Source organism: Arvicola amphibius, chromosome 11 (assembly GCF_903992535.2).
Source record: "Arvicola amphibius chromosome 11, mArvAmp1.2, whole genome shotgun sequence".
NCBI lineage: Eukaryota > Metazoa > Chordata > Mammalia > Rodentia > Cricetidae > Arvicola > Arvicola amphibius.
The window spans coordinates 57,011,699-57,081,544 of NC_052057.2; the positions used below are offsets into that span (position 1 = coordinate 57,011,699).

The following is a 69,846-nucleotide window of genomic DNA, read 5'->3' on the forward strand; positions in this document are numbered from 1 at the left end:
ATTATGGTTTTATTTTATTTTTTATGGTTTTAATTTTTGGAGGTTGTGTGTGTGTGTGTGTGGGGGTTCCCTTCTTTAGGATTTCCTGGTGTAAGATTATCTACTGCCCATGCTTTAATGGATTATGGCTAACTTTCTTGGGTTGGATTTTCTGTCTAGTGCTTTCTGTGGGCCTTGGTTTGTGACAAGTTATTATTTTGTTTAAATCTGGCTTTTCATGGAATATCTTGTTTTCTCCTTCAATGGTGATTGAACGTTTTGGAGGGTATAGTATTCTTGGTTGGCATCCATGGTCTTTTAGTGTCTGCCTAATATCGGCTTAGAACCTTCTAGCTTTCAGAGTCTTCATTGAGAAATTGGGTATTTTTCTAATAAGTATGCCTTTATATGTTACTTGGCCTTTTTCCTTTGCAGCATTTAGTATTCTTTTTTATTTTGTGTTTTATATTTTGTGTTGTATATTTTGTGTTTTGATTACTATGAGGTGTGGGAACATTTTTGGTACAGTCTATTTGGTGTTCTGTAAGCTTCTTATATATTTGTAGGTAATTCATTCTTTATGTGGGAGAGTTCTATTCTGTGACTTTTTTGAATACATTTTCTGTGCCTTTGAGCTAGTATTCATCTCCTTTTTCTGTCCCTATTATTCTTAGGTTTGGTGTTTTCATTGTCCATCCTCTTGGTTATGCCCTCATCTGTAGTTCCTGTTTGTTTACATAGATTTTCAACTTTTAGGATTCCCTCAGTTTTTGTTTTCTTTATTGCCTCTATTTCAATTTTGAAGTCTTAAACTAATTTCTTCCCCTGTCTGATTGTTTTTTTCTTTGCTTTCTTTGAGGAATTTATAAATTTATTCTAATTTCTTATTTGTTGTTTTCCTCAGTTTTTTAAAAGAATTTTTCACTTCTCCTATAAAGATCTCTATCATCTTCATAAAATTGTTTTTTTCTACTTCTTATGAGTTGGGATGTTTAAGTTTTTCTGTTTTAGGACTACTGGGTTCTGGTGCTGTCATACTGCTCTTTAGGTTGTTGAATATAGTCTTGCATTGGTGTCTACCCATCTCTTCCTTCAACTGATGCAGGCAATGTCTTTTCCTCTTGTCCCAGTCATTTCATTCCTTGTCTGTGCCTTAGGGATTCTGTCTTGGACTGATTGGTATAGTCACTGCCTATGTTTCAGGTATCCTCTTTTGGTCTGCTTTGTGCAAATGCTGTCTGTGCTCTGGGAGCCACTGAGGTTTCAGTGGATGGGTGTGTTTGAGAGCTGAGTGGGACTTGAAATTACAGGGTCAAGTGGATGTGTTCTGGAGCAACCTGCCTTCAGGAGAATCTACTTTTAAATGAGCATTATTCTCAAATATTTTACATTGGCATGGCTATTTGTATATAAATATTTACTATATCTATCTATCTATCTATCTAGTTACAAATTTATAGTTAAGGTTATTTTTGTTATACTATATATGTATATGTTTATAGTATTGTTTAATGTATTGTACTTACATAGTTTATTTTACAAGATTATATGAAGTTTCACTCTTTCAAACCTTCTTAGGATATTAAGTAGTACAAGTTGGTAATTAGTCATCTATAATAATCAAACTTATAGTCATGTTAAATATGTTTTTATGGTAAAGCAGATATATATTTTAAATAGAGAGTCAGGAAATGCTTCAATGACATACAGACTATGATATTTAAGGAGTTTAATAATATGAAACTTTTTATGACAATGAGACATGTCTGCTCCTGGCAGTAGGAATTTACTTCAGAGAAGTTGGTGAACTTCACAAAGTTTCCATTCAGTGTTTGCTTTTTTGTGGCAAAAGTTAACCATTGTGTAATAAACTGTCCTTGCTTGACTGCTGACACTATGCTAGCCATTTTAAACAAATGGTACCCCAAAGAAAGCTACTGCTAAACTTTGCAAAGATAAGGCAAGTTGGCACTTCAAAATTTTCCTGCATCACAGAAAAATCTGTCAAAGATTCTAGGCCTGTAGTTTCTACATTTTTGGGAGTTGTTTACTTTGAACTTCTTACCTTTTTAAATAATATTTTATATTGGGTCTTTGATGGAGATTGAAGACTAGATGGTTAAATTTTTAGTTTTCCTTGTTATGAAATTCAGAAAAAAACTTACATAAGAGATTTAAATTTAATAAAGTCTAGAGACATAAAAGCTTAAATCCTTTATCTAAAAATATTTTGAGATTTAAAAAGATAGTTTTAAGATGGCAATATAAGTTATAATAGAAAATGGTATACATATATAACTTTAGATTCATAAAGATAAGACAGATACTAGAGTGTTTTCCCCAAATATGCCAAATACAAATGGGCTGGACATTGTGAATGCAATTCTTACTTGATAATTCTTCCTATTGTATATAGTTCATTTGTTAAAGTTATTACCTTTCCTTTCTATCTAGACAATAACTAGTGAAGTTTTTATTGTAACTCTGCTAGAGTTAAAAACCTTTCATTTTAATTTATACAAAATGGAGAAATGTTGACAAGTAATCTTTTTGAACACTCTGAAACTATGCCACACTTATTGGTTTAATAAAAATCTGGAAAGGAAATACCAAAGCAAAATTTCTGAGAGAAAGCAGAGAGGATGCTGAGAAGAAGGATAAACATTAGGAGATACAAGCCAAGCAGGATCTAAACTATCGGGATGAGATAATAGAGCCATTAGACTGAGTAAATTAAGAGAAATATGTTTACTTGATATGAAAACTAGTTAGAAACAAGTTTAAGCTTTTGACTGAGCTTCTATAGGTAATAATAAGTCTCCATGTGATTATTGGGGAGCTGCCAGTCTGAATGAAAAATGCCTGATAACACAGGTCAATAGGTTCAAAAAGGAAAAAGGAATTTGTACTTGAGAACAGATAAGAGCCAAACTATTTCCAATAGAGGTTAATATTATTTAATCTATAATATTAACAGCTAATGGAATGATCATAATAAATATAAAAGGAACCCTCAGTCTAAAATCTTTCAATAATTATTTTAGCATCATAGGTAAATTCTGTTAGCTGATTTAAACATCAATGTAATGTTAGTTATAAAAAATAACTCCACATACTGTATAAGTAAAAAATTTTGCCTTATGTTTCCTATAACATTGACATGGAAACTCACAGGACCTAAAAATTGAACAGTATGTGTATAGGTAATATTAATTTATTATATTAAACCATGTGTGTGATTTTGATTCAAACTTCCTTTATTAAGATAATGTTATACAATATCTTTTCAGCTGAATGACCATTTTGTCATAACTCCAGTTATTCCTGATTAAAATAATCACAGTTTGGCTCTAAAATACTAACATCTTCATCAAAAGCAGAGTTAGACAGAGACAGTAATTGGACCCTCACCTGAGTATCAACTTACTCTTTTGACTTACATGCAATCTGGTCACAATTGCATAAGACCTCAATTTTTTCTGGAGAAACTAGGGTATACAGCCTAGAAAATCTGGAATAGAGGTAGTGTACCTGTGCAGTCATGGGAAAGCTGTTATGCATGCCAGGTAAAGGCATCAAAGGAGATACATTTTGTTTAAAGCCCCCTTACAACAAATGGTATATTTACTTGTTAATGTCTCATGGTAGTGGCATGATTTTGGTTCAGATACCTGGTCCACAGGTACTAAACTTTGTCAATTGTTTGCTTACAGTTATTTACAAATTTAACTCCTGTTCAATACCCCCACCATTCTGGTTCTCATTTATTATTATTTTTTCTCATTCAAGTTCAGTGAGGTCTCTAAAGTACTTGCTGAGATTTCACCTCTCTCCCTCAGGATAAATGAGTCAGTAAAATGTAAAATATATTAATTTAAGGTTATATTTCTAGTAAAAGAGTTAAATTATTTTAGATAGGATACATTATAGAAATAATGATGGGGACAAAAACTAAAACCTTAAAGTCAAGTCCCAGAAGGTATAAATATGTTGTAATTATTTCTCAAAGATGAGAGGTACATAATATGGGTTATGCATCTATTCATGCTAACAAACCTTTGACTAAAAGATGTATGCCTATTCACACCATTGCTAACTTTGTTAAGCTGTAGCTACATGAAGAATCTAAGTCACAATGGAAACTATAAAAAAATTAATTGAACATACTTTCCCTACAAAACTAATTTTATTTTTCTCCTCTTTAATTACATTTTTTGTACTAACAGAAACTGTTATACTGATTTAGATTATGTAAGAATACATTATAAAAATAATCAAGAAAGTTTCTTCAGCTTTTCTTTCAGTTTTTCTTCAGTTTCTCCATGCACCAGGTTTATGGTTTAAAGTTTACTCTGCTACTAAAAAAGCTTTCCTTCAAGAGTTATAGTTTTAAGGTTCACAATCTTAATGTAGATAAATAACATTATTTTACAAAATAAAAGTCTTTGTTTATATATATATATATATATTTTGGTTTTTCAAGACAGGGTTTCTCTGTGTATCTTTGGTATTTGTCCTGGAACTACCTCTTGTAGAACAGGCTGATTTCAAACTCATAGAGATCCACCTGCCTCTCCCTCCCAAGTGCTGGGATTAAAGGCATGTGCCAACATTACCCAGAAAGAGTTAATGAATCACTTCAAAATGCTGTCTTAATTAGGATTCTCTGACTTTAAAAAATTATTTACACATGACATGTCTTAACTGTGGCTCTAGGAAAAAGCCATCAAATCCTAGAATATTGCACTAGTTAATTATTTGCAAATCCATGTTAAACTCAGAAATAAAAATATTGTGTAAAGATGAAGCTGCTCATTTTGAGAATGCCCTATTTGAGAGAGCTCTGAAAGAGTTGGGGGAGCAACTTCAGTGTGATTTAATGTCAGTTGCTCAGGATTTTAAAAACCAAAAAAGACAAAAGCATGCAACTTTTAAGGGCAATAGGATTCTTCCGTGGATACATGTTCTTATTTAGTTCTGTGATAGGGGCAGGGATTTTTGTTGCTCCTAAAGGGGTGTTAAAATTCTCCTCATTGAACATCCCTGTTTATCTGAGCATTTGGGCAGTTTGTGCCCTATTGAGCATGATGTGTGCTCTCTGTCTTGCAGAGCTTGGGACAACCTTCCCTGTGAGCTCAGCACCTTATTATTTCCTGAAAAAATCTCTTGGATCTTCTGTTGCTTTCTGTAGTCTTTGGATTAAACTTTTTGGTTATTCCCTAGGACTGGGTGCTCAAAGCTTACTGATAGCCAGTTATCTATTACAACCTTTCTATGTTGGCTGCCCAGCCCCAGAACTAGCAAAGAAATGTCTGGCTTTGGCTATTTTGTGGTCAATTGGAATTCTCAATACTCGAGGGCTGACTAATGTGTTTTGGTTTAATAGCATCAGCAGTTTGTTGAAGATGGGTGTTCTTTGTCTCATTATTCTAACTGGGATTGTGCTGTTAGTGACTGGGAACAGAGAGAATGTATCCAAGTTTGAGAATGCTTTGGATGCTGAACTTCCTGTTGCCTCACAGATTGTAGAAGCCATTCTTCAAGCATTTTATGCATACATGGGATCATCACTCCTGGTCACCATAGCAGGTAACTCCATTTATTAAAAACTTACAGCAAAATAAATAAAGTCATCAAGAATTTTTATTGAAAAAGAAATGTTATTGTTTAGTGCTTGTAATATAATTTTCACATATTCTCCAATTAATGGTCTCTATAAAATTTGTTCAAACAGCATATGCAAATTTTACTTTGTGTTATGTTTCTTATATAATTCCTTGTGTTTCTTTTTAAAACTTTAACAAAAACCAAGATTATCTGTCCCTTCATATTTTATTCCTCAATAGACTCAGTATTTTGAGGCATTTTCTGTTAAGTAATAACTATATAATACATATTTTCAATGAAAATATATCACATATTTGAGATTTTTTGGAATATTCCACAATTTCTGCCCAAATCCTTTCACCTATTCAGATGTACAGAGAATCAGCCATTCGATTTGAGTTCTCTTCATTATCCATAATCTTGTACATAAAAATACCACCTTTTTTCTTATATCTTCAATAATAGCAAATTTATTAAAATTCCTTTGCTAATTCATCCTGCATTGTTTTTCTTACAGTTCATTCCATGTACTATCAGCGTTCTGTGCAGTGACTTTTCTGATGCACTTCCTTTTCATGAACTTTAAAGTCTTTCTGAAATTTTCCACATGAAAGACAAACAGTATTAGATCCTTCTCTATGTACAATTTTGTTACTTTGTAGTCACATTGAATAATTTGATATTTGAAAGAATTTTGGAATAGAGGTGTAGGAAACTCCCTTTAAACAAAAGTTTAGATAGAAATAATTTACTTTATTTCATTCACATTGCAAAAGTATAAAATATAAAATGTTAAGGAAGAATATCGAATCTCTCTAAGACTTACAAATATCTTTTCAAAAATTATTGAATAAGAAACATTTATTTTGCTGAAGTAGTTGTAACACCTCTGTAGGTTTTATGCATGAAATAATTGCAAAATTTTCCCGAAACCTAGAATTTTGTTTTCTTGAAATACTATAGTTTCTGAATACTAAACATCTCCACAAATTAAAGGCTTCTATCACTCATATATATTATCAAACTATTTTATTGTATTTCTTAATAAGTGTTGATCCTACAAGTTAATGAGTTTCACTGTAATTTTATTCATTCATATGTCACACATTTATCCTGTCTACTCACCTTCCACTCTCTTTTACCTGCTCCACTCTTCCATCCTTACAAATTTCCAGTCTTCCATATCTGTTCTATTTTCAGTCTTTCTGTCTCTATCTGTTTCACTGTCTCTGTCTCTGTCTTTCTTTCTTTCTGTCTGTCTGTCTGTCTGTCTGTCTGTCTGTCTGTTTGTCTGTCTCTCCTCTCTCTCTCTCTCTCTCTCTCTCTCTCTCTCTCTCTCTCTCTCTCTGTGTGTGTGTGTGTGTGTATGTATGTATGTATGTGGTAGATACCACAGCTGCTTTCATATGTTGAGAACTGGAAATTCTGTAATAGATACCTAGTCAAGTCCTTTTTTTTCTCATTTTTTTAATTAAAAATTTCCATCTCCCCCCCTCCTCCTCCCCCTTCCCTCCCCTCCCTTCCACCCATACCCCCACTCCGCCCCTCTCCAAGCCAAAGAGCCATCAGGGTTCCCTTCACTATGTTAAGTCCAAGGTCCTCCCAGCTCCCCCTAAGTCCAGGAAGGTGAGCAACCAAACTGACCATTTTTGTATGCCATGTTTATTTCCTTATGACATACATTCAAAAATATGGTGTGATATGATATGACAGTCATATTTTCAATATTTTGGTGAACTTTCTCTCAGCCCTCTGTAGTAGGTGGTTGCTTGTTTATTCCCAGATGCTCAGCCCCAAAATAATCACACAGAATCTATATTTATTAAATCACTGCTTGGCCTATTGGCTCTTACTTCTTACTGGCTAGCTCTTACATCTTAATTTAAACCATTTTTTAAAATCTGTGCATTGTCATGTGGCTGTTGCTTACTGGCAAGGTTCTGTCTTGTCTGTCCCTGGTGGAAGCTACATGGCATCTCCCTGACTTTGCCTTCTTTCTCTAAGAATTCAGTTTAGTTTTCCTCACCTAGCTCTGTTCTGCCCTGCTATAGCCTCAAAGCAGTTTCTTTATTCATTACGCAATAAAATCAACACATATACAGAAGGACTTCCTACATTATCACCCCTTTTCTGTCTAAATAAAAAGGAGGGATTTAACTTTAATATAATAAAATTAAATATAACAAGACAGATATCAAGCAATAATTACAGTTACAATATTTGTGTCTACTCTAACATTTATCATAACTAAAGAAACTACAACTATTTATTCTTCAACTTCATCAAAGACTCCAGAATTATATAATATTACCTAAGTAAACAGAAATTGCATTGTAAGTAACTTCCAAAACTCTAGAATTGTCAGAGCCATCTCACTGCCTGGACAGTCACCCAAAGCTCTTCTGTATCATAGGAGCATCCATATTCAGTCTACAGGCCAATATTATCCAGCAGACTTTTCCATGAGGGAGGAAATTTCAGACAGTTCCACTTTTATTGGCAGTTTTTCAGTCACTTTCTTCTGTGTCCTGCAGATTGTATGGCATATTCTTTTATGAAACAGGAAACCCAAAGGACTGTCTCACCTTTAGGCAAGTTCACCAGTCATTTCTCTGGGGGTCAAGTATGTCCAGTTTACACTGCATATCATTAAGCAGTACAGTCAAGACCAGTTATTTTCCCAAATGGATAACAAACTCCATAAGGAGCCTCTTCAATGCCCATCTTCTGCTTCAAGTTATTGGTACTTCCAGAAGCAGATGTGTCTCATTGTCATGTAAAGTCTAAGTTCTTAAAACATTTTAAATTCTGTAGTATTTAAAATGTTTGAAGAATAACTATCTGAAATATATCTGTACATCTAGAAAATCTAACATGACAAGCTTGACTTTTATAAATGATTATCTATTAACCTGTATTTCTTAATTTTACATTACATTTTTAAATATTTATTTATTTTCCATACAATATTCTGTCTGTATGTGTGTGTGCAGGCCAGAAGAGGGCCCAGCCCTCATTACAGATGGTTGTGAGCCACCATGTGGTTACTGGGAATTGAACTCAGGACCTTTGGAAGAGCAGGCAATGCTCTTAACCACTGAGCCATCTCTCCAGCCCTACATTACATTTTTTTTTTGGTTTTTCGAGACAGGGTTTCTCTGTGGCTTTAGAGCCTGTCCTGGAACTAGCTCCTGTAGACCAGGCTGGTCTCGAACTCACAGAGATCCGCCTGCCTCTGACTCCCGAGTGCTGGGATTAAAGGCGTGCGCCACCGTTGCCCGGCCCTACATTACATTTTTAAATGAGCTGCACAGACATAATGCCTTAATCAAAAGCAAAAATATACATATAACAAAATTGACCTTAAATTTGTATCAATATACTAAGATCCATGACAATGCAAAGTATTAATCTCTATATCATATCCCCCTTTAAATGTAAACAAATGTTTATAATCAATATTTTGGAATTTGTACATAGTTCTGTACAAACTGCTTCCCACTTTTTGTTGGGTTAAGTAATTTTTAGGGGTGGTCTTTGTGATATTTCAGGTGGCCTTGTTCCAAAATACCACATTAGTCTGAAAGAAATCCACAGGTTCTCATCCTCTGTTGAAATAAGAGCAGAACCACATTTCCAAAACAACATATTCTTAGACCCTAATTCTGAAGATACCTTTATGGTAGTAAATCTTAGCAGCCCATGCAATGAAATATCTCTTTGTACTTAGTTACTTCACAAAAATTTAAATAAAATTCAATAATATACATAATCCAGACTCTTTGTGTATATTCCATCTTTACATGGCTTATTTTCTTACTCTATTACATTTTTTACAAGTTTAATATTTATGTTATTATTTTTACTCCTTTAATCTATGAGTATCTGTACTCTTATATTACATTTATTGTCTCTTTACTCTTTTTCTTCTCGCTCCCAAGCCTACGTACATTTTTTAAAACACACTGTGTCTCAGTTAGTGGTCTTTTATGTCTGAATCTGTCCTATTGTGTATCTGTAATTCTTTTCTGTCCAGATGCCATGGCTTTAATCCAAGCCATATTGTTTTTTTAAAAAGATTTATTTATTTATTATGTATACAACATTCTGCCTCGATGTATGCCTGTATGCCAGAGGAGGGCGCCAGATCTCAGTACAGATGGTTGTTAGCCACCATGTGGTTGCTTGGAATTGAACTCAGGACCTCTGGAAGAGCAGCCAGTGCTCTTAACCTCTGAGCCATCTCTCCAGCCCCCAAGCCATATTGTTTAGCAAATTAAAGGCTCATGTGATCAGAAAATGAGAGATATAAGTAAAGACAGATTCAAACAAAAAAAATCTCTAAATTGTTTAGTGTGTATAAAAATATATATAGTCTTGGGAAAGAAAAAAAGGATAAAGTCCTTAAAAAAAGAGAGAAAGAAAGAGAGTAGTTGGGTGTGGTAGCACAGATCTTTAATCACAGTATTTGGGAGGTAGAGACTGGAGAATCCCTGTGAGTTCAAGGACAGCCTTGTCTACAGAGTGAGTTCCAGGAAAGCCAAAGAAACCCAGAGAAACCCTATATCAAAAAGCCAAACATTAAAAATAAAAATAAAAATAAGTGGGTGTAAAATAAAGCCATGTAAAGTTGGAAACTACACAGAAAATCTTGTTACTCTATGTTATTTTGTTGTCTTTGAATTGTTTAATGGTTGAGGAAGAGGAAACAGCTGTTAAAAGACATTTGATTATAAATGATGCTGGATTAATCAACATTATATATATATATATATATATATATATATATATATATATATTGAAAATGCCTTGATTTCAAAATTTAAGTGAAAGGTAAGTTACTTTAAAGAAGAGGATTTGCTTTTGTTACCAAAGGAAATGAAAGTCTATGGATTCATTCTGACCTAAGAAAAATTAGGTTTGATCAAGGGAGACCCCTTGAGAAATCTCTGATAGGAGCAGGTAGCCCAGATGTCTGAGTTCTATATCCAGAACAGCACCAAGACTTCTGGCAAGATGATCAAGCCTCACAGAATATTCCAGTCATGACTTTACTATAATTCTCAGTTTTCTTTAGATCCCTATAAGATATCAGCATCCCTAATCAGCAGGAAGTAGACAAGAAAATTATGCCCACATTCCCAAAAATAAATTATGGATGCTTTTCTATGTTTAAAGTGTTAGCTACAAGTTTTTATGGATAATCATCTGGAAAAAAGCTAAACAAAGGAAATTAGATTCAGAGTTCTTTTTTTGAATAAAATGGGGGGAGAGTATGTGGGACAATGATCTTGTACCCTGTAAGGATTTGTTACTTGTATTTTAATAAAATGCTGATTGGCTAGTAGTTAGGCAGGAAGTGTAGGCAGAGTGAGCAGAACAAGAGAATTCTGGGAAGAGGAAAGACTCAGTGTGCAATTATGACAGAGGAAGGCAAACACAAAGAAAAAAACATAGAGAACACCTTACTGATAAAAGCTACCAAGCCTTATGGTTAACACAGACAAGAATTGTGGGATATTTTAAGATGTAAATGTTAATAAGAAGCCTGAGCTAATACACCAACCAGTTTTTAATTAATGTTAAGTCTTTGTATATTTCTTTGGGGAAAATGGCTGTGGCCAGGTGGCACAGAAAACTCAGTTAACAGCCCTGCACTGTGGTTCCATTCTTTTCTATAATCTTCAAAGTATATAAGAGGTCATTCAAATCATACTTTTGGTTATCTTCTCTGATGATTTAAGATATTGAACATTTTCTTATAAAGGAATTCATTATTTGTCCAGATCATATGAGCTATCTTTTCATAGTATTAATGGTTTGCTAATCTGAATATGTCAAATCTTGTTTCTTTTTATAGCCTGTATTATTAACAGAGTGTCTCATGAACAGTTGGCAAAATTTTCTTTTATTGTGGGTTGGGATCTAAGTCTTGAATATTAGCTTTTCAATTTAGAAGTTTTTATAATTTGATATAATGACTTTTTTCAGAGCATTGTTTTATTTCCTGTGCATTGTGTACTTAGGATATTTTCATCATGACTTATAAACTAACTTGTATACTATGTTTTTGATAATAATTTTAGTGATTTGGATCCTATATACATGCTTTTTAGCTGTTTTGAGTTAGTTTTCATACAAAATGAGAGAGAAAGTGTGTGGCTTAAATCCTCTTCTTGTAAACATTGTATTTTCCCAAAATTTTATAAAGGCTATTTGTGTCATTATGTATCATTGATGACTTTATTGAGAATCTCTTGATTGAGATGGGTAGATTTAGTCTGGGTTCATTTTTCCTTTGTTGTACAAGTCTGTCTTCTGACAACACAAATGCTGATTCTTTCATTGAAAAAAAATACCTTCTATCCATTATGACACAAACAATAAAAACACAGAGACAGATACTGGGAATTAAATCTGAAAATCAGAGGAGTAAAGCAGCCAAGTTACTAGAGAGCTCTTACCTCTATGAAATCTTTGGAATGAACGAGAGCAAGTTCCTTTCTCATCCTGCCTTTTATCCCCTCTAGTGCTATAATCCTCTCTAGTGCTGGGATTAAAGGTGTAAACCAATGCCTAGCATTCATGGCGAACCAGAGTGGGCTGATGTGATTAAAGTTGTATACCATTATAGGCTGGTTTTGATGATGGACTGGAATGACTGTTTTACACTCTGATCTTCAGGCTAGCTTTGTTTATTAAAAGACAAATGAAATACCATACTTCCTCCCCACTTTTGTCCAAAATAAAAAGTCTATAAATATTATAAGAATAATTATATACAATAAGTACAATAACTATATGTAATATGTAAAGGAAATAAATATATCAACAATGTCTTGTCCATTTGCATTTGAAAATTCAGAGAAAATACTTCATGTCTATCCTATCTTGAGTCCAAAATCTTTTACGTAATTTACTTTCTATCATGCTTTTATTTCTGCATCAGGAAAACAAGAAAAACTCTAAGTACTTAGTCCTCAACTCTCTCATAGACACAAGGCTAAAATAATATTAATTAAATAGGCAGGGAGAACAAGCAAACAACATTGAAAAGTGTGAGAAATGACAGAAACAGCTAGCTGCCTGAACAGTCACCCAAAATTCTTCTACAACATTGGAGCGTGCATCTTTGCCCTACAGGCCAAGCATATTTAACAGACTTTTCTGCAAATCAGGATATTCTGAAAGACATAGAAGCCTGTGAGAGACCACTCATAGAGTTTCATAATGGTAAAGGATTATTTTGAATATTTTTCATTGATCTACATTCATCAGTCTTATGCCTGCCTTTGCCAAACCTTCTGCACAATCCAGAAGGGAGTTGTGTTATGAATTTATTATTGTTCTTTGTAAAATGTTGTCTCTAGGAATGCCCTGGCTAAAATCTCTTTTAAGGTGACCTTGTTTACCACAATTTTAACATTTAAAATTTTGATGTTCTTCAAACTTCTGTGTTGGGGACCCTTCCCCAACCTCCTCGGTTATGGATGACCCTGAGTAGTGCCGCAGAAATCAGGACACAGGGAATGCAGAGTAGGAGATACAACTGCATACTTTATTGCAAAGCCAGTGCTCTTTTTATAATACTCAAATCATTCAAATATTTTGCATATCTTCTTACTGCAGCTGCCTTAAATGATTGCCTCGACAGTGGAGGAGCTGACAGTTTTACTTTCACTTTATCTTTGGCGATTGTTAACAATTCTTCCAGCTGTTTTTCTAACTCATTTTCCTCTTCTTAGTAACTTCATTATCTTTCTGAGTAACCTCAACTGGCATCTCAACTAACTAGGAATTATCTTTTTCAACCTCAGTTTGCATTTCTTCACTAACCTGCATTTCTTTCACCCGAGTAAGAACCTCGGATGCTAAGTCTTTCACTGTCTGCACGACTTTAAAAACTACATAAACAAGAGACCATACAGACCAAAAGTGCACGGGTATTTTTTCACCTTGCTTCACAGCCTTCTCAACGTTCATCCAAACCCGATCCTAATTTCCTATATTCATTAAATTCTCATCTGAGGGAAAGCAAGAATCATATGCTTTGATAATTTCAAGACACATCTCTAAGTCTGACATAGATATATGAGCACCACAAGTTTTCAGCAAATGCTTAAGCATAGACAGAAAAGGAGAAGAGTAACCTTGTCCCATTACCCTGTAATTACTTACTTTTTTTTCTGGCACTCCTAACGTTCTTTCAGGGTCCCTGTTCAGGTTCCAATTGTTGGGGACCATTCCCCAGCCTCCTCGGTTATGGATGACCCTGGGTAGTGCCGCAGAAATCAGGACACGGGATGCAGAGTAGGAGATACAACTGCATACTTTATTGCAAAGCCAGTGCTCTTTTTATAATACTCAAATCATGTTTCAAACTAGGTTCCCATAATACATGAAAATGGTTTCATAGACTAGTCACTTGGTTGCAACTAATTTCAAGAGCTTCATGGCCTAGCTAATCTAAACAAAAAGATTGGTGTTATGGGAAAAAACTTCTGTTGTAATATAATATATATAAACACCTCATCAGAAGACAAACCACAACCTAATCAGAGACTTTGAACTACAGTGCACATCTGTGTTCTCAAGGAGTGACTGTTGGCAAGGCACCCTACTGATGGGACAGGTTTGCCTCCTCACAACTTGGTTTGCCAAGCCTTTCAGCAAGTCTCCCTTGCACAGAGTTTCTATGCACTTCAAAACCGGCCCTCTACACCTCTGCAAATCACATCTCCTACTTATGTATCAATATGGTCATGAGAGTCGATATATATTGACTCCATTCATCCAAGGTGATGACCTTGCTTTTAACAGCCTAATTATCCTTTTGCATAAAGGAGTGGCATTTCTAAAAGCTGGAGATTTAATTATTATTTGTGTAGCCTCTTAATTTTGTATCATTCTATTTAATGCTGAAGAAGTTTTTGTAAGAAATCTGTAAAGTCTTCCTTTGGGCCCTGTATAACTTTTGTAAATTATACAGTTTTCTTTTCCATTTCTCCAATTGTGTCCCACACATTCAAAACTGCTACACAGCACAAATCCAGAGTGATGTCATTATATACAACTTGTTCTTTTTTATAGTACACTTTTTATTAAGAATTGTTTAAATAAAATCTTTTCTCATTTTACATAACTATCCCTGTTACCACTTCCTTCCCTCTTTCCATTTCCACCACTTTCCCCACACACTTCTTCACCCATTCCTCACAAAGGGTAAGGCTTCCCTTGGGGAGTCAACAAAGTCTAGCACATAACTTTGAGGCAAATCCAAGGCACTCCCCACTATATCTAAGCTAAGCAAGGTATCCCTCCGAGGCAATGAACTCCAAAAAGCCAGTACAAGATCAGTGTCTGTGCTATTGGAATTAAATATAGGGAGTGGTTTCCTGTACACAGGAATTGAAGGCTATTTCCCGCTTTCTCTTCTATCAGGTTAAGTGTGGTCAGATTTATGTTGAGGTACATGAGATTTGTGTATGGGGATAGATATGGATCTATTTGCATTCTTTTACATGCTCACATACATTCCAGTAACATTTGTTGAAGATTCTTTCTGTTTTCCATTGTATAATCTTATTTTATTTGTGACTAATGTGAATGGTTATGTTTCCTTGATTCTTTTCTTAAACTCTTTATCATTTGTGTATAGGAAAGCTACTAAGTTTTTTGAGTTGATCTTGTATCCTGTCACATTACTGAAGGCTTTTCCAAGTAGAAGTTCCCTGATAGAGTTTTTAGGGTCATATATAATACATATATATTATATATTATATATATAGTTATATATATAATATTATATATTATAATTTATATATAGTCATATCATCTTCAAATAGCAAAAGTTTGACTTCTCAAATTGTATCCCCTTGATCTCCTTTTATTGTCTAACTGCTCTAGTTAGTGCTAGGCTTCCTGAGTCTTCTTATTCCCCAGAGAAAGGTGAGTATGCTATCTGCCCATTCTGCAGCCCCATGATGCAGGACAATCAGACATGGTAGGGAGTTGAGTCAAAGTAGGAACTCAGTTTATTACTGTGAGTGCCAGCTTATATATGTTAAGTGACATCCTGAGATGTAGGGGTACCTCCAGCAAATGAGAGGCAGCCAAGCCTTCCTTCTGCCTGGAGGGCGTCTATCTAGTCTTTGCTGTCTCATCCCTACTCAAACTCAAGCCAGGCTTTTTTCTGTCATACAGGCTTTTAAGTATAGGCCCTGAACTTGAGCCATGTATGCTTTGTACTTCTGTATAGGCCTTGAGGTACAGTCCCTGAGATAATTTTGGTCTAACAATTAGAACTTCAAGAACTATTTTCAATATATATGGGAGGAGTGGACAGCCTTGTCCTGTGTGTGATTTTAGTGAAATCACTTTGAGTTTCTCTCTATTTATTCTCTCCATTTGATGCTGGCTGTTACTATGCTGTATATTGCTTTTACTATGTTTAGATACATTCTTTGTGTCCCTGATCTGTCAATAAATTTTCCATGAAGGGCTGTTGGATTTTGTAAAATGCTTTCTCAACATCCAATGAGATGATCATATGGGTTTTTCTTTTTTTTTTTTTTTCCTCATGGTTTATTTTTTTTTATATTTAAAAATTTCCATCTCCTTCCCTCCTCCTCCCCCCTCCCTCCCCTCCTTCTCCCCTTTCTCTCCCCTCCTTCTCCCCCTTCCCTCCCCTCCCCTCCACCCATACCTCCCCTCCCTCCCTCTCAAGGCCAAGGAGCCATCAGGGTTCCCCACTCTATGCTAAGACCAAGGTCCTCCCAACTCCCCCCAGGTCCAGGAAGGTGATCGACCAAGCTGAGAAGGCTCCCACAGAGCCCGTCCATGAAGAACAATCAGAGCCCAGAGCCATTGTCCTTTGCTTCTCAGTCAGCCCCCGCTGTTGGCCACACTCAGAGAGACGGGTTTGGTCGCATGATCCATCAGTCCCATTCCAACTGGAGTTGGTGATCTCCCATTAGTTCTGTCCCACCGTCTCCATGAGTGAACGCACCCCTCTCGTTCCTGACTTTCTCCCTCATGTTCTCGCTCCTTCTGCTCCTCATCGGGACCTTGGGAGCTCAGTCCAGTGCTCCAATGTGGGGCTCAGTCACCTTCCCCATCTGTCGCCAGCTGGAGGTTCCCTCACGGTCCTGACTTTCTTTCTCATGTTCTCTCTCCTTCTGCTCCTCATCAGGACCTTGGGAGCTCAGTCCGGTGCTCCAAGGTGGGGCTCTGTCATTTTCTTCATCTATCGTCAGGTGGAGGTTCTTCTTATTATCTTCTCAAGGATCCCAAACTTATAGGCTCGATGTCCTTTAATCATGGCTAGAAACCGAATATGAGTGAGTACATCCCATGTTCATCTTTATGGGTCTGGGTTACCTCACTCAGAATAGTGTTTTCTATTTCCATACATTTGCATGCAAAATTCAAGATGTCATTGTTTTTTACCGCTGAGTAGTATTCTAGCATGTATATATTCCACAGTTTCTTCATCCATTCTTCCACTGAAGGGCATCTAGGCTGTCTCCAGGATCTGGCTATTACAAATAATGCTGCTATGAACATAGATGAGCATATGCTTTTGTTGTATGATTGGGCATCTCTTGGGTAGATTCCCAATAGTGGAATTGCTGGGTCCTGGGGTAGGTTGATCCCGAATTTCCTGAGAAACCGCCACACTGCTTTCCAAAGTGGTTGCACAAGTTTGCATTCCCACCAGCAATGGATGAGTGTGCCCCTTACCCCACAACCTCTCCAGCAAAGGTTATTATTGGTGTTTTGGATTTTAGCCAATCTGACAGGTGTAAGATGATATCTCAAAGTTGTTTTGATTTGCATTTCCCTGATAGCTAGGGAGGTTGAGCATGACCTTAAGTGTCTTTTGGCCATTCGAACTTCTTCTGTTGAGAATTCTCTGTTCAGTTCATCGCCCCATTTTTTAATTGGGTTAATTGGCATTTTACCGTCTAGTCTCTTGAGTTCCTTATATATTTTAGAGATCAGACCTTTGTCAGTTGCAGGGTTGGTGAAGATCTTTTCCCAGTCAGTAGGCTGCCTTTGTGTCTTAGTGACAATGTCCTTTGCTTTACAGAAGCTGCTCAACTTCAGGAGGTCCCATTTATTCAATGTTGCCCTTAAAGTCTGTGCAGCTGAGGTTATGCATAGGAAACGGTTCCCTGTGCCCATTTGTTGTAGAGTACTTCCCACTTTCTCCTCTATCAATCTCAATGTGTTCAAATTAATATTGAGGTCTTTAATCCATTTGGACTTGAGTTTTGTGCATGGTGATAGATATGGATCTACTTTCATTCTTCTACAGGTTGACATCCAGTTATGCCAGCACCATTTGTTGAAGATGCCCTCTTTTTTCCATTGTGTACTTTTGGCTCCTTTATCAAAAATCAGGTGTTCATAGGTTTGTGGTTTAAGATCCGGGTCTTCTATACGATTCCATTGGTCAACTTCTCTGTTCTTATGCCAATACCAAGCCGTTTTCAATACTGTAGCTCTGTAATAGAGTTTGAAGTCAGGGATGGTAATGCCTCCAGAAGTACCTTTATTGTATAAGATTTTTTTGGCTATCCTGGGTTTCTTGTTTTTCCATATAAAGTTGATTATTGTCCTCTCAATCTCTGTGAAGAATTTTAATGGGACCTTGATTGGGATTGCATTGAATCTATAGATTGCTTTTGGTAGAATTGCCATTTTTACTATGTTGATCCTCCCAATCCACGAGCAGGGGAGATCCTTCCATTTTCTGGTATCCTCTTCAATTTCTTTCTTCAAAGACTTAAAGTTCTTGTCAAATAAATCCTTCACTTCCTTGGTTAGCGATACTCCCAGATATCTTATGCTATTTGTGGCTATTGTGAAAGGTGATACTTCTCTGATTTCCCTCTCTGCTTCCTTATCCTTTGTGTATAGGAGGGCGACTGATTTTTTGGAGTTGATCTTGTATCCTGCCACGTTACTGAAGGAGTTTATCAGCTGTAGGAGTTCTTTGGTGGAGTTTTTGGGGTCGCTTATGTATACTATCATATCATCTGCAAATAATGAAAGTTTAACTTCTTCCTTTCCAAATTGAATCCCCTTGATTCCCTTATGTTGTCTTATTGCTATTGCTAGAACTTCAAGCACTATATTGAAGAGATAAGGAGAGAGTGGACAGCCTTGTCGTGTTCCTGAATTTAGTGGGATAGCCTTGAGTTTCTCTCCGTTTAATTTGATGTTAGCTGTCGGCTTGCTGTAAATAGCTTTTATTATATTTAGGAATAACCCTTGTATCCCTAATCTCTCCAAGACCTTTATCATAAAAGGGTGCTGAATTTTGTCAAATGCTTTTTCAGCATCTAATGAGATGACCATATGGTTTTTTTCCTTCAGTTTGTTTATATGATGGATTACATTAATAGATTTTCGTATGTTGAACCAGCCCTGCATCTCTGGGATGAAGCCTACTTGATTGTAATGGATAATTTTTCTAATGTGTTCTTGGATTCGGTTTGCCAGTATTTTATTGAGAATTTTTGCGTCCATGTTCATGAGTGAGATTGGCCTGTAATTCTCTTTCTTGGTTGAGTCTTTGTGTGGTTTAGGTATCAGGGTAACTGTAGCTTCATAGAAGGAATTTGGCAGTGACTCTTATGTTTCTATATTATGAAATACCTTAAGGAGTATAGGTATTAGGTCTTCTTGGAAGTTCTGGTAGAATTCCGCATTGAAACCATCTGGTCCTGGGCTCTTTTTGGTAGGGAGGTTTCTGATAACAGTTTCTAATTCTTCGCGACTAACAGGACGATTTAGAGCATTTACCTGGTCCTGGTTTAACTTTGGTATATGGTATTTATCTAAAAAACTGTCCATTTCTTTTACATTTTCCAATTTTGTGGCATACAGGCTTTTGTAGTAAGATCTAATGATTTTCTGAATTTCCTCTGTGTCTGTGGTTATGTCCCCCTTTTCATTTCTGATCTTGTTAATTTGCGTGTTCTCCCTCTGCCGTTTGATTAGTTTGGCTAAGGGTTTGTCAATCTTGTTGATTTTCTCCAAGAACCAGCTTCTTGTTTCATTGATTCTTTGGATTGTTTTCTGTGTTTCTATTTTGTTGATTTCTGCCCTCAGTTTGATTATTTCCAGTCTTCTACTTCTCCTAGGTGAGTCTGCTTCTTTTTTTTCCAGAGCTTTCAGGTGTGCTGTTAAGTCACCAATGAGTGCTTTCTCCGTTTTCTTTAAGTGGGCACTTAGTGCTATGAACTTTCCTCTTAGCACTGCTTTCATTGTGTCCCATAGGTTTGAGTATGTTGTGTCTTTGTTTTCATTAAATTCAAGAAAGACTTTAATTTCTTTCTTTATTTCTTCCTTGACCCAGGTGTGGGTCAGTAGTTGACTGTTCAGTTTCCATGAGTTTGTGGGCCTTCTGGGGGTAGCATTGTTGTTGAATTCTAATTTTAATCCATGGTGATCCGATAAGACACAGGTGGTTACTAATATTTTTTTGTAACTGTGGAAGTTTGCTTTGTTACCAAGTATATGGTCAATTTTCGAAAAGGTTCCATGCGCCGCAGAGAAGAAGGTATATTCTTTCCTATTTGGGTGGAATGTTCTATAGATGTCTGTTAAGTCCATTTGGTTCATTACCTCCATTAAGTCTTTCAATTCTCTGTTAGGTTTCTGTCTGATTGACCTGTCCATTGGTGAGAGAGGAGTGTTGAAGTCTCCAACTATTAGTGTGTGTGGTTTGATGGCTGCCTTGAGTTCTAGAAGTGTTTCTTTTACATAAGTGGGAGCTTTTATATTAGGGGCATAGATATTCAGGATTGAGACTTCATTCTGGAGGATTTTTCCTGTTATGAGTATAAAGTGTCCCTTTCCATCTCTTCTGATTGATTTTAGTTTGAAGTCGACTTTGTTGGAAATTAGTATGGCCACACCCGCTTGTTTCTTAGGGCCATTTGCTTGATAAACCTTTTCCCAACCCTTTACTCTGAGTAGGTGCCTGTCTTTGTGGTTGAGGTGTGTTTATTGTAAACAGCAAAATGTTGGATTCTGTTTTCGTATCCAGTCTCTTAGCCTGTGCCTTTTTATAGGTGAATTGAGTCCATTGATATTAAGTGATATTAATGACCAGTGGTTGTTAACTTCAGTCATTTTTAGTAGTAGAGTTTGTGTGTTTCCCTTCTTCTAGTTGTGCTGGTGAAGGGTCGCTAGATGCCTGAGTTATTGTCGGCGTTGTTGGACTCCTTGGTTTGTGATTTTCCTTCTATTACTTTCTGCAAGGCTGGATTTGTGGCTACGTATTGTTTAAATCTGTTTTTGTCCTGGAATATCTTGTTTTCTCCATCAATGGTGAATGCAAGCTTTGCTGGGTATAATAGTCTAGGCTTGCATCCATGTTCCCTAAGTGTCTGTAGCACATCTATCCAAGCTCTTCTGGCTTTCATGGTTTCCATTGAGAAATCAGGTGTAATTCTGATAGGTTTCCCTTTATATGTTACTTGACCTTTTTCCTTTGCAGCTCTTAATATCTGTTCTTTATTCTGTATGTTTTGTGTTTTGATTATTATATGGCGTGGGGATGCTTTCTTTTGATCCAGTCTATTTGGTGTTCTGTAGGCTTCTTGTACCTTCATAGGAACATCCTTCTTTAGGTTGGGGAAGTTTTCTTCTATAATTTTGTTGAATATGTTTTCTGGGCCTTTGAGTTGTAATTCTTCTCCTTCATCTACCCCAATTATTCTTAGGTTTGGTCTTTTCATGGTGTCCCAGATTTCCTGAATGTTTTGTGTTAAGAATTTGTTAGATTTGTTTAGATCTTTAATCTGTGAGTTTATTTCCTCTATAGTATCTTCAGAGTCCGAGATTCTTTCTTCCATCTCTTGTATTCGGTTGGAAATACTTGTCTCTGAAGTTTCTGTTCGTTTACTCAGAGTTTCCATTTCCAGTCGTCCCTCAGATTGTGTTTTCTTCAATACCTCCATTTCATTTATCAGGTCTTGTACTGTTTCCCTTACCTGTTTGATTGCTTTTTCTTGTTTTTCTTGTTTTTCTTGGGTATCTTTGAGAGATTTATTTATTTCGTCTACCTTTTTGTTTGTCATCTCCATTTCTTTATGGCAGTTTTTTACCTCCTGTTTAAGGTCCTCTATTATTTTTATAAAGTACTGTTTAATGTCGGTTTCTTCTATATCTTCTGGGGTAGGGTGTTCAATTCCTGTTGTTTCGGGATGTCTGGCTTGTGGTGATGTCATGTTGCCTTTCATGTTGTTGGAGGAGCTCCTGCATTGGCGCCTGCCCATCTCTTCCTTCAAAAGGAGCGCGGAGGTGTTTGGTGTCCCCAAAGAATGATGGATCCTCCTTGCTCCGGGCAGTCAAATGAAGGAGGGGACCTCCCACCGGCCTGGGTGCACTCAATTCCGGGTCCCCAGAGCCCAAACAGGCTGAGCTGTGGGATTTTGTGGCCCCAAAGACGGGAGGATGAGGCAGGGGGAGGGGGGGAGGATTCTGGGTGCAAGCTGGGAAGGGACAGGGAGAGAGAGGCGGTATCCGGGGAGAATAACCCCTGCAGGAAGAGCAGGAAGTGTGCTGGTGGCAGGGGGAGTTGTGGAGAGTCGGTGGTCCCTCTCCGGGCAGCTGCCGCGGTTCGGGCACTCACTCCTCACTCACCCCAAAGAACGATGGATCCTCCTGCAGACTTTCAGGTCCCCTTGCAGGCCAATCAGCTCTCAGACAAAGGCCTACCTTGCTCCGGGCAGTCAAATGAAGGAGGGGACCTCCCACCGGCCTGGGTGCACTCAATTCCGGGTCCCCAGAGCCCAAACAGGCTGAGCTGTGGGATTTTGTGGCCCCAAAGACGGGAGGATGAGGAAAGGGGAGGGGGGGAGGATTCTGGGTGCAAGCTGGGAAGGGACAGGGAGAGAGAGGCGGTATCCGGGGAGAATAACCCCTGCAGGAAGAGCAGGGAGTGTGCTGGTGGCAGGGGGAGTTGTGGAGAGTCGGTGGTCCCTCTCCGGGCAGCTGCCGCGGTTCGGGCACTCACTCCTCACTCACCCCAAAGAACGATGGATCCTCCTGCAGACTTTCAGGTCCCCTTGCAGGCCAAGCAGCTCTCAGACAAAGGCCTATCTTGCTCCGGGCAGTCAAATGAAGGAGGGGACCTCCCACCGGCCTGGGTGCACTCAATTCCAGGTCCCCAGAGCCCAAACAGGCTGAGCTGTGGGATTTTGTGGCCCCAAAGACGGGAGGATGAGGCAGGGGGAGGGGGGGAGGATTCTGGGTGCAAGCTGGGAAGGGACAGGAAGAGAGAGGCGGTATCCGGGGAGAATAACCCCCCAAAGAACGATGGATCCTCCTGCAGACTTTCAGGTCCCCTTGCAGGCCAAGCAGCTCTCAGACAAAGGCCTACCTTGCTCCGGGCAGTCAAATGAAGGAGGGGACCTCCCACCGGCCTGGGTGCACTCAATTCCAGGTCCCCAGAGCCCAAACAGGCTGAGCTGTGGGATTTTGTGGCCCCAAAGACGGGAGGATGAGGCAGGGGGAGGGGGGGAGGATTCTGGGTGCAAGCTGGGAAGGGACAGGAAGAGAGAGGCAGTATCCGGGGAGAATAACCCCTGCAGGAAGAGCAGGAAGTGTGCTGGTGGCAGGGGGAGTTGTGGAGAGTCGGTGGTCCCTCTCCGGGCAGCTGCCGCGGTTCGGGCACTCACTCCTCACTCACCCCAAAGAACGATGGATCCTCCTGCAGACTTTCAGGTCCCCTTGCAGGCCAAGCAGCTCTCAGACAAAGGCCTATCTTGCTCCGGGCAGTCAAATGAAGGAGGGGACCTCCCACCGGCCTGGGTGCACTCAATTCCAGGTCCCCAGAGCCCAAACAGGCTGAGCTGTGGGATTTTGTGGCCCCAAAGACGGGAGGATGAGGCAGGGGGAGGGGGGGAGGATTCTGGGTGCAAGCTGGGAAGGGACAGGAAGAGAGAGGCAGTATCCGGGGAGAATAACCCCTGCAGGAAGAGCAGGAAGTGTGCTGGTGGCAGGGGGAGTTGTGGAGAGTCGGTGGTCCCTCTCCGGGCAGCTGCCGCGGTTCGGGCACTCACTCCTCACTCACCCCAAAGAACGATGGATCCTCCTGCAGACTTTCAGGTCCCCTTGCAGGCCAAGCAGCTCTCAGACAAAGGCCTACCTTGCTCCGGGCAGTCAAATGAAGGAGGGGACCTCCCACCGGCCTGGGTGCACTCAATTCCGGGTCCCCAGAGCCCAAACAGGCTGAGCTGTGGGATTTTGTGGCCCCAAAGACGGGAGGATGAGGAAGGGGGAGGGGGGGAGGATTCTGGGTGCAAGCTGGGAAGGGACAGGGAGAGAGAGGCGGTATCCGGGGAGAATAACCCCTGCAGGAAGAGCAGGAAGTGTGCTGGTGGCAGGGGGAGTTGTGGAGAGTCGGTGGTCCCTCTCCGGGCAGCTGCCGCGGTTCGGGCACTCACTCCTCACTCACCCCAAAGAACGATGGATCCTCCTGCAGACTTTCAGGTCCCCTTGCAGGCCAAGCAGCTCTCAGACAAAGGCCTATCTTGCTCCGGGCAGTCAAATGAAGGAGGGGACCTCCCACCGGCCTGGGTGCACTCAATTCCAGGTCCCCAGAGCCCAAACAGGCTGAGCTGTGGGATTTTGTGGCCCCAAAGACGGGAGGATGAGGCAGGGGGAGGGGGGGGAGGATTCTGGGTGCCTCATATGGGTTTTTCCATCAGTTTATTTATGTGGTAGATTAAATTGATAGATTTTCATGTTTAACCATCCCCGCATTTCTAGGATGAAGCTGATTTGATCTTGGTGGATGATTTTTTGATGTGTTCATGGATTCCATTGGCCAACATTTTATTGAGTATTTTTGCATTAGTCTGTAATTCTCTTTCTTGATTCTTTATGTGATTTCAATATCAGTGTAACGTAGCCTCACAAAAAGAGTTTGGCAATGTTCCTTTTGTTTCTATTTTGTGGAACAATTTAACTAGTACAGGTATTAGCTCTTTGAAGTTCTTGTGGAATCTGGTCCTGGATATTTTTCTTGGTTGCCAGGCTTTTGATGAATGCTTCCATTTCCTTGCAGGTTATACGTCTTATTCAATTGTTCACCTGGTCTTGATTTAATTTTGGTATATGGTATCTATCCAAAAAATGTCCATTTCTTTTACATTTTCCAATTTTGTGGAGTACAAATTTTTGTAGTATGGCCTAATTATTCTCGGGATTTTCTCAGTGTTGTCTTGTCCCCCTTTTCATTTCTGATTCTGTCAATTTGAATGTTCTCTCCCTGCCTTTAATTAGTTTGGATAAGGGTTTGTTATCTTATTGATTTTTCTCAAGGAAAAAGTTCTTTGTTTCTTTGTATTTTCTTTGTTTCCATTTTACTGATTTCAGACCCTAATTTGTATTGTTTCTATGATAGGTATGAAGTGTCTTTATTCATCTCCTCTGAATGATTTTAGTTTGAAGTCTATTTTGTCAGGTATTAGGATAGCTACACCCACTGGTTTCTTAGGTCCATTTGATTGGAAATTTTTTTCCTAATATTTTACACTGGATTAATCTTTATTTGAGATTGAGGTCTGTTTCTTGTATACAACAGAAGGATGGGTCCTGCTTTTGTATTCATTCTCTTAGCCTGAGTCTTTTTATAGGTGAATTGAGTCCATTGATATTAAGAGATATTAATGACAAGAAATGACAAGCGATTGTTAATTCCTGTTATTTTTTCAGTTGTAGTATTTGTGTGCTTCTGTACTTGGGGTTTGTTGGTGTGAATTTATCTGTTTCCTGTGTTTTTTTTTTCTGTAGTTAAAATTTTTCTTCTAGTACTTTCTTTAGGGCTGGATTTGTGGATAGGTATTATTTAAATCTGGATTTGTCATTAAATGTCTTGTCTTTTTCATCAATGGTGATTGAAAACTTTACAATGTATAATAGTCTGGACTTTCACATGTGATCTCTTAGTGTGTGTAGCACATCTTTCCAGGACCTTTTGGCTTTCAGGGTTTTTATTGACAAGTTGAGTGTAATTCTGATAGGTTTGTCTTTATATGCTACTTAGTCTTTTTCCTTTGCAGATTTTAATATTTATTCTTTATTATGTATGTTTAGTGTTATGATTCTGATATGGCAAGGGGATTTTTTATTGTCTAGTCTATTTGGTTTTCTGTAAGCTTCTTGTATCTTCATAGGCATATTCTTCTTTAGGTTGGGAAACTTTTCTTCTATGATTTTTTGAATATATTTTCTGTGCTTCTGAGCTGGAGTTCTTCTCCTTTTTATCCCTATTATTCTTAGATTTGGTATTTTCTTAGTGTCATAGAATTCTTTTATGTTTTATGTTAATAATTTGTTGGATATAATGCTTTCTTTGACCAATAAATCTATTTCTTCTGCCTTATCTTAAACACCTAATGTTCTCTCTTCCATCTATTACATTCTGTTGGTTATGCTTGCATCTGAAGTTCATGTTTGTTTAGCCAAATTTTCTAATTGTAGATTTCCCTTTGTTTGTGTTTTCTTTATTGCCTCTATTTTGATTTTCATGTCTTGAACTGTTTCCTTCACCTATTTGATTGCTTTCTCTTGGTTTTCTTGAATTCTTTAAGAGATTTGTTGATATTTTCCATTTTTTTGTCTTTTCCTCCATTTTGAGGGAATTTTTCATTTCTTCCTTAAGGGTCTCTTATCTTCATAAAATTATATTTAGGATCATTTTCTTCTGCTTCTTCTCTGTTAGAGTGATCAGCTCTTCGTATTTTATGAACACTGGGTTCTGATGTTACCTTCTTGCTTTTTTGGTTCTTGAAAGAATTTTTCCATTGGTGCCTCCAATTGGTGCTGGATATGTTTTTTCTTTTTGCTTCAATCCTTGCCGTTGTCTGTGTCTTAGAAAGTTGTTCTTGGTCTGCTTTGGGCAGTTGTTCTCTGTGTCTCAGGGTATTCTCGAGGTCTCTCTTGGCCTGCTCTCTTGACCCCTTCTGTGTAGTTGCAGCCTTTACTTCAGAGCTCCTCTGAGGTTTCAAGGAAAGGGTGGGTTTGGGGGCAGAGTGGGACTTGTAGCTTACATGGTCGTATGATGGAGTGAGGGTGTTGAAGCAGCCTACTTCCAGGAAGTTTGCCTACTGGGTGGCTTTTGAAGCTGAAGTAGGTGGGGGAGGGTCCTGTTAAATATGGTATCTAAAATTCAAACAGACCTCAAAACATTTACCTTTGATCAATCTCAATAAACAAGTCACTGATAAAATCTATTTCAATTCATTTTTATGATTATTTTCTCCCATGTTAGTCAGGCTTAGTGAAATGGAATAACTAAAATATGCTGCAGATCCTGAGTGGCTGCAGCAAGCAGCAGGCCATGAGATCATGAGACCATGAGACCATGCTGCAGATCTCTGAAGGCAACTGGTCCTGGGGTACCTGGGCATGAGCAAGAAAAAAACATAAAATGCAACAAACCCACTTAGGAGTTTCTTAGAGGGGGTGCATACAGGCCTGGGAATCAGTGTGCAGAGAGAGACAGAGAGACAGTTGGGGGGTAAGGGGGGAAGTGGGGAGAGGTAAAAGCTGCCTCTAAGAGAGGGAGACAGAAAAGGAAGAAACTCAGGCAAGCAGGAAGGAAGATCTGCCTGCCTCAGTGGATGGGGGAAAGAGTGGGTGTGGATTGTCTCTTAAAGAGACAGAACAGATTATTATATTCCCATCTTTTTTTTATAATAAAAAGGTGGGAGGTCAGGCAACACAGGCGAAGGGAATTGGGGCAGCAGTTTCTCAAGAATGCTTTCTACTTATTTGTGGGTGCCATATTTTAGGGGAAACCTGAGAAGGCTGGGTACTTGTCACATCCTAGTATATCTGGTCTGTTTGAGCCTGAGTCCTTTTCAATCTCCCTCTCAAAGAGGCAGCTTCTGTCTCTCTGTCTCTCTGTCTCTCTGTCTCTCTGTCTCTGTCTCTCTCTCTCTGCTTTCCTCCCCTTCTCCCCTTCCCTTTCATAACCCACCAAATAATATCCAACCTTACTTTACATGGCATGCCTATCCATCTCTTGCCCATCATTTGGGACCAGCTGCCTTCAGAGACCTGTGGCATGGTCTCATGTGCTATCCCTGCATGGGACTGGCTGATTCGGGACATGTGGCATGGTCTCTGCCCACTGCGGCTACTCAGGATTTGCACATTTTTAAATTAATCTATTAAATTGGTGCCATGAGACTCAGGAGGCTCCCCTGCTCCAAGCTCCTCTCCCAGGGTCGGGATCCAGAACCAAGCATTATTTTTTGCACAACATCCATGTGTTCCATATGCCTGAGGATGATTTCTACAGCATGATTTCTATACACACCACAGGTTACAATTGGCGAGTTTCCCCCATTCTGGTCAGATGACATTCATCTCTGGATTGCTTCCCTTTGCTAACATTGTGTTTGGAATGGCCCAAGACTGACCCACCCATGACTGAGGACCCAGGGTCCCTAAGGTTCTTCTTTCTCCTTTCTTTTCTTTTCTTTTTTCTTTTCTTTTCTTTCCTTTCCTTTCCTTTCCTTTCCTTTCCTTTCCTTTCCTTTCCTTTCCTTTCCTTTCCTTTCCTTTCCTTTTCTTTTCTTTTCTTTTCTTTTATTTTCTTTTCTTTTCTTTTTTCCCCTCACCATGAAAGGCCTCTTGCCTTTCTGGGTTCTAAATAATCCTGACCAGATCCAGCCAGGCCTTACCACCCCACTCAATGCCAGGGGATGCCCTCCCCTGGGTCTTGTAAAGGTAGCACTGATTCACACCCCACCCACAGTTGAGAGATGTCTCACTGTGTGCCTTGTGGTGTCATTGTTTTGTGGGTTTTCACAGTTTCAGCTACGGGTAGCAAGCCATGCAGGTCCATCCTACCTGGAATGGGTGCCTTTTAGAGGGCATAAAACCACAGGCCTTGATGCCCTACTTCACTCTGCTGGTGTCCGGCTGGCTCCACTTTTAATGGAGCTTTCTAACTACTGTCAGTGGGAGCTTTCTAACTACTGTCAGTGCACAGGCAAATGAAAGGAGTTTCCTCAAACTGTCCCTGCCACTACTGCTGCCAACAAGGTTGGTAGGATCCACAAGATGGCTTTTTTCAAATCCAGCCTTTTGCTCCCCTCTGAAGCTTGTGGCATGGCAACTCAGCCATAGGACAGATCACACCTCTAGGACTCTCTTATTATTAAATTCCCTGCTTTTCCATACAACATGTTACTGCTACCATTTTGGCTGAGGTCAGGTGACTTCACGACCATTTTAACTGAGAGCCAGATTAGGTGACCAAGTTCTGCCATCTTTACTGAAGTATACCCTGCCTGGTCCCCATGTTTAATTATGTTTTTGTCTCTAAATTCTTCTAGTTGAATCTGTTGTATGTGTGTTTTGTGTAGTGGCATGCTTTTGGTAGGACCTACCAAGAGCATCCCCCTCACCCAATTCCTGTTCACTGTCTGTGTGTGAGTTCACACATGTAACTTAAATGCACTTATGTTTACTGTTAAATGTTATAATTGTCTGTTCATTGCATCTCATTCCAGACTACAAAACAATAAGTCTCATGTATTAAACTCGTATGTACTTTTATGTCTCTTACAAAAATACTTTATATTTAATCCAACCCTCATTTAAAATATATTAAGATGTTCTATATTACTGTTAGTTCTTTCATAAACCTTTTATTGCCAGCAGTTTTTTCTTCTTTTTCTCTTTTTATAAGTGTAAATTTTACCTGTTAAATTAAGAGCCAGTACAGTCAAGTGTAGTGTGTTAAGCGGCGGGCTGCATTCCTGCCGCCCGGATCCTGGCCACCTGGCTCCCGCACGGCTAGCTTTATACCCGAAATAACAACACACAAACTGTATTCATTTAAACACTGCCTGGCCCATTAGTTCCAGCCTCTTACTCACATCTTGACTAACCCATATCTAATAATCTATGTAACACCACGAGTGGTGTCTTACTGGGAAAGATTCAGCATGTCTGACCTGGCGGCTGGCTTCTTCGCATCTGTCTCCCCGAGGAGTGGCATGGTGGTCTGACTAACTTCCCAGCATTCTGTTCTGTCTACTCCACCCACCTAAGGGTCGGCCTATCAAATGAGCCAGGCAGTTTCTTTATTAACTAATGAAATCAACTTAAACAGAAGACCCTCCCACATCAGTAAAGCTTGAACCCAGCTCTCCAGGTCAATTCTATACTGTAGCTGTACCTGATAAACATCCCTCAACTGCTCAGAGATCTAGGGAATATGGCATTTAAATATTTAATAATTAAAATCTTTTTATAACAAAAAGATACAGTTTGGCTCCTAGCAGCAGCACTCTACTTCCTCCAAAGAAGACAGAAGACAAACAGACACAGAACAATATTCATCTGCAATCACTTCTACTGCTCAGTGCTGACCCCTGGGTGAAACTGCCTTTCATCTAAACTCCAGACATACACAGTATTACTGGAATCAACAGCCTAGCTGCTCAGGTCAAAGTAGGCTTGTCTTCCTATAGATTTCTTAGCCTACAGGATGTTCTGGAGCCTGGCAGGCCCTATGCTAAACAGCAAAATGCAAATACAACCTTTAGCAATCATGGAGGACGATGAGGAGTAGCTCTAGGTGCCAACCAAGTAAGTTCTCTGTTGTTTTTTAATCAATAACTCAAGTAAAATTTTATCATTCTCAAAGATCTCTGATGCAGTTTGACAGCTGAGAGGTTTGTCAGTTTAAAAGAACAACCTCACCAAACAAATTTTAGTCAAATACAAATACAAATACAAATACAAATACAAGACTTGCAAGTTATAAAGGTGTAAGGACAAATACAAGTTATCAAATTTCTCTGTCACGCTGCCTTTCATAATCTTAAAAATCCTTTTCATTGTATAAAAATATCAGTCACAGCCTTTCTGACATAAATATGCTACTGTTTATACAATGTATATGTTTAAAACTTCTGTTTTCACAAACCCAAAGAATTCTTGTGAGTTCCAGGGATCTAAATTGAAGGATCCACCTTAAACAACAGGTCAGATACATCCCTCTCAATTCCCTGCTCCTAATTTTTTTCCCTAAACTTAACTTTGTCCTCTGTTTTCCCAATACCTCAAACAGGTGTAAGAGACCAGACATTTCCATACCACAAACACTGGACAGGAACAAATAAATCAGCTATGCCAGGATGTGACCAGCACCCAGTATTCTCAGGTTCCTCCACAAAGATGATGCCCATGAAAAGCAGGAAGCAGTCTTGCGAATTTGCTGCCCCAATTCCCTTAAGCTGTGGTGCCTGACCTCCCACATTTTTATTATAAAAAAGAGATGGGAATGTAATAATCTGTCCTGTCTCTTTAAAAGACAAGCCATGCCCACTCCCTCCTCCAACAACATCTGTCTCTCCCTTCTCTCTCTCCTCTCTCTCTTTCTTTCTCTCTCTCTGTGCCTCTCTGCTCTTCTCCCCTTCTCCCTTTTCTTTCCATAACCCACTAAATAAATATCCAACCTCATTCTGTATAGTCTCTTCAGAGACCTGCAGCATGGTCTCATGCACCATCCCTGTCTGGGACTGGCTACTCTGTGGACTGCTGCCTGCCCCTGCTGGGGAACCTGAAGCTACGTGGGATCTGCAGCATTTTTTAATTAATCCATTACACTTAGCATCTTCTCTCTAGTTTTTAACCATTTGTATTTCCTCGTTTTGGAGCTGTCTTCATTGTGATTTTACATTGATTTGTGGTCATACTGGGTAAACTGAGAACAGTATTCTATCAATTTTGTTGATATTCATGGATTGGTTGCCAATTACATTTATTTTTTATGACTTAACTTTTTTGATGTATAGTTAAAAAGAGACTTTTGATACAAAAAGACACAAATTTATTTAGTTTCCCAAATATATTTTATTACACATAATTTTTAGGACACCTGAAAATTTTCTTTCTAACAAACACAGTGTATATAGATTTACAAATCTATTTATATCTATGTTTTCATCTCATCATAATCTTATACCATTTGGAAAACTAAAGATTTATAAAGCATACAGGAATTATGCCAAATAAGTTAATTACTACATTAAATATTAAATCTTCAGCCACATAAAAATAATCAATTACATAACAATCAATTCAGTTATTCAATAAATGCTGAATACAATCTCAGAAATATAGAGCAATGAAATTATAAACACAAGTTTATTCTTTTAAATTATCTATTTTCAGTAAAATTAAGGAAATAAAAACTAATAGGTAAACAGATGAAAGAAAACAATAAAATATATTCTGCAACAGTTACAAATAAATAATAAAATCTATATCTAATGGTAATATCTATGAAACAAGAAGTAAAAATATGGATGAAGAACAATAAAATTCAATAAGTACAAAGGTATGGTTTTATGTGGGGTAGACTACCAATGTATCATAAATATAGAGGGCATAAGATCACGAAAGAATTATAAAATTATTAATTTAATTGTTGCCATTGTACAAAGAATGACTTATGAGGTCTTTGTCCATTTCTATGAGAGTTTATCTTGATCATATTGGTTTGTATGGAATCCCTATACACTGTGGCAGGCCCCACTTCCTGAGCAGGGTATTCTGGAATGCTTGACAGTGAAGAGAGTAAGCTGATCACTAACATTCATGCTGTGGTGATTTTAATGAAAATGGCCCCCATAGAGTTTGGCCCTATTATGAGATTTGTCCTTTTTGGAGTAGGTATGGTCTTGTTGGAGAAAGTGTCATTAGGATTGTGAGCTTTGAGGTGTCAGAAGCTCAAGACAGGTCTAGTGATTTTCACTGCTGCCTGTTGATCCAGATTTAGAACTCTCAGCTACCTTTCCAGCATCATGTTTGACTGCATGCAGCCATGCTTTATGACATGACAATAATGGACTAATCTCTCAACTCTAAGATGGTCCTAATTAAATATTTTCTTTTATACAACTTGCTGTGACTATGGTGTTTTTTTTACAGCAATAAAAACCCTAATGAAGACACATGCATTTAACTGTCTATACTTCTTAATATTGATGTAATGTCTACAGCTAACTTGATTTCCTGCTGCTGTGACTTCCCAGTAATAATGATGCTCTGTAATCTGGAAATCTCTCTTAAAATAAAACCATTATTTTATAAATTGTAAGGATATTTTATCACATCAATTATAAAAGTAATGAGACAGGAGTTGGTATCATAACTTTGGTCATCTCTGTAATAAGCCTATATAATATTTTTTTGTAGGAATGTAGAGGCATTTAGTCTGTTGAGATAAAAATGCTACAGGATTTCAAAAGCAGAATGTAATGAACTGTGCTAATGAGTGTATTGAAAAGAGTAATGCTGAGAAAAATGTGGACACTGACTGTTCAGCTTCTGAGTTTTAGAAGGGAACAAGGACTTTATTGAGAGATGGTAGAGAGACCATGTTTCTGATATTTTGGCCAAGAATCTGGTTTTATCCCACCAATTCACTTAAAATATGAGTAATGTAAATAAAATGATGAAGATCATGCAACGTTTCTCTTGACAGATTTGGTTTAGTTCATATGGGTGACATTTTATAATTCCACCCATGTACCTGAAAATTTGATAATTTCCTATTTCTTTATTGTTTACTAGAATTTTTCTGTTTTACCTATAAATCATATAGGATTTTCTTCTAGAAAGTTCAGCATTTCAGGATTTACATTGATGTCTTTGATACAATTGCAGCAAATTTTTAAATATAGGGACAATATTATTCTTCCTATAGGTGGACAACCAATTTTCCAAACACCACTTGTAGAAGATGATATACTTCCTTCAATATAAGCTTTAGATCTTTTGTCAAATATGAGGTGGTTGTAGCTATATATGCCCTTGTTAAACCTTTTATTTTGTTTCATTGGTCTATATGTCTTTTTTGCCAGTTGCATCCTGGTTTTATTATTACATCTCTGTAATAAGTCTTGAAATGCAGAATAATAATCCTTCCAGCATTGTAATTACTACTGATTGGCTTAGCTATTTTGGGTCCACCTGAATTCTAGGATTTTTTTCAATACCTATCAAAAATAACATGGATGATGGGTATTTTTATTGAATTTGAATTGAATCTGTTTATTTCTTTTGATAGAATGGTTGCTTCCACATTATTAATTCTACCAATCCTGGAACATGGAAGATCATCCAATATTCTAGTGTTTTCTCTTCTTCAGAGATTTAGTTTTCATTATAGAGTTCCTTCACTTCCTTGCTTAGAATGATTCTTAATATTTTTGAGGCTATTGTGAATGGGAATTCTTCCATTTCTTCAACATGCTTTTTGGTACACAGAGAGAATGTTGTTGTTGTTGCTTTGACTTGTTAAAATATCTCACATCAAGTTTAATTTTTGTTTCAGTTTTGTTCAGAAATTCTCTATACTAAATTCTATTTTTAAATGCTGAATTTTTTCTTAATGCAATCATCAGTTGATTCATGTTCTTGTAGTGTTCATTTCAGAATTAATTCATACTCTTTATCGAGTTTATTGATGGCATTTATTATGTTTACTTTGAAATCATTGTCTTGTGTGTTATCTATGTTCCATATAAATTGGGAGGATTAATTTTTGGAGAAGACATATTGTACTTATTTATGTTGGTGATGATTTTGATGTAACATTGAATCTCAATTTAAGTCATTGTTAGCTTTATTTAGTATGAATTATATATTTTTGTATAATCTATCTATTGTCTATCTATCTATCATCTATCTATCTATCATCTATCTATCTATCTATCATCTATCTATCATCTATCTATCATCTATCTATCTATCATCTATCTATCTATCTATCTATCATCTATCTATCTATCATCGATCTATCTATCTACCATCTATCTATCATCTATCTATCATCTATCTATCTATCATCTATCTATCTCTCTATCTATCATCTATTATATCTATCTATCTATCTATCATCTATCTATCATCATCATCATATCTATCTATCTATCTATCTATCTATCTATCTATCTATCTATCTATCTATCTATTATCTGTCTATCTGTTTGTCTCTCTGTCTCTCTGTGCATTTGTCAATCTGTCCGTATATGTATTTATCATCTATGTCCACTACTTTTAGTGAGATTTTGGATTTTTCAATAGCCGTAACATGAATTTTTTGGTAGTCAGAATATTGCCTAAGATTAAAGCTTCAAGGGTACTTGCTGTTGAAATTGTAACGAGTTTCCAGAAATGCTTCTAGATTGGCTTGATCAAAATGAAGTTTCTGAATGCAGAAAGAAACCCTCCATTAAATTAGCTGGTTCTTACCATAGATCCTTAGAATGTTGGAAGAATTACATATTTTTGTGGGTAATCATTTGATTGTGGGGCAATGAAAGCAGGCCTCTATTCTGTTCTCAGTATACCCAAGTTTGTGTCACAATAGTAAGAATTAGTGCCATGGGAAGACGACACACAGGGCTCCTGTGAAGTCCACATGTGTCAGGATTTATGCTTGATTATAAATGTTAAACAGTGATTTTTTTCACTTGACAGCATATCTGTGGAAGGGAAAAAAAAGAATGAAGCCTGTATAATAATACTTATGTCACACGAAATGAAACTGATTGACACAATTATTGCATATTAATGTCACTTACAGCCTTCAAAGTTGGGAATTTGTTATACACCAGTGTTATCCAAAATAGAGAAAGGCAGTTCTCCAAATTCTGACCTCACATAATTTTGTTTAAACCTTTGTGAACAAAACAGGAAAGATATGTTTATATTGTTTATATTGGCTACTCCTTGCTTATAAAATTGAATGTCTCTTTTTCCATGATATAATTTGGTGAAGAATATTCAAATTTTAAAAACTTTTATTTTTAAATTAGGATCATAGAAAATGTCAGCATTCAAACAAAATTTGTCTGCCAAAGGAGCAGAATTAAGTTAAAAAATTTAAATAAGTATCATATTTTTTTTCTTTTTTCGGTTTTTCATGACAGGGTTTCTCTGGGTAATTGCTCTGATGCTCTGGATGTCCTGGCACTAGATCTTCTAGATCAGGCTGACCTTGAACTCACAGAGATCCACTTTCCTCTGCCTCCTAAGTCCTGAGATTAAAGACATTCACCACCATTGCCAGGCCTCCTTTTCTTTTTCATGCAGAGAAAAATACATTTCCCAGTATGCAACTTTTCTAATGATTTTACCTGTGTTTTTCAGGAGAAGTAGAAAATCCCTCTGAAACAATTCCCAAATCATTGATTTTTGGTCTGCCTATTATAGCTGTGATTTACATATTGACTAATGTATCCTACCTGGCAGTTTTGACACCTCAGGAAATCATTGCTTCAGGTATGTCTGGCTATAAACAATCACAAATACAAATATATTTAATCTTATAATGAGCTTTTATTTATCTTGCACACAAATACTACAGCCTCTAAATAACTCACTCTTAGGTACGAAAGAGACACCTTCTGCCTTCCATATGCCTCCTGGGTACTCTTATCCTGACAATCCTTTCTTGCAGTCTAGATGGATTGATTTTAAATTCTATACCACATGCACAAAAGGGCTTTTTAAAATTTATGACTATATCATTATGGAGAGCTTAAAGATCACATAAAATCTTGAAATAGAATGAAAGACCATATTCAAAATCAGAATGAAGCAATACCTCTGAATAATAAGCTCTTTGGGATTTAGTTAAATGATAACCTTTAGAAGCATAGTTTAACAATTGTAGCTTTGCAAATATACGTGAATAACTCTAGCTGTCCAAACACTTGTGATGAAAAAAGGGGTAGAACTAATTGAGATTCAAATAGGAATGGACAAGTGTAAAAAGTTAAGACCTGCCAGGCCAAGCCAAGAAGAGCCAGCCTGGAAGCTGCCTGGTGTTGTCAAAGCCAGTGATCATGTCTAGCCAATAAGGGGTGATCATGGGATATTTCCTGAAGGCCTAGAAACAGGTGCTGTCAGAGGTCCTTATCTTGCCTAGCCAATGAGAGCTGACAACTTAGGCCTGGGTGATGGAAGGATATATAAGTTTTTTTCCCATTTTTAAATAAATGAGTTTGCCCTATTCCTTTCAGTGTACTTTCAGTGACTGTGTTCATTGATGTCAAGCTTTCTCATGCTCTCTCCCAAGGAAAACATTAGGGCCCAGCTACAGAAAATTACTAAAAAAACCATAAAACTGTAACAATAAATTTTAACAATAGTTTATAATCTTTATTTTTCATTCTTTTTGATTTTCCAAGACAGGTTTTCTCTATAGCTTTAGAGCCTGTGCTGGAACTTGCTCTGTGAACCAGTCTGTCTTTGAAACCATAGAATCCACCTGTCTCTGCCTCCTAAATTCTAGGATTAAAGAGATTCACCACCATATCACAGCTCTATAATCAGTATTTATATACACAGGGTGGATAAATTTTTAACCATGTCAGATAAAGTCAGATAACAAATTTATTGCTATTTTCCTAATGTTAGATATCCATATTACTTAAGTGCTGTGGATTATGCTCATTGTTAAGTAAAAGATCATTGGCTTATTTCTGGGCAGGTAGAGATTGAGGTTGAGATCCAATTAAGATAACTCTGGGAAGAGGGAGGGCAGAGCCTGAGAGTCACTGAAAATATGGAGAAGCAATATGAGAATGTTTGTACTGAGAAAAAGTACCAAGCCATGTGACCAAACATTATTATGGGTTAATTTAAGTGTAAGAAATAACTAGTAGTAAGTCTTCTTCTGGTTAATTATAAGTAATGTAAGCCACTGTGTGGTAATGCAGGAAGTGACTGCTGGATATTTGTAACCAAGTGACTCCAAGACAGGAAATTTCCATTTATATATGGTGCACAAGTTGGACAAGCATTTCCATATAAAGTCTGTAAAAGCATTTAAAAAAGGATTCTAAATATACAAAAAAATGGAATGAAACTTGGCTTCTTAGTATCCACTTTTTCTTATGTAGGCTCTAGTTCCTAAGTGACAAGCAGAGGCACAACTCCATAAGGAGATGGCTTTCTGACTGAGTGCTTTTGGCAAAAACTGCATGGCTCTTTTAAGAGGCCCTGCTACCAAGTACTTAAATGTGGTTTTTGAGTAGTGGGTGGTTTGCTACTTAGTGGCAGTGTGGACTCAGAGACATTGCAGTGTTGGAGTGATAAACATGGCTCTAGCTTTTGCCTTCGCCATTAAGCTAGACTCTCATCTCAGGAAGCTAAGGAATGGGATAGTGGCAATTGTCAAAGCTGCTGCTTTGGTCTTAGTTATGCCCACTTAGTAGTTTAAAAGATCATGTGGTCAGAAAAAAGATATGTATATGCAATAAAGACACATTCAGATGGAAAAAACCTAAATAATTTTAAATGGATTAAAAATATTTGTAGGCATGGAAGAGAAAATAAAAAGGGTAGAAAAAGTTCTTCAAAAGGAATGGAGAAATAAAAATATAATAAGCCATATAAAAATAAGCCATAAAAATAGAGAGTCTGGGGTGTGTATATTACTGCACTATCTTTAAAATGTTTGTATATAGAAGACCTTTGATTATGAAACCTCCTATATTAAACCAACCAATATCTATTAAAATTTCTTAACTTCAAAAATTAAGTCAGAAGATCTGTTACTATAGGGGAAAAGTTATGTTTTTGCTTCCACAGAAAATGAATGCTTTGGATTCCTTACAGGTTAAAAAAGTATCATGTTTCATTGAGGATGAAAGACCCCATGAAAAAAATCTCCAACAGGAATCTATGGCACAGGTGATTGAGCATCGAGAACAGCTTCTAGGCAGCTGACTGAAATAATTCAGGCTCACACAGTATGCTACTGAGGACTTGAATATAATCCTAAATTTTCTCAGGCTTCCCCAAAGCTTGCCATTGCCCCCAATCAGCAGAAAGTAGTCTAGAGAGCTACACACAAATTTCCAAACTTTTTGGTTATAAATGTGTGTTTTTACTTAAGGGGGTTGGTTAAAAATTGTTATTGATTATAGTAAAAATAATGGCTAAATAAGAGATAAAATCAGAGACCTCTTTCTAAAAGAAGAACAAAGGATGTGACATAGAAATAATGGATGGAAAGGGTAGACTAATTAATATATTTTAACCCTCCCAAAAAAACAACTGTTAATTTCAAAACAGTTTACATTGATAATGATTTTAGTTTATTGATACAAATTTAAAGTTATTTCTGTTGTTCTGTATTGATGTTTCTACTCTTGTTTAGGACATTGTGATTATATGGTTCATCTGAAAACAGAATATATAACTAAGATATATAGATTATTAGTCTTCTATAATAGTAAACTTATAGTCATGTTAGTTAGGTTTCCAAAGTCATACAGAAATATATTTTAGATAGATAGATAGACAGCCTTTAAACACTCATGCGACCAAACCCGTCTCTCTGAGTGTGGCCAACAGCGGGGGCTGACTGAGAAGCAAAGGACAATGGCTCTGGGCTCTGATTGTTCTTCATGGACGGGCTCTGTGGGAGCCTTCTCAGCTTGGTCGATCACCTTCCTGGACCTGGGGGGAGTTGGGAGGACCTTGGTTTTAGCATAGAGTGGGGAACCCTGATGGCTCCTTGGCCTTGAGAGGGAGGGAGGGGAGGTATGGGTGGAGGGGAGGGGAGGGAAGGGGGAGAAGGAGGGGAGAGAAAGGGGAGAAGGAGGGGAGGGAGGGGGGAGGAGGAGGGAAGGAGATGGAAATTTTTAAATATAAAAAAAAATAAACCATGAGAAAAAAAAAAAAAAAAAGAGCTACAGAATATGTGATTTAAATTGCTTTAAGAGCTTAGACTTTTATTGATATTGAGACTCATCTGCTCCTGGTAGCGCCAATTACTTCAATGGGAATAATTGGCTTTGAAGAAACTTCTTATGTTGGGTTTTCTTTATGGCAAAAGATAGTCATGTGGGCAAAGAAACTGCCCTTGTCACAATTGCTGAGAGTTACTATAAAAACTGGACCAAAGAGCCGGGCGGTGGTGGCGCACGCCTTTAATCCCAGCACCCGGGAGGCAGAGGCAGGCGGATCTCTGTGAGTTCGAGGCCAGCCTGGTCTACAAGAGCTAGTTCCAGGACAGGCTCAAAAAATGCTGCAGAGAAACCCTGTCTCGAAAAACCAAAAAAAAAAAAAAATACCAAAAAAAAAAAAAAAACAAACAAAAAAAAAAAAAAAAAAAAAAAAAAAAACTGGACCAAAAGCATGCAAGAAAGGTGACTGCCACATTTTGTCATGAGACTATAGACCAGTCCTTCAAATTTCCCTGCTTCCCAGCAAAGCCTGTCAGATATGCTAGACCTGGAAGCAAGACTTCGATGATCCAATGTTGCAGAGGAATTTTAGATGACTGTTCAGGCAGCTTAAGGTCCCTGTCAGAAGTTAACTTTATAACCTTTCTATGGACTTTGATGGAGTTAAAGACTAGATATTCATATTTACAATTTTTCTTAGTTATGATAAAAGATAAATTAGATGTGAAATTTTAGGTTTACCAGAAAAAGATAGATAATAAAGTATTTTCTCTAATTTTGTGAAATACAAATAGACTGGCTATTGTTGCTATAATTTTTGCTTACCAACTTTTTTGGTTGTATATAACTTTACTATGTTAAGGTTAAAATCATTAATTAGATAAAAGGGGAAAAGCTGTGTGTTATGCTCATTCTTAAGTAAAAGTTGATTAGATGATAGCTGGGCAGGAAGTGATTGAAAACAAAAGCCAGATAAGGATAATTCTGGGAAGAGAAATGGCAGAGTAAGAGAATTACTGGAAAGTGTAGAGAAGCAAGATGAGAATGCTGTACTGAGAAAAGGTACCAGACCACATGGTTAAACACTGATAAGAATTATGGATTAATTTAAGCAGATAAGTTAATTAGAAACAAGCCTGAGTTATTAGCAAAGTATTCATAAGTAATATAACCCACTATGAGGTAATTTGTGAAATGGCTTCTGAGTATTTGGGACCAAGCAGTTCCAGGACAGGAAACACCAATTTATACATAAATATATTTTATTTCCATTGGGAAAAATCTTTCAATTTATAAATTATAATTTATAAATGTTTTAGTCACTGTTTTAATTACCCATGGTGTTCTTATCAATTCTCCAAAATTTTATGACAAAAGTTGTCATTTGTTTAATACACAAATCTATAGGATAAACTTTTATGGTGGCTCCAGAAAATTGCTTCTTTCTTTCACAGGGTCTGTAAATTCTCTGGAGACTACTGCAGCTTGGAAATCATCTGCCCTGAAGCTTAAAATAGACTGAACTCTTAAGTTTAAGTGACTCACTGTCCTTTAGTTAGAAAATTCTAGAATATGTGCATTATTGTATTAGGGCAAATGATTGTGTTTGAAAAAATAGGAAACTTGACAAAAATATGAAAATCATGGGTATAATGGAACTGGATAATTGATTCCCATTATTCATTAGATAGGAGAAAGGAATAAGAAGAGCCGTTTAGCAAAATAAATTCAGTCAGAAAATAAATGATGCTTCAACTGACTTCCACACAAGGTCATGAGGTGTAAACAATCTAACAGATAAATAATGTTTGCTCAATTTCTACAACTGATGGAACAGTGAAGCAGCTGAGTGATACCATTTGAATGTCAAATGTCCCCTATATGCTTAATTGTTTGATTATTTAAACTTCAGGTCTGAAATTACTCTGAAATCTATAGAAACTTTCAGATGCAGATCCTTACTGAAGAAACTGAGTCCTTTTTTAAATTTAATGGCTTAGATTTCTTTTTTTTTTCTTTTTTTGGTTTTTCAAGACAGGGTTTCTCTGCAGCTTTTTTTTAGATCCTGTCCTGTAACTAGCTCTTGTAGACCAGGCTGGCCTCGAACTCACAGAGATCCACCTGCCTCTGCCTCCCGAGTACTGGGATTAAAGGCGTGCGCCACCACGGCCTGGCTGGCTCAGATTTCTTTATGTCTACTTTCTGACTACAGATTCATTGTGACCAAATGCCCCACAATTTTTCCATCAAACCTTGTCTGATATGATGCACTATTTACTACAAAACTGCAAGCTAAAATAGAGTCTTCTTAAGTTTGTTTTTATCAGTATTTGGTCATAGTAAGAAGACTAGTGATTAATACAGTGAATCATGGAACACATGCTTTTCAGAGTATGTTGTACATAGTCATGGCTCCATCTCCTCACAAACTATTTAATATTGTCAATTTATCAGGTATCCAGTTTACCAATTAAGATGGCAAGAATTCTGCAATATCAGGGAATAGACTGAATGCTGGGACATAAAGACTTTTAATGCCTTTTACTTATCAAATGAAATCACAAGGCTTAATCTGAAACAAGAATGAGTAAAGTATCTCCCTCTTTTGGTAGAAGCACCCAAGTTTCATTGATCATGAAGGAAAGAACACAGGGTTATCACTGTGTTTTCAATAAGCAAAACAGGTTTCATTCTTGAATTTCTGTTTAATTTTTGTAGATTCTGTTGCGGTCACATGGATGAACAGAGTGTTGCCTTCCATGCAATGGGTCGTTTCTTTGGCCATCTCAATTTCTATACTGAACACCACTGGCTGTGGAGTACTTTCAGCCTCAAGGGTTTTCTATTCTGCAAGCCAAGAAGGACAGCTTCCTTTAATTTACTCTATGCTTAATGACCACCACTGCCCAGTTGTAGCTATCACTCAAATTATCATGTTATCATCTCTGGCAATAATGCCATTGAATTTAATCTATGTGGTAAAATATATAGGACTAACATACTTTATTGGAAATGGACTAAATATGATAGCTTTACTTAAAATGAGGTACAAGGACCCAGACCTACCGAGGCCTTATAAGGTAAATCAAAATATGAACATTAAATTTCTCCTGTCTTTATTTTATTATTATTATTATCATCATTATTATTATTATTAAAAATTTCCATCTCTTCCCCTCCTCCCTCTTCCCTCCCCTCCCCACTCCCTCTCTCTCCAGGCCAAAGAGCCATCAGGGTTCACCACACTATGTTAAGTCCAAGGTCCTTCCAACTCCCCCCAGGTCCAGGAAGGTGAGCAACCAAACTGACAAGGCTCACACAGAGCCCGTCCTTGTCACAGAGACCAAGCCCATCGCCATTGTCCCTGGCCTCTCGGTCAGCCTCCACTGTCAGCCACCCTCAGAGAGTCCAGTTTGGTCGTATGTTCCATCAGTCCCATTCCAACTGGACTTGGCGATATCCGCTTAGCTCTGTCCCGCTGTCTCAGTGGGTGAACGCACCCCTCACGGTTCTGACTTTCTTTCTCATGTTCTCTCTCCTGCTCCTCATCAGGACCTTGGAAGCTCAGTCCGGTGCTCCAATGTGGGGCTCTGTCATTTTCTTCATCTATCGCCAGGTGAAGGTTCTATGGTGATATGCAAGATATTCATAAGTATGGCCATAGGATCTGGCCTTCTCTGGCTCCCTCTCCTCAGCTGCCCAAGGAACTAGCTGGGGGCATCTCCCTGGAAACATGGGAACCCCTCTAGAGAAAAGTCTCTTGACAACCCTAAGTTATATGCTTCCCTGCTCACATAACCACCCTTCACACATCCCAAGCATCCCATTTCCCCAAGCTCTCCCATCCTCCCCTTCACACTTTTCTCTCCCCATCTCCCCTTGCCCCCATCCCACCCCACCCCCAAGTTCCCAATTTATGCCCGGCAATATTATCTACTTCCAATATGCAGGAGGATAACTGTATGTTTTTTCTTTGGGTTCATCTTCTTATTGTCTTCTCAAGGATCATGAATTATAGGCTCTCTGTCCTTTATTTATGGCTAGAAACCAATAATGAGTGAGTACATCCCATGCTCATCTTTTTTGGGTCTGGGTTACCTCACTCAGAATAGTGTTTTTTATTTCCATGCATTTGCCTGCAAAATTCAAGATGTCATTGTTTTTTTTAATCACTGAGTAGTATTCTAATATGTATATATTCCACAGTTTCTTCATCCATTCTTCCACTGAAGGGCATCTAGGTTGTTTCCAGGTTCTGGCTATTACAAATAATGCTGCTGTGAACATAGTTGAACAAATGCTTTTGTAGTATGATTGGGCATCTCTTGGGTAAATTCCCAAGAGTGGAATTACTGGGTCCTGGAGTAGGTTGATCCCGAATTTCCTGAGAAACCGCCACACTGCTTTACAAAGTGGTTGCAAAAGTGTGCATTCCCACCAGCAATGGACGAGTGTACCCCCTACCCCACAACCTCTCCAGCAAAGGCTATCATTGGTGTTTTTTATTTTAGCCAATCTGACAGGTGTAAGATGGTACCTCAAAGTTGTTTTGATTTGCATTTCCCTGATAGCTAAGGAGGTTGAGCATGACCTTAAGTGTCTTTTGGCCATTTGAACTTTTTCTGTTGAGAATTCTCTGTTCAATTCAGAGCCCCATTTTTTAAATGGGTTAATTAGCATTTTAAAGTCTAGTCTCTTGAGTTCCTTATATATTTTAGAGATCAGACCTTTGTCAGTTACAGGGTTGGTGAAGATCTTTTCCCATTCAGTAGCCTGCCTTTGTGTCTTAGTGAGAGTGTCCTTTGCTTTACAGAAGCTTCTCAGCTTCAGGAGGTCCCATTTATTCAATGTTGCCCTTAATGCCTGTGCTGCGGGGGTTATACGTAGGAAACGGTGTCCTGTACCCATATGTTGTAGAGTACTTCCCACTATTTCCGCTATCAGGCTCAGTGTGTTCAAATTAATATTGAGGTCTTTAATCCATTTGGACTTGAGTTTTGTGCATGGTGATAGATATGGATCTACTTTCATTCTTCTATAGGTTGACATTCAGTTATGCCAGCACCATTTGTTGAAGATGCCCTCTTTCTTCTATTGTGCACTTTTGGCTCCTTTATCAAAAATCAGGTGTTCATAGATTTGTGGGTTAAGATCCGAGTCTTCTATTTGATTCCATTGGTCGACTTCTCTATTTTTATGCCAATACCAAGCTGTTTTCAATACTGTAGCTCTGTAATAGAGTTTGAAGTCAGGGATGGTAATGCCTCCAGAAGTTCCTAATTTTTTGTATAAGATTGTTTTGGCTATCCTGGGTTTCTTTTTTTTCCATATAAAGTTGATTATTGTCCTCTCAAGATCTGTGAAGAATTTTGTTGGGACCTTGATGGGGATTGCATTGAATCTATAGATTGCTTTTGGTAGAATTGCCATTTTTACTATGTTGATCCTCCCAATCCATGAGCGAGGGAGATCTTTCCATTTTCTGGTATCTTCTTCAATTTCTTTCCTCAAAGACTTAAAATTCTTGTCAAATAAGTCCTTCACTTCCTTGGTTAGACTTACCCCCAAATATTTTATGCTATTTGTGGCTGTCGTGAAAGGTGATACTTCTCTGATTTCCCTCTCTGCTTCCTTATCCTTTGTGTATAGGAGGGCGACTGATCTTTTGGAGTTGATCTTGTATCCTGCCATGTTACTGAAGGAGTTTATCAGCTGTAAGAGTTCTTTGGTGGAGTTTTTTGGGTTGCTTATGTACAGTATCATATCATCTGCAAATAACGAAAGTTTAACTTCTTCCTTTCCAATTTGAATCCCTTTGATCCCCATATGTTGTCTTATTGCTATTGCTAGTATTTCAAGCATTATATTGAAGAGCCAAGGAGAAAGTGGACAGCCTTGTCGTGTTACTGAATTTAGTGGGATGGTCTTGAGTTTCTCTCCATTTAATTTGATGTTAGCTGTTGGCTTGCTGTAAATAGCCTTTATTATATTTATGAATGAACCTTGTATCCCTATTCTCTCCAAGACCTTTATCATAAAGGGGTGCTGAATTTTGTCAAATGCTTTTTCAGCATCTAATGAGATGATCATATGGTTTTTTTCCTCCACTTAATTTATATGATGGATTACATTGATAGACTTTCGTATGTTGAACCAGCCCTGCATCTCTGGGATGAAGCCTACTTGATTGTAGTGGATAATTTTTCTAATGTGCTCTTGGATTCAGTTTGCCAGTATTGTATTGAGAATTTTTGCATCAATGTTCATGAGTGAGATTGGCCTGTAATTCTCTTTCTTGGTTGAGTCTTTGTGTGGTTTAAGTATCAGGGTAACTGTAGCTTCATAAAAGGAATTTGGCAATGACTCTTCTGTTTCTATATTATGAAATACTTTAAGGAGTATAGGTATTAGGTTTTCTTGGAAGTTCTGGTAGAATTCTGCATTGAAACCATCTGGTCCTGGGCTCTTTGTGGTAGGGAGGTTTTTGACCACAGTTTCTAATTCTTCGCGACTAACAGGACGATTTAGAATGTTCACCTGGTCCTGGTTTAACTTTGGTATATGGTACTTATCTAAAAAAATGTCCATTTCTTTTACATTTTCTAATTTTGTGGCATACAGGTTTTTGTAGTAAGATCTAATAATTCTATGAATTTCCTCTGTGTCTGTGGTTATTTCCCCCTTATCATTTCTGATCTTATTAATTTGCATGTTCTCTCTCTGCTGTTTGATTAGTTTGGCTAGGGGTTTGTCAATCTTGTTGATTTTCTCCAAGAACCAGCTTTTTGTTTCATTGATTCTTTGGATTGTTTTCTGTGTTTCTATTTTGTTGATTTCTGCCCTCAGTTTGATTATTTCCAGTCTTCTACTCCTCCTAAGTGAATCTGCTTCTTTTTTTTCTAGAGCTTTCAGGTGTGCTGTTAAGTCTCCAATGAGTGCTTTCTCCATTTTCTTTAAGTGGGCACTTAGCACTGCCTTCATTGTGTCCCATAGGTTTGAGTATGTTGTGTCTTTGTTTTCATTAAATTCAAGAAAGACTTTAATTTCTTTCTTTATTTCTTCCTTGACCCAGGTGTGGTTCAGTAGTTGACTGTTCAGTTTCCATGAGTTTGTAGGCTTTCTGGTGGTAGCATTGTTGTTGAATTCTAATTTGAATCCATGGTGATCTGACAGGACACTGGTGGTTACTAATATTTTTTTGTAACAGTGGAAATTTGCTTTGTTACCAAGTATTTGGTCAATTTTTGAAAAGGTTCCATGAGGCGCAGAGAGGAAGGTATATTCTTTCCTATTTGGGTGGAATGTTCTATAGATGTCTGTTAAGTCCATTTGTTTCATTATCTCCATTAAGTCTTTTAATTCTCTGTTAGGTTTCTGTCTGATTGACCTGTCCATTGGTGAGAGAGGAGTATTGAAGTCTCCTACTATTAATGTCTGTGGTTTGATGGCTGCCTTCAGTTCTAGCAATGTTTCTGTTACATAAGTGGGTGCTTTTATGTGAGGGGCATAGATATTCAGGATTGAGACTTCATTCTGAAGGATTTTTCCTGTTATGAGTATAAAATGACCCTTTCCATCTCATCTGATTGATTTTAGTTTGAAGTCAACTTTGTTAGAAATCAATATGGCCACACCTACTTGTTTCTTAGGTCCATTTGCTTGATAAACCTTTTCCCAACACTTTACTCTGAGTAGGTGTTTGTCTTTGTGGTTGAGGTGTGTTTCTTGTAAACAGCAGAATGTTGGATCCTGTTTTCGTATCCAATCTCTTACCCTGTGCCTTTTTATAGGTGAATTGAGTCCATTGATATTAAGTGATATTAATGACCAGTGGTTGTTGACTCTGGACTTTTTTTGTAGTAGAGTTTGTGTGTTTCCCTTCTTCTAGTTTTGCTGGTGAAGGGTCACTAGATGTCTGAGTTATTGTGGGTATTGTTGGACTCCTTGGTTTGTGATTTTCCTTCTATTACTTTCTGCAAGGCTGGATTTGTGGCTACTTATTGTTTAAATCTGTTTTTGTTCTGGAATATCTTGTTTTCTCCATCGATGGTGAATGCAAGTTTTGCTGGGTATAGTAGTCTGGGCTTGCATCTATGTTCCCTTAGTGTCTGTAGCACATCTCTCCAAGACCTTGTGGCTTTCATGGTTTCCAGTGAGAAGTCAGGTGTAATTCTGATAGCTTTCCCTTTATATGTTACTTGACCTTTTTCCTTTGCAGCTCTTAATATCTGTTCTTTATTCTGTATGTTTTGTGTTTTGATTATTATATTGCATGGGGATGATTTCTTTTGATCCAGTATTTGGTGTTCTGTAGGCTTCTTTTATTGGCTTTTGTGAAGGATGTTTATTCCCTGTTTTATATTTTACCTGATTTAACATTTGTATATAAGAGAGGTACTGATTATTTTGCATTAATTTCATATCCAGCCAGTTCAATAAAGAGACAGGATCAGCTGTAGGAGCTCCTTCATAGAATTTTTAATATCACTTTTATATACTATTATGTCATTTGCAAATAATGATAGTTTGACTTCTTTTTTTCCCCATTTGTATGTTCTCAGTCTCTTTCAGTTTTCTTATTGCTCTAGCTAGAGCACTGAGTACTATACTGAATAGATATAAAGAGAGTAGACAACCCTGTCTTATTCTTGAATTTAGAGAAATTGCTTTGAGTTTCTTTCCATTTAATTTGATTTGGGAAATTGGTTAGCTGTGTATTGCTTTTATAATGTTAATTATGTCCCTTCTCTCCCTGATCTCTTCAAGACATTTATTATGAAATATTGTTAGATTTTTCAGCATCTAATGAGATGATTAGGTATTTTTTTCTTTTATTTTGTTTATATGGTAGATTACATTGACAGATTTTCATATGTTGGACCTGAACCCTACATCTCTGGATGAAGTTCATTTTGTTCATCTTTTGATGTGTTCTTGGATCTTGTTTGTGAATATTTTATTAAGTATTTTTAAATTAATATTCATAGGTAAAATTTGTTTGTAATTATACTCTATTAAGAATTTGTGTGATTTCAGTATCATGGTGTATGTGACTTCACAGAAAGAATCTGGCGATATTCCTTCTGTTCCTCTGTTCCTTTTTTGTGGAGTAATTGAAAGGGTATTGATATTTAAAACTATCAGGCCATGAGCTATTTTTTTCTTTTTCTTTTGAGATTTTAGCTTCTATTTCCTTAGGGGTTACTGGTCTATTTAATTTGTTTGATTTAACTTTGGTGAGTGGTATTTATCAAGACATTTTTTTCTTTTAGATTTTCTAATTTTGTGGATTGTGGTTTACAGGATTTTAAAGTATGACCTAATGGTTTTCTGGATTGCTCAGTATCTGTTGTTATGTACCATTTTTGTTTCTGATTTTCTTGATTTTATATTCTTTCTCTGCCTTATAGTCTGTTTAGATAAGGGTTTATGTATTTTGTATATTTTGTCAAGGAACAATTCTTTGTTTCATTGATATTTTGTATTGGTCTCTTTGTTTCTAGATTTTTTGATTTCAGTCCTCAGTCTGATTATTTCCTGTCTTGTATTTCTCTTGTATTTGCTTCTTTATGTTCTAGTGCTTTTTAGGTACCCTGTTGCCAGTGTGAGATCTCTTTTAATTCTTCATGAAGGCACTTCGTGCTATGAATTTTCCCTTAGCACCACTTTCCATGTGTCCAATAAGTTTGGATGTTTTCTATTAATTTTTATTGAATTCTAGGATTTTTTTAACTTCTTTTTTAATTTACTCTTTGACCCAGTGGTAACCCAGGAAAGAGTTATTTAGTTTCCATGAATTTGTAGGTTTTTTGTTGTTGTTGAAATCCAACTTTAATCCATGGCTGTCTAATAAATTATATAATATTTTAAAAATATTTTTCTATCTGATAAGATTTTCTTTGTGATAGTTTTCAGAATGTCAGTTTTCAGAATGTTTCATGAGGTGCTGAGAAGGGTTTGTGTGTATGTGTTTTGGTGAAATGTTCTGTAGATGTCTGTTAGGCCATTTGAGTCATAATATCTGTTAGTTCCAATATGTGTCTGTTTGGTTTTGTCTGGATGACTTGTCCATTGGTGGAAGAGAAGTGATGCACTTCTCTGTGTCTTTTGATTAATTTATTTTGGAAGTCTACTTTGCTAGATATTAAAATAACTACACCAGTTTGATTCTTAAGTTCATTTGATTGGAAAATCCTTTATGAACTCTTTACTATGAGGTTATATCCAGCCTAGACACTGAGGTGTGTTTCTTATCTACAGCAAATGATGAATCCTGTTTTGGTATCCATTCTGTTAGTCTGTGTCATTTTATTGGTGAATATAGTCCATCATTATTGAGGGATATCAAGAACCAATTATTGTTAATTCCTGTTATTTTGTTGTTGGTAGTGTTAGTGCTACCGCGCGCGCGTGTGTGTATGTATATATATATGTATGTGTGTGTGTTTCCTCTCTTTGGGTTTTATTAATGTGAGATTATCTATTGCTCCTTTTTGTCAGTATAATTAACTTCCTGGGGCTGGAGTTCTCCTAATAGTAATTTTTGTAGTCATAGATTTGTGGGTAGATATTATTTATATTTGACTTTATCATGAAATGTTTCTTTTTCTCCATCTGTTTTGCTTTATAGTTTTGCTGGATATAGTAATATGGACTGGCAACCATGGTCTGTTAGATTCTACAAGACATCAGTCAAGGTCCATCTGGATATCAGAGTCTCTGTTGAGAAATTGAGTGTGATTCTAATAGGTGTGCCTTTATTTGTTGACACTTTCCTTTGCCACTTTTAATATTCTTTTTGCTGTTGTTTCTCTGTATTTTTAGTGTTTTGCTTATTATTTCGTGAAAGTATTTTCTTTTCTGATCCACTCTATTTGGAGTTCTATAAACTTTTATACATTTATAGGCATGTCCTTCTTTAGGTTGAGAATCATTTATGATTTTGTTAAATATAGTCTCTGGATTTTTTGAGTTTTTTCTCTTTCTTCTATGATTTTGTTTTTTCATAGTGCCCCAGAGTTCCTGGATGTTTTATGTCAGGAACTTTTTAGATTTAACATTTTCTTAGACCAATACATTTCCACTATCTCATCTTCAAGACCTGAGATTCTCTCTTTCACCCTTTTTTATTATGTTGCTTTCATCTGTAATTTCTTTTAGCTTACCCAAATTGGACATTTCCAAGATTCCCTCAGTTTGTATTTTCTTTATTACTTTCATTTTCAGGTCTTTAACAATTTTCTTCATCTGTTTTTCTTTTTTCTTGGCTTTCTCTTGAGGATTTATTTATATTATCCAATTTTTGCTTGTGTTTTTCTTGATTTCTTTAAGGTTTTTTTTTATTTCTTCTTTAAGGACCTTTATCCTCTTCATGAAGTCAGGTTTATGGTCAATTTCTTGTGTTTTAGATGTGTTGGATTTTTCAGATTTGGCTGTTGTAGGATAGCTGAACTCTGGTGGTACCACATTGCACTTTGTGTTATAGATTTTGTTCTTATACTGGCATTTAGCATCTGTATTTGGTCTAATTATAAGTCTAGGTATTGATTACTGTATTTGTCTTTGTTGGATTGGTATTATTTTTTTCCCTTGACTTTTGTATCTTCTCTGGTCTTCTAGCCTAAATATCTATCCAAGGAATTTGATGACTAGACAGTAGGGACTCCCTTCAAAGGTTTTGGGATCTTGGGGTCCTCAGATCTAGTGTGACCCTAGGTAGAGTTGATGTTTTCTTCTAAAGTTGTAAGCCAGGATATAGAACCCCAAAAAGGGTAAATTCTGGAGTTGTTGAGTGGGTTTTAGGGAGAATTCACAGGCAGCGTTTGGTGTGTTCCCTGGTATGCTAGATCTAGCCTGGTCTCTTGTAAAGCTGAAGTCTTCTTTAGATGTTGTAGACTCTTATATGGAGCCCAGGGATTTGACTTATAGGGATTTAGTTGATGGTAGGCACTATCTTACATGGGGTCACTAAAATTAGGGACCTCCTCTAAGGCTGCCAGGGATGTGTGGCATACTAAGGAGACCAGGGGAGGGAGTTGAATGAACATTGTTTCTGGTTACAAACTGAATAATTGACAAATATTTCCTTGGTCAACAGTTTCTAATTTTGTTGTATGAACCATCTGGGCATTGATTTTTATTATGTAAAAATTCTAACTTATTGGTCACTAAAAGGTTTTATTTATACTAAAGATTGAAGTTAGTAACATAAAAGTCTCAGACCTAAGAACAATCAAAGTATATTTTTGTTTGTCATAGTAAATTTGATAACAAAGTCACTGCTCATTTTAATTTTCTTTTTACTTTTAGGTGTGGCTGCCACTTGTATTTGGATCAATTGTTTTAAGTTTGTTTCTACTACTAATACCAATTATTAAGTCTCCAACATTAGATCGTTTCTATGAGGTCACCATTTTTTGCAGTGGGCTTCCATGCTACTGGATTCATCTTCTTCTAAAGAAATATGCTGGTGCTTTTGATAAGATCACATGTTATTTACAATTACTATTCAATGTTTCCCCAGCTGAAGATCAAGATAAATGCTTTTCTACACAGAAAAACTGACCATAGAGATTTCTGAAAAGAGTAAATTTTGACAAGTAATCTTTCTATGAATAGATGTAATTGTTTACATAATCCTTTATTTATAAATGCATATAATTTTAAACACAAAATTCCACATCTCCTGTACATCATCTATGAGGCAGAGTCAATATTTCCTCAAAGATTCACCTACTTTATATAGAACAAAGACAGAAGGGAGCAAAAAGTCTCCAAACACAAAATTAAATGACACTGAAATGCTAAATTCTTTTATTTTATAATAGACAATGTATCATCTATCTATATCGAAATGTAGCCTATCTTCGATATATATACATGGTAATGTATCTATATTAAAATTTATCTATATCAATTATTCTCTACTATTTAATATGTTTAGATATTTAAGGATAATAAAATGATAATAACACATATGTAATCACAGCTATGGCATTTCACTCACTAATTTCAATAGTTAAAATAATTGAATATGCAAATAAGTGATACAAAATATAAAAACATTTATTATTTAAGAACTCTTGTGTATTATTGAGAACTTAATTCAATATCTTTTCCACCACTGCATTCCAGGTCAAAAATACTTTAAGTATAAATACATGTACACAATACTCAAACTGTTTAAAAATCATATGTGTTCTTTATTCATTCTTCATCTCTGTGAAGACTGAAAATTATTCTGTCAATGACTCAATAAATAAATCAGTATCTAAATCACTTAATAAATACTTTCATATCATTTTATGAGTTCTACCTTTTTATTTATTTTTTTCTCTTTTTAAAATTCCTCTTACATAACAACTACAGTTCCCCTCCTGCCCATCCTCTTACTCCCTGTTGGGAACTAATGGAATCCTGGCCTTCCTACTCACCTCCCCTGTTGGTGACCTTTCTTGTCCTTGTTGTTATGGGTTTCTAAGAAACTTGAAGTTCCATGATCTCAGATTTGTTTACCAACCCTGCTTCCTAAGTATGCATTGCCTTGGCCCTAACCTGAGGATCTGACGATGAGGTCTCCATCCTGTTGACCCACCTGTTTGGGTTAGGTATAAAACCCCCTCGGTGATGTACAATAAAAGCTTCTTATTCTGCAACATCCAGACTGTGTGTTTCATTAATCCTGACATTCTTCATTAATCGGACTTGGCTCTAGCTGCACTGGTGCAGCAAGTGGAAGTCCCACTGAGGTCTGAGAAAGCAGCGTAAGCAGACAGGGTCGTCCCAGGCATGCAGGGATGTATTGGGGGAATTAAGATAACTGCTAGTGTTAGACCCCAACTCTGGGATGCTAACTCCTCAGGAGGGTCGCCCCAAGAAACCACTCACCAGTCCAGTTGATGCAAAAGCAAGAGGAAGTTTATTCTCATTTGCGCAAATGGGCTCCTTAGCCAGGTGAGGGAGAGAAGCCCTGACTAGCTATTACAGGCTATTTTTAAAGGCAAAAATCCACATACTCAGGGAGGAGGTACAGTGGGTTATTTGTCAAATGCAGCGATTGGCTCATTTTAAGGGCATTTACTATGATTGGTTATGTCAAAGGTGGGATGGGTGGTGGCTGGGTCAGACGAAGGACAGGGAAGCACCTGCAGGCTGTTGGAAAACACCTAACATTCTAGTCAACAGGCAGGGTGGGGTCACGACTAGTTCACAAAACATGTTTTCTCTAGTTTGCAGAAACATGTTTTCTTCATTCCCTCCTCTTATCTTGGAATATCAGAGGGCCTCTTTTAGGGCCTGGTATTGTTGGGTGAGCACTAAGGCTTGGGTGAGGCTCAGTCACTCACGAATGAACTGGAGCAGACTATTGAGAATGCAGGGACTAAAAGTGAGAATTAGAAGGAGAATGATTAGGGGTCCCATAATTGTTGAAATGAGGGTGGGTAACCAGGGTCATCTGCTAAACCATCCTTCAAACCAGCCTTGCTGGGCCTCCCGGTCCCTTTGTCTTTTATCTAGCCTATTTCTTAATTTTGTCATGGAGTCCTTTATGACTCCTGAATGGTCGGCATAGAAACAACATTCTTCACCTAGGGCTGCACATAGACCTCCTTCCTTTAGGAAGAGTAAATCTAATCCCCTCTTATTTTGTAACATAACCTTGGATAAGAAGGTGAGTGACTCTTCTAATTTAGAGATGGACTCTTCTAAGGCTTGTATATCCTCATCAATGGCAACCCATAGCTCATTATAATATTGGGGGCCCTGGTTCAGGGCTGCCGTTCCAGTACCAACCCCAGCAGCAACCCCAAATCCCAGTAAGACTGCCAGGGTTAAGGTGACTGGCTCACTCCGAAAGTGTGTGGGATGCTTGTCATAGAAATCTTGCAGGGTGTTAGTTGGGTGATAGAACACCCAGATACCAGTTGCACCATGACACAAAAATCTTTGGTAGTGTTAAGGACCTGAGTAGAAATGCAGGGGGTGAGTCCCTTATTGCAGGCCTACCATATTCCCTGGCTAGGTACCAGGTAAAAATTAGCCTCTGTCCCTTCGGTCGGCATAGTGGTGTGACAGAGCCCTTGATGGGACTTGGGCGGGTGACCTAGGCAGATTCCTTGTGCCGAGACCTCAGTCAAAGTTAACTGATGGTGTGTGTCCCAAAGACATTGGTTTGCATCAGTGGTGTTATTATAGGCTCCCAAGAATGCAATACCCTCATAATACGGGGGGCTGGAGGCCAGGAAGAGCCAACAAAAACTGATCAAGTTGAGGCTAGTTTGGTTGAGGACCGAATACGCTTGCTCCTGTAATTAGGTTGAGCAGTCTCTGCCCAGTCAGGGCAAATTTGAAGGAGAAGGTGACATCTAAAGCGGCAGTAGGGGTTGGAATGGGAGTCTCAGATGCTGGCTCTTGGTTGCCTTGCTGGTCAGCCGAGGGACCACCCTAGTTGGACAATATTATATTTGGCCCTACCAATTTACTAGGGGGTGACTGTATTTTGAGGTTGATCTTAAAAGTGGCTCCCTGTTCAGTACCCGAAAGATACCCTCTAATGCCCCAGGTTCTTTCTTTTAGCCAGTTTTGCTATTTTTGTCTCCCCTTCTGGGTGAAGTGGTAGGCAAGCTAAATTTTCCCCACAAGCCTCTGGGAGTTTCCCCTTATCATCGATTAAGTAGCTGTACGGCTTGATACAGTTTCTGTGTACTTGGATCCATTCCCGAGAAGACGTGGATCACTAGTACACATGTCCTGTAGTCTCACATTCCCAGGCAGCACAGTAAAAATGGTTAAGGCCCCCGCATCCCTGAGCCATGGCCCAATCTCTACCTTCTCGGGGACAGACGTAGAAATCCTGCTGGGCCAGTTGGCATCTCCTCTGGGGAATGCCACATCCGAATTCCTCAGCCCCATTAGTTTTTCCTCCTGCATGGAAGGGTAGGTTATTAGCATAATACGTGGGTATGTCCCGGTATTCTAATCCTGTAGCCAGCTGACAGAAGTCAGGTGTGAGGGCAGGCCACCAGGTTCCAGGGGTTGCTACATTTGTGAGGGACCAAATGACCTCCCCAGTCTGGGAGGAGACCTGCCTGGTGAGCTGTTGAGGGACATGTGGGTTTCCTTTAACCAAGTCTAGGAGACTCAAAGTTATTACACAGTTCGTAAAAGTCATAGCTTGAGTGGGTTTTGAATGCACTGAAGCTTCCATCCAGCTTGATTTTTCCGGGTTCTGTTGTCCTCTCATGGTGCCCTCTTGACGTGGGCTGTGTGGACCCAAGCAACAATACTGTCCACTTTAAATGCAGTTGGGGTGGTTAGCAGCACGGTGTAAGAACCCTTCCAGTGGGGCTTGAGGGTCTTAGACTGGTGCCTCCAGACATAGACGAAGTTGCCAATCTGGTACTGGTGAGGAATCTCTGTACCCTCCATCTGGTAGGCAGCTGCAAGGGGCTTCCAGACCTGAGCTTGTATGATCTGGAGTGCCCACAGCCATGACTGCAAGTCAGGAGCACCAAATAAGAGTCATTTGCAGGAGTGATCAAGTCCGATGCAGGGGGTGGGGTCGGGGGTGGGAGTGGGAGGCCCTCCATAGAGGATCTCATATGGAGTCAGACCATCCCGGGAAGGGGTGTTCTGTACTCGGAACAAGGCTAGGGGAAGGAGCTGTACCCAGTCTCTAGTGCCAATATCCATTACTAATTGGTTAAGGTCTTTTTGATTGTCCAGTTCATTCTTTCTACCTGACCTGAACTTTGGGGCCTGTATGCCCTCTCTAGCCTCCTTGCTCATGGGATATTGGTGGATAGAGACAAGGGTGGCAGAAGGTTTTAGGTCTATGACCAGCAGCAGTTAACAGCCAGTCCTTTTCCAGCTGTTTCTGTCCGTCCTTGGGGAAAAATTTTTAACCAGATGGGATCCAGGGAAGGCGTGTGAGCTGAGGGCTTTTCATGCAGCCAGTGTTCATCCTTCAGGTGTAGGGCTAGCACCTGGAGGGGCTGTCCATCTGATCCAGTAATTGTGGCCCCTTCCTTGTGAAAATGGATATGGGCTCCAACTTTTGAGAGGAGGTCTCTACCCAATGGGGGTATGGGTAGTCCGGTACCAGCACAAATGAGTGTGTCACCTGCCCTGTGCCTATGTGGATTTTCCTCTCAGTAGTCCATTGATACAGTTTTTCCCCAGTGACTCGCTGGACCCAGGAGGTCTTGCAGTTTAGTGACCCCCTTATCTGGGTTAGGACAGAGCGTTGGGCTCCGGTGTCCATTAAAAAGTTTGTTGGTTGTCCCCCTACATCAAGGGTTATCTGGGGCTTGCGGGGGAGGGCTCCTGGCCTTGACCTGCCTAGTCATCAATCTCTAGTGACAGAATGGGAACTGATTTCTTCCTTGGTTCATGAGGTCTCTTTGGGCAGTCTTTAACCCAGTGTCCTTTTTCCTTACAGTAGGCACATTGGTCCCGGTCCACCCATGGCTTTCTCCTGTCTCGCAGGTTCTTATTCTGTTCTAGTTTGCTCTGAATTATGTACTATGGTGGCCAAGATCTTAGTTAATTCTTGGCTATGCTTTTTGTCCCTCTTGTCTTCCCTCTCTTCCTCTTCCTTACACAATCTTTCCTCTTTCTCTTCAGGAGTCTCTCTTTTATTGAAAATCCTTTCTGCCTCTTTGACTAAATCATGGGGAGTATACCCCTGCAACCTTTCTAGTTGTTGGAGCTTACTACAGATGTGTGGTGCAGACTTCCCTATGAAGGACATAATCATGTCCCATTGGCGTTCATCAGCCAATAGTTCGAAGGGGTTATACATATGATATGCTTCCATCAGATGCTCTAGGAATCATGCAGGAGTCTCCTCCATTCCCTGAACTATTGTGGTCAAATTGGTGGGGTGTCTTCCAGCCTCTTTGAGACCCACTAGGAGAATCTTGTGATAGAAACGAAGTTGCTCCCTACCAGCCCTGGTGTTGTAATCCCAGTCTGGTCGGGTGAGGGGGAAGGCATCCTCGATCTCATTTGGCAGCTGGCTGGGTCTGCCATCTGTGCCAAAGACGTTCTTGCGAGCCTCTAAGAAGACTCACTGTTTCTCCTTGGTAGTGAGGAAAAACTGTAAAAGTTGTTGGCAATCATCCCAGGTGGGCTGATGTGTGAGTAAGATGGACTAGATCAGCACTGTCAGTGCCTGGGGGTCCTGGGAAAAGGAAGGGTTACGGGTATTCCAATTGTAAAGGTCAGAGGCTGAGAATTGCCAGTACTGGAGTTGCCCTGCCATAGAATGGAGGGGGAAAGCCTGAGACGTCCAAATGCCTTCTGCTGATGATCCTCCCCACTCCCTCCTGAGGTATAATCGGCTGGAGAAAGGAGGAGAGGCCAGTCCTGAGGCTTCCGTCTCTGTAGAATCAGAGGATGGGGATTCAGGTTCTTGGGGGACCTGTGCCGGTGGCTGAGCTGGGGAAGAGGTAGCGGGGGTTGGAGATAGGGCAGAGGGGAATCTAGGAGTAATAAATTCTCATGGTTATTTGGGAGGACAGCCAGAGTCTTGAATTTCTGTTTTGGAGGTTCATTCAAGGGAAGAAGGGAAGAGAGGGAATATGGCACCAAGGGAAGAGGTGTGAGGAGTGTCAAGGATGGCCAGGGGGCCGGTTTGGGGCTTGTGCCCTGGCAGAGAAAGAAATGGCTTAACCCAAGATGGGGGATCCCAGGAGAGGCTTTCCCAAGGAATGATGTAGGGCATTTTTTTCCGGGTATCCATGGGTTCCAGTCTGGAAGACTTTTTCTTTAATCTGCAAAATAGTATTAAGATTAAAAGTTCTGTCCCTCAGATGGCCAACCTTGCAGGTGGGTTATTCTGAGAAGCAGATAATTTGCCATTTCTTCTTACGGACCTCGACTGACTGGTTCTGGGCTCAGTCGGAGACTTCTTTCCAATGGTCTAGAGTTAAAGTCAAAGGGGTGGTAACTTGTTGTCCCATAACTAGTGCGATCTTAATATGAACAAAATAACAGACAAAAAACAGACACACACACACACACACAATAAAAATTCCAATCTGCGCAGCAACAAATCCATCTAAAATCAAAAGTACAAACCAAGAGAAAGTTGGCCAACCATAATCAGGCTCCCTGGAGAGTCCAGGTCTCTCTCCTTACCCCAGACTACTCCTGGAGTGGACTCCAGAGAGAGACCAGGGGTCTCAGGGCACTTCTGCCTCCTCCCACTAGTCCAATTCTAATACAAGTCCTGTACATGTACAAATACGAAACTGGCTAGACTACAAAAATAACATATAAGACAGACACATTCGAGACAATAAAAATGGCGAGATCGCTCTTATCTCCAATCAGGTCCTGGTAATGGGTCTGGGGGCGTACCTGATCCCGGAATAGCCCCCAAATGTTAGACTCCCCAACTGTGGGATGCTAACTTCTCAGGAGGGTCTCCCCAAGAAACCACTCACCAGTCCAGTTGATGCAAAAGCAAGAGGAAGTTTATTCTCATTTGTGCAAATGGGCTTCTCAGCCAGGTGATGGAGAGAAGCCCTGATGAGCTTTTACAGGCTACTTTTAAAGGCAAAAAACCACATACCCAGGGAGGCGGTACAGTGGGTTGTTTGTCAAATGCAGGGATTGGCTCATTTTAAGGGCATTTACTATGATTGGTTATGTCAAAGGCGGGACGGATGGTTGCTGGGTCAGGCGAAAGACAGGGAAGCACCTGCAGGCTGTTGGAAAACACCTAACATTCTAGTCAACAGGCAGGGTGGGGTCATGACTAGTTCACAAAAACATGTTTTCTCTAGTTTTCAAAAACATGTTTTCTTCACTAGCAGCAAAAGAGAATTGCAATTTCAGGTAAAAGGATTGTTAGAGCAACAAGGAACGGCGCTAAAAGAAAGAACCATAGAAGCCTTTATTGAAACCATAGAGCAGGCCAGTCCCTGATTTATTACAGGAGGAGGTCTGAATGTTCCAGATTGGGAAGAGGTTCACAGAGACCTATAAAAGAAACTACAAGAAGAGGGCCCTGACAGCTTTCTCTCTGTGACCTTTTCATTGTGGCGGTTAGTTAAAGATGCTCTGTTAATAGACAGGGTGAAAGTTAAATGGGAGGTAGAAGCAGCTAAGGAAGATTTACAAAAAATTCAGGAAGAAGAGACCTGCGTTCTATAGAGGATCAGGAAGGAGAAAGGGGGCCATGTGGTGGTGGTAATGGGGAAAATGTTAGGAGAGGATCATTAGAGAAATTCCGCTCTGCCCGGCTCAGAAAACAGTCAATTGCTAGGCAGAAGTCTATGATTCTGAGTTTTTAGAGGATAGTGAGGAATCACTGGAAGATGAGGAGGAAATAATATGTAGGGAGAGAAGAGATCTTCGTAGATAACTGAGAAAAGGTAAAGCAGAAGAAGATTCACCCTCAACTCCTTCAGCCCCACCGGCTGATAATGATGCAAGGATGAAAATAGAGGTGTATGTTTCCACTCTGCACACATGGTGGCACCTGTAATGGAAGTACCTGACCCTAATAATCTGGGGCAGATGAGGCACCAACATTTCCCATTACAGTTTAAGGAGATAAAGCAATTAAAGGAGGCTTTTGCTGCCTATGGTGCCCAAGCACCCTTTGCATTGGTCATGGTGGAGTCTTTCTCTGCTCTGAATTTAACACCAAGCAATTGGCAGCAATTATGCCTCACCGTTTTATCTGGGGGAGACTATTTTCTATTGCGGGGAGAATAGCAGGAAAACTTTGTAGACAGCATGATTAAAAGTTCAAGCCTGACAAGTTCAGCAGAATTTAGACATGTTAACTGGAGCTTGGGCTTATGCTGATTTGCAGCAACAAATATTGTATGATCCTGTGGTATTTATACAAATAGTGGCCACCACTACTAAAGCTTGGAAGGCTCTACTCAACAAGGCAGTGGGAGATCAGCTGTCTAAAGGACTTCAGAACCATTTCAGGACTATGTGGTTAGGCTATTACAGTTAGCAGTAAAATTGTTTGGTGTAGATGGAGCGGCGGGGCTGTGTATTGCCACCCGGCCAGCTTTACACCCGAAATAATTACATGGAATAATTACACTACTTGGCCCATTAGTTTCATCCTCTTATTGGCTAATTCTCACATCTTGACTAACCCATATTTAGTAATCTGTGTAGCACCACAAGGTGGTGGCTTACCAGGAGAGATCTTAACCTGCGTCCATCTCAGAGAGGAGAGTCATGGTGACTGCATCATGGCAGTTGCCTCACTTCCCTTCTTCCAAGCATTCTGTTCTGTTTACTCCACCCACCTATGTTCTGACCTATCAGGCCAAGCAATATTAAATATTAATATTATTAATTAACCAATGAAACAGTAGATAGATAAAACACTCCTACACCATTTCCCCCTTTTCTGTTTAAACAAAAAAAGGCTTTAACTTTAACATAGCAAAATTACATATAACAAAACAGTTATCAAGTAAGAATTACAGTTACAATATTTATATCTACTTTATCTTTTATCATAACAAAGGAAAACAACTATAATTATCTATTTATTCTACAACTCCATCAAAGACTCCAGAAGGATATAATATTACCTAGATGAACAAGAAGTGAGCTACTTCCAAAACTCTCTAGAAATCACAGAGACATCTTGCTGCCTGGACAGTCACCCAAAGTTCCTCTGTACTGTTGGGGCAACCATCTTCCGCCTACAGGTCCATAGTTTCCAGCAGACATTTCCATGAAACAGGAAATTTCAAAAGCAGTTTGTAGTGATGAGCTGTGGACAGCTTCCCGCCGCCCTGCTCTCGGCCACCAGCTAGCTTAAAACCTGAAATAATAACACACAAATTGTATTCTTTTAAATACTGCCTGGCCCATTATTTTCAGCCTCTTATTCACATCTTGACTAACCCATATCTAATTATCTGTGTAACACCACGAACGGTGTCTTACTGGGAAAGATTCAGCATGTCTGAACTGGCGGCTGGCTCCATCGCATCTGTCTCTCTCAGGAGAGGCATGGCAGTCTGACTAACTTAGGAGAGGCATGCCATCTGACTGAGCCATCTACCTCACTTTCTTCTTCCTGTTCTGTCTACTCCACCCTATGTTCTAACCTATCAGGCCAAGCAGTTTCTTTATTAATTAACCAATGAAATCATCAGATAGATAGAAAACACACCTACATCTTTTCCCCTTTTTCTGTTTAAACAAAAAAGAAAGGCATTCACTTTAACATAGCAAAATTACATATAACAAAACAGTTATCAAGTAAGAATTACAGTTACAATATTTATATTTATTTTATCTTTTATCATAACAAAGGAAAACAACTATAATTATCTATCTATTCTACAACTCCATCAAAGACTCCAGAAGGATATAATATTACCTAGATGAACAAGAAGTGAGCTACTTCCAAAACTCTAGAAATGATAGAGACATCTCGCTGCCTGGACAGTCACCCAAAGTTCCTCTGTACCGTTGGGGCATCCATCTTTGGCCTACAGGCCCATAAGTATCCAGCAGACATTTCCATGAAGCAGGAAATTTCGAAGGCAGTTCAGTCAGTATCTGTTGTGTCCTGTAGAATGTCTCACAGACTCTTTCATGAGTCAGGAACCCCAAAGAATCATCTCACATTTAGGCAAGTTCAGCAGTCCTCTCTCTGTGGGTTCTTTGTATTCAGTTTCTGCAACAGTCCAGACAAGCGCAGTTTCTTGAGCAAATTGCTATCAAACTCCATAAGGATCCTCTTCGATGCCCATCATCTTCTTGAAGTAGATTGGTGCTGCCAGGAGCAGACGTGTCTCATTGTCATGAAAAGCCCTAAGTTATTAAAACATTTAAATGCCATATTCTGTAGTCTTTGAAAGATATTAGGAATGCCTATCTAACTGAAATATATCTTTATATATCTAGAAAATCTAACTAACATGACTACAAGCTTGACTATTATTTATGACTATCCATTAACAACCTATCTTTCCTAATTATAGATTACATTTTTAAAATGAACTACACAATCACAATACCTTAATCAGTATCAGAAATACATATACATAGTATAAAATTGACCTTAAAATCCATACCAATGCAGACGGGTGGCGGTGGCGCACGCCTTTAATCCCAGCACTCGGGAGGCAGAGGCAGGCAGATCTCTGTGAGTTCGAGACCAGCCTGGTCTACAAGAGCTAGTTCCAGGACAGGCTCCAAAGCTACAGAGAAACCTGTCTCGAAAAACCAAAAAAAAAAAAAAAATCCATACCAATACAAATTATTCATATCTATATTATATCCCCCTTTAAATGTAAAACAACAATTATAAACAATATTTGGGAATATGGACATAGTTATTTCTCTCCAAACTGCTTCCTGCTGAATGGGGGCGCTGTTAATCAGATCTTTCATGGTGTAACCTGTGTGCCAGGTTCATCTCAGCCATCAGTTGGGTGAAGTAATTTTCTGAAGGTGTTCACAGCAACCTTTCAGGAGGGCGTGGTCTATCATACCATATTGGGATAGAATCAATCCATATGGTCTCATTTTCTGTAAAAACAAAAGAAGCATCTCTTTTCCAAAGTATCATACCCTTAGATTCAAATTCTGAAGTCAAGGTATTTTCAAAATCTCTATCTTGGATTAGTTCAGCAGCATTTATAAACAAGTATCTTTTAACAGCTGTTGCTTCTTCCTCAGCATTCAAACAATTCAAAGAGAGCATAATAGTATATAGTATTAAGATTCTCTGTGTATTTTCCGTCTTTGTGCGGCTTTATTTTAACCTCTATTTTGTTTATTTTTTACTTTTACTTTTTGAGACAGGTTCTCTCTATGTCTTTGTCCTGGAATAACTCTGTAGACCAGGTTGTCCTTGAACTCTCAGAGATCCATCTGCCTCTGCCTCCCCAGTGCAGGGATTAAAGGTGTGTTCTACAACACCTTGAACTCACATAGATCTGTCTGTCTCTGCCTCCCAGGCATTGGGATTAAGGGTGTGTCTTGCCACACCTTGAAGTCACAGAGATCAATCTACCTCTGCCTCCCAAGTGTTGGGATTAAAGGTGTGTACCACCACAACAAACTTCTCTCTTTCTTTATTCTTTGTTTGTTTGTTTTTTAAGAACTTTAACCTTTAGCCTGCACATAATTTTAACACACTGTAAACCATTTAGAGGTTTTCTTTGTCTTTGAATCTTTCTTTACTGTATATTTCTCTTTTTCTGACCACACGAGTCTTTAATTTACCAAGCAATATAAGCAGGATTAAAGCTGTGGCTTTGACAGCTAGATCCAGCCCATTCCTTAGCTTTCTACAATTCCAGCCTTGTGGCTGAGGTACGGGCTGTAGCCATATTTATCGCCACAACTCTGTGGCCGTTCAAGGTCCCTGCCAGCAAGCAAGCTGCAACAGTGTTAAGCAACAATAATCAGAAGCTCCATAATCAAGACCACCTGATTGAAAGAGTCAGAGTTTGCCCTGGCAGGACGGACCAAAACAACAGAATTTTAAACCAGTGCAGCTTTTTTCCTGCTATGGCTGAAAACCGAAAAGCATGCATTCAGCTTTTCATCAACACCGTTTAAGTGTTTCATGGCAGAACCTCTTAAAATAGTTGCAGGGTTTCGCAGCTAAAGCTGAGTCAGGAAGCCTCTCTTAGATGAGAGCGCTTCCTTGCCTCTTGCAAGCAGAGCCAGACCCGAGAAATTGCTGCTATCAAGAAAACATGCTTTACTCTATTCTTCCCCAAGCTTTCTCAGGCTTTCTGTGGATTCAGCCATCCACGTTGAGCGCCATTTTGTAGTGGGGTGCTGCAGGCTGCGTTCCCGCTGCCCGGCTCCCAGCCACGGCTCCCAGCCACCGGCTAGCTTATACCCCGAAATAACAATAACATCACACAAATTGTATTCTTTTTTTTTTTTTTTTGGTTTTTTCGAGACAGGGTTTCCCTGTAGTTTCTAGAGCCTGTCCTGGAACTAGCTCTTGTAGACCAGGCTGGCCTCGAACTCACAAAGATCCTCCTGCCTCTGCCTCCCGAGTGCTGGGATTAAAGGCGTGTGCCACCACCGCCCGGCTAAATTGTATTCTTTTAAATACTGCCTGGCCCATTATTTTCAGCCTCTTACTTACATCTTGACTAACCCATATCTAATTATCTGTGTAACACCACGAATGGTGTCTTACCGGGAAAGATTCAGCATGTCTGAACTGGAGGCTGGCTCCATCGCATCTGTCTCTCTCAGGAGAGGCATGGCAGTCTGACTAACTTAGGAGAGGCGTGGCATCTGACAGAGCCATCTACCTCACTTCCTTCTTCCTGTTCTGTCTACTCCACCCTATGTTCTAACCTATCAGGCCAAGCAGTTTCTTTATTAATTAACCAACGAAATCATCATATAGATACAAAACACACCTACATCAGCAGTTTAGTCAGTATCTGCTGTGTCCTGCAGAATGTCTCGCAGACTCTTTCATGAATCAGGAACCCCAAAAGACCATCTCACCTTTAGGCAAGTTCAGCAGTCCTCACTCTGAGGGTTCTCTGTGTCCAGTTTATGCAATAGTCCAGGCAAGAGCAGTTTCTTGTCCAAATGGCTATCAAACTCCATAAGGAGCCTCTTCAATGCCCATCTTCCTTTTGAAGTAGATTGGTGCTGCCAAGGAACAAACATGTCTCATTGTCATGAAAAGCCCTAAGTTATTAAAACATTAAATGTCATATTCTGTAGTCTTTGAATGATATGTAGAATGTCTATCTAAAATATATCTATGCACATCTAGAAAATCTAACTAACATGACTACAAGTTTGACTATTATTGATGACTATCCATTAACAACCTATATACATTACATTTTTAAATGAAGTACACAATCACAATACCTTAATCAGTATCAGAAATAAATATAAATATAACAAAATTGACCTTAAATTTATATTAATAGAGTAAAATTTATACCAATATAAATTATTCATATCTACATAATTTCCCCCTTTAAATGTAAAAGAACATTTATAAACAATATTTGAGAATATGGGCACAGTTATTTCTCTCCAAACTGCTTCCTGCTGAATAGGGGCACTGTTAATAAGATCTTTCATGGTGTAACCTGTGTGCTAGATTCATCTCAGTCAGCAGTTGAGTGAAGTAATGCATACCTTCTTTCTTTTCTCTTTATTAGTAAAAATACTTAGAGTTTTGTTGTATATCTTCTTATCCATTCTCATGACTAGTAATATAATTATCTATTTTCTCTTCCTCAGGTGTTTCATGCATGTCCCTCATGGGGTTCTCCTTCACACTTAGCTTCTCTGGGGCTGTGGATTGTAGCCTGGTTATTGTAGCCTGGCTTTACATCTAATACCCACTTGAAAGTAAGTACCTATCACGTTTGCCTTTCTGTGTCTGAATTACCTCACTCAGGATTATATTTTCTAGTTTCATCCATTCCCTGAAAATTTCATGATGTCATTGTCTTTTACCACTGAGTAAAATGCCATTTTGTAAATGTTTCACATTTTCTTTATCCATTCTTTACTTGAGAGGCATCAAGGCTATTTCCAGGTTCTGCTACTACAAATAATGTTGCTATTGAACATAACTGAGCAAGTGTTCTTGTAGTATGATTGAATATCCTTTGGGTATATGATCAAGAGTGGTATTGCTGGTTCTTGAGATTGATTGACTCCCAGTATTCTGAGAAACTGCCATGCTGAATTTCCAAGTGACTGTATAAGTTTGACCTCCCAACAGCAAACATTTGAGATTCTTCTGCTGAGAATTCTCTGTTTAGATCTGTACCCATTTTTAGTTGGATAATTTGCTATTTTCATGTCTAGTTTTTTTCTTGAGATCTTTATCATAGAGATCAGCCCTCTGTCAGATGTGGGGATGGTTAGGAAATTTTCACATTCTGTAAGCTGCTGTATTGTCTTATTGACTATGTCTTATGCCTTACAGAAGCGTATCAGTTAACATCAGTACCATTTATTGATTTTGTTTTCAGTATCTGTGCTACTGGTGTTATATTTAGGAAGTGGTCTCTTGTACAAATGCATTTGAAGCAACTTTCAACTTTTCTCTTATCAGGTACATTGTAAGTTGATTTATGTTGAGGTCTTTGTGCTAACTGAAGTTGAGTTTTGTGCATGGCAATAGCTAGGGATCCATTTTCATTCATCTATAGGTCACACATCTATTTCTGCCAGCATCATTTGTTAAAGATGTCCCTTTTCATTGTCCCATTTTGGCTTCTTTGTCAAAAAATCAGCTTTCATAGATGTGTGGATTAATGTCAGGGTCTTCAATTTGATTCCAATGATCTACATGTCTGTTTTAATGCCAATACCAAACTTTTTAATACTATAACTCTATAGTAGAATATGAAGTGGTGGTTAGTTATACCTAGGTCAAGTTCCTCTGTTGTATCAGATTGTTTTAGCTATAGATTTTTTTCTGTTTGAAGTTGAGCATTTTTCTTTCAAAATCTGTGCTGAATTGTGTTGGGATTTTGATAGGGATAGCCTTGAGCCTGTAAATTGCTTTTGGTAAGATTGTCATTTTTATTCTGTTGGTTCTATCTATACAAGATCATGGGAAATACTTTGATTTTTTTTATAATTTCTTTGATATCTTTCTTCAAAGACTTTAAGTTCTTGCCACACAGGTCCCTCACTTCTTTTGTTGCAATTACCCCAAGATAATTTGTATCATCTGTGGCTATTGTAAAGAATGATGTTTCTGTGAACTTTCTCAGCACATTTATCCTTTTTTTTTTGTTTTTAATCTTGTTGTATCCTGCCACATTGCTCAGTCCAGTGCTCCTATATGGGCTTCTGCCTCTGTTTCTATCAGTTGCTAGATGAAAGTTTTATGATATTTAAGATATTCATCAGTCTGACTACAGGAAATCAAAATCAGGCCCCCACTTCTATATTGCTATAGGGTCTTTGCTGGAGTCATCCTTGTCTATTCCTGGAATTTTCTCTAGAGCCAGGTCTCTGCTAACCCTATAATGGTTCTTCTCAGTTTCAGGAGGTCCCATTTATTAATTGTTGCTCTTATGGTCTGTGCTACTGGGATTATTCATAGGAAGTCATCTCCTGTGTTCATGCACTAAAGACTATTTCCCACTTTCTCTTCTATCAGGTTCAGTGTGGTCTGATTTATATTGAGATCTTTAATCCATTTGGACTTGAGTTTTGTGCATGGTGATAGATATGGATCTATTTTTATTTTTCTACAGGTTGGCATCCAGTTGTTCCAGCACCCTTTGTTGAAGATGCTTTCTTTCTTCCATAGTATACTTTTAGCTTCTTTGACAAAAATCAGGTGTTAGTAGGTTTGTGGATGGTGATGCCTCTGGAAGTTCCTTTATTGTACAGGATTGTTTTCGCCATCCTGGGTTTTTGTTTTTCCATATGAAGTTTATTATTTTTGTTTAGGTCTGTAAAGAATTGTGTTGTGGTTTTGATGGTGATTGGTTTGAATCTATAGATTGCTTTTGGTAGGATTGCCATTTTTACTCTGTTGATCCTACCTACCCCAGAGCATGGAAGTTCTTTTTATTTTTATTTTATTTTTTGTATCTTAGTCAGTTTCTTTCTTCAAAGACTTAAAGTTCTTGTCAAATAGGACTTTTACTTCTTTGGTTAGCGTTACCCCAAGATATTTTATGTTATTTCTGGCTACTGGGAAAGGTGATGTTCTTCCGATTTCCTGTTCATTTTCTTTATCATTTGTGTATAGAGGGGCAAGAGAGTTTTTTGAGTTGGTCTTGTATGTTGCCACACCACTCAAGGTATTTATTGGCTGGAGGAGTTCTTTGGGTCACTTATATATACTATCATATCATCTGCAAATGATGAAAGTTTGTCTTCTTCCTTTTCAATTTGAATTCATTTGATCTCCTTTTGTTGTCTTATTGCTATTGCCAAATCTTCAAGAACTCTGTACAAGAGATATGGAGAGAGTGGACAGCCTCATCTTGTTCCTGATTTTAGTGGAATATCTTTGGGTATCTCTCCATTTAATTTGATGTTGTTTGGCAGCTTGTTGTATATTGTTTTTATTATATTTAGATATGTTCCTCATATCCTTGACTTCCCAGGACCTTGACCATGAAGGGCTGTTGGATTTTGTCAAATGATTTTTCAGCATCTAAAGAAATAATCATATGGTTTTTTTCCTTTAAATTATTTGTATGATCGATTACATTGATAAATTTTTTTATGTTAAGCCAGTCCGACATCTCTGACATGAAGCTGACTTGAACATGGTTGATGACTTTTTTGATGTGTTCTTGGATTTGAATTGCCAGTATTTTTTTTTGTTTCTTTTTTTTTCATGGTTTATTTTTTATATTTAAAAATTTCCATCTCCTCCCCTCCTCCTTCCCCTTCCCTTCCCTCCTCCTCCCCCTTCCCTCCCCTCCTTCTCCTTCTTTCTTCCCCTCCCCTCTATCCATACCTCCCCTCCCTCCCTCTCAAGGCCAAGGAGCCATCAGGGTTCCCTACTCTATGCTAAGACCAAGGTCCTCCCAACTCCCCCCAGGTCCAGGAAGGTGATCGACCAAGCTGAGAAGGCTCCCACAGAGCCCGACCATGCAGAAGAATCAGAGCCCAGCACCATTGTCCTTTGCTTCTCAGTCAGCCCCCACTGTTGGTCATATTCAGAGAGATGGGTTTGGTCGCATGATCCATCAGTCCCATTCCAACTGGAGTTGGTGATCTCCCATTAGTTCTGTCCCACCGTCTCCATGAGTTAACGCACCCCTAACGTTCCTGACTTTCTTTCTCATGTTCTCTCTCCTGCTCCTCATCAGGACCTTGGGAGCTCAGTCCAGTGCTCCAATGTGGGGCTCAGTCATTTTCTTCATCTATCGCCAGGTGGAGGTTCCCTCACGGTCCTGACTTTCTTTCTCATGTTCTCTCTCCTTCTGCTCCTAATCAGGACCTTGGGAGCTCAGTCCGATGCTCCAATGTGGGGCTCTGTCATTTTCTTCATCTATCGCCAGGTGGAGGTTCTATGGTGATATGCAAGAAATTCATCAGTATGGCTATAGGAACTGGCCTTTTCAGGCTCCCTCTCCTCAGTTGCCCAAGGAACTAACTGGGGGCATCTCCCTGGAAACCTGGGAACCCCTCTAGGGTCAAGTCTCTTGACAACCCTCAGGTGGCTCCCTAAATTAAGATATATGCTTCCCTGCTCCCATATCCACGCTTCCTGTATCCCAAGCATCCCATTCCTCTGAGCTCCCCCCATTCTCCCCTTCACGCTTTTCTCTCCCCATCTTCCCTTGGCCCAGTCTCGCCCAACCCTCAAGTTCCCAATTTTGCCTGGCGATCGTGTCTACTTCCAATATCCAGAAGGATTACTATATCTTTTTTTGGGAGTTCACCTTCTTATTACCTTCTCAAGGATCCCAAATTGATAGGCTCGATGTCCTTTAATTATGGCTAGAAATCGATTATGAGTGAGTACATCCCATGTTCATCTTTTTGGGTCTGG

The 69,846-nt window shown here is 38.6% G+C and overlaps 1 protein-coding gene across 1 annotated transcript; it reads left to right on the forward strand.

Annotated features, from left to right (window-relative positions):
- The first annotated feature begins 4,901 nt into the window (after positions 1 to 4,901).
- LOC119826107 (solute carrier family 7 member 13-like) lies at positions 4,902 to 51,914 on the forward strand. The gene is made up of 4 exons (XM_038347122.1): positions 4,902 to 5,568; positions 35,800 to 35,931; positions 42,069 to 42,430; positions 51,660 to 51,914. Exons 1-4 carry the CDS (start codon positions 4,902 to 4,904, stop codon positions 51,912 to 51,914), a joined length of 1,416 nt encoding a protein of 471 aa, XP_038203050.1.
- Positions 51,915 to 69,846: the final 17,932 nt, after the last annotated feature.

Excerpts from the sequence above, each read along its gene's own strand:
- LOC119826107 (XM_038347122.1), top strand. The coding sequence starts at position 4,902 with ATGCAACTTTTAAGGGCAATAGGATTCTTCCGTGGATACATGTTCTTA. Across the intron at positions 5,569-35,799 it reads ACTCCTGGTCACCATAGCAG|GAGAAGTAGAAAATCCCTCT; the intron begins GTAACTCCATTT and ends TGTGTTTTTCAG. Across the intron at positions 35,932-42,068 it reads TCAGGAAATCATTGCTTCAG|ATTCTGTTGCGGTCACATGG; the intron begins GTATGTCTGGCT and ends TAATTTTTGTAG.